This window comes from Coregonus lavaretus (assembly GCF_964263955.1).
Source record: "Coregonus lavaretus genome assembly, chromosome: 38".
NCBI classification, from domain to species: Eukaryota; Metazoa; Chordata; class Actinopteri; order Salmoniformes; family Salmonidae; genus Coregonus; species Coregonus lavaretus.
In genome coordinates this window covers 12685774-12757862 of record NC_140025.1, presented here as the reverse complement: position 1 = coordinate 12757862, position 72089 = coordinate 12685774, and the positions used below count along the sequence as shown (strand labels likewise).

At 43.6% G+C, this 72089-nt stretch overlaps 2 protein-coding genes across 3 annotated transcripts in view; both read right to left on the bottom strand.

Annotated features, from left to right (window-relative positions):
• LOC311112296 (trafficking protein particle complex subunit 10-like) overlaps nucleotides 1-9300 on the bottom strand; it is an 18300-nt gene extending 9000 nt beyond the window's left edge. The window contains exons 1-8 of the mRNA XM_084155349.1: nucleotides 9150-9300; nucleotides 8263-8344; nucleotides 7957-8092; nucleotides 6278-6474; nucleotides 5794-5989; nucleotides 5589-5700; nucleotides 4916-5163; nucleotides 1956-2102 (exon numbers count right to left, since the gene is read on the bottom strand). Of these exons, the coding sequence (XP_084011475.1) occupies nucleotides 1956-2102; nucleotides 4916-5163; nucleotides 5589-5700; nucleotides 5794-5989; nucleotides 6278-6474; nucleotides 7957-8092; nucleotides 8263-8344; nucleotides 9150-9210 (1179 nt within the window). The 5' untranslated portion in view covers nucleotides 9211-9300. The remainder of the gene's footprint in view (nucleotides 1-1955; nucleotides 2103-4915; nucleotides 5164-5588; nucleotides 5701-5793; nucleotides 5990-6277; nucleotides 6475-7956; nucleotides 8093-8262; nucleotides 8345-9149) is intronic.
• A 7150-nt stretch (nucleotides 9301-16450) lies between these two features.
• LOC311112032 (activin receptor type-2A-like) lies at nucleotides 16451-66363 on the bottom strand. Of its 2 annotated transcripts, none has more exons than XM_084154999.1 (11): nucleotides 65199-66363; nucleotides 35267-35474; nucleotides 34208-34329; nucleotides 33197-33351; nucleotides 24115-24264; nucleotides 23553-23696; nucleotides 22746-22891; nucleotides 22335-22449; nucleotides 21918-22056; nucleotides 21531-21661; nucleotides 16451-20828 (listed from the first exon to the last, which is right to left on the bottom strand). In XM_084154999.1, exons 1-11 carry the CDS (start codon nucleotides 65251-65253, stop codon nucleotides 20634-20636), a joined length of 1560 nt encoding a protein of 519 aa, XP_084011125.1. In that variant the 5' UTR covers nucleotides 65254-66363; the 3' UTR covers nucleotides 16451-20633. The 2 variants fall into 2 exon arrangements, with proteins under 2 accessions (XP_084011125.1, XP_084011126.1); XM_084155000.1 differs by having other exon boundaries at nucleotides 34220-34329.
• Nucleotides 66364-72089: the final 5726 nt, after the last annotated feature.

Genomic DNA, 72089 nt, shown 5'->3' with positions numbered 1-72089 from the left:
AGCCAGTTTCGCGGACACAGATTAAGCCTAGTCTTGGACAAGAAGCACTTTCAACAATGATTCTCCAATGTGGTGCTCTGTAGCTCAATTGGTAGAGCATGGCGCTTGTAACGCCAGGGTAGTGGGTTCGTTCCCCGGGACCACCCATACGTAAAAATTTATGCGCACATGACTGTAAGTCGCTTTGGATAAAAGCGTCTGCTAAATGTCATATTATTATTATTTATTGAGCATGCTTTTGGATAAAACAGGCCACTTGTGACTTCAGATAGTAGTAGGTCCCCAGGGCAGGGGCTAACACAGTGCACCAGCAGTGATGTGTGTTAGGCAGATGTGCAGTAGGTACAGTGCATTCGGAAAGTATTCAGACCTTGACTTTTTCCACATTTTGTTACGTTACAGCCTTATTCTAAAATTGATTAAATATTTTTTCCCCCTCATCAATCTACATACAATACCCCATAATGACAAAGCTAAAACAGGTTTTTAGAAATTTTAGCAAATTCATATATATATATATATATTATTATTATTATTTATTTTTTATCCCTAATTTACATAAGCATTCAGACCCTTTGCTATGAAACTCGAAATTGAGCTCAGGTGCATCCTGTTTCCATTGATCAACCTAGGAAATGTTTCTACAACTTGATTGGAGTCCACCTGTGGTAAATTCAATTGATTGGACATAATTTGGAAAGGCACACACCTATCTATATAAGGTCCCACAGTTGACAGTGCATGTCAGATCAAAAACCCAGCCATGAGGTCGAAGGAATTGTCCGTAGAGCTCCGAGACAGGATTGTGTCGAGGCACAGATCTGGGAAAGGGTACCAAAAATGTTTTGCAGCATTGAAGGTCCCCAAGAACACAGTGACCGCCATCATTCTTAAATGGAAGAAGTTTGGAACCACCAAGACTCTTCCTAGAGCTGGCCGCCCGGCCAAACTGAGCAATCGGAGGAGAAGGGCCTTGGTCAGGGAGGTGACCAAGAACCCGATGGTCACTCTGACAGAGCTCCTGAGTTCTTCTGTGGAGATGGGAGAACCTTCCAGAAGGACAACTATCTCTGCAGCACTCCACCAATCAGGCCTTTATGGTAGAATGGCCAGACGGAAGCCACTCCTCAGTAAAAAGGCACATGAAAGCCCGCTTGGAGTTTGGCAAAAGGCACCTAAAGACTCTCAGATCATGAGAAACCAGATTCTTTGGACTGATGAAACCAAGATTGAACTCTTTGGCCTGAATGCCATGCGTCATGTCTGGAGGAAACCTGGCACCATCCCTACGATGAAGCATGGGGGTGGCAGCATCATGCTGTGGGGATGTTTTTCAGCAGCAGGGACTGGGAGACTAGTCAGGATCGAGGGAAAGATGAATGGAGCAAAGTACAGAGAGATACTCGATGAAAACTCAGGACCTCAGACTGGGGCGAAGGTTCACCTTCCAACAAGACAACGACCCTAAGCACACAGCCAGGAGTGGCTTCGGGACAAGTCTCTGAATGTCCTTGAGTGGTACAGCCAGAGCCCGGACTTAAACCCGATCGAACATCTCTGGAGAGACCTGAAAATAGCTGTGCAGCGAAGCTCCCCATCCAACCTGAGAGAGCTTGAGAGGATCTGCAGAGAAGAATGTGAGAAACAAATACAGGTGTGCCAAGCTTGTAGCGTCATACCCAAGAAGACTCGATGCTGTTATCTCTGCCAAAGGTATTCAACAAAGTACTGAGTAAAGGGTCTGAATACTTATGTAAATGTGATATTTCCCAAAAAAAAAATTATACATTTGCTAAAATGTTTAAAAACCTGTTTTTGCTTTGTCATTATGGGGTATTGTGTGTAGATTGACAATTTAATCAATTTTAGAATAAGGCTGTAACGTAACAAAATGTGGAAAAAGTCAAGGGGTCTGAATACTTTCCGAATGCACTGTATGTAGGTAGGTAGGGTACCTTCTCGGTGGCGTAGGTCCACAGGCCGACAGTGTGGGAGCAGTTGGCCTCCAGCTGGGCACGGTCGCAGCAGCCCTCGATCCTGTGCAGCACTTCCAGACAGCTGAGAAACACCCAGCAGTCCAACGCCCCCTGGACCACAGACACCTACACACAGAATGAGGATCTCTAGATTTACATTTTATATACTTTTTTGAATCCACAAATCAAATGTCACACCATGGACACCAGAAGCACCTTATCCACCCCCGCCACACACACAGACACACACAGCTCATGCACAAACCAAAGCCAATATATCCCACCAAATTTGACGTTTCCAACCAATAGAGGAAGCCAAACTCTTTTGGCGGGAGGCAACAGAGTTATACAATGGTAGCAGAAACACTGGAGTGTGTGTGGCCAGATTCAAAGTGTTTGAGGGGATCAGTTTGAGCAAGATGAGGTGCACTGCAGAATAGTTCATCTTCATCACATGCAACTCCCCTCCATGTCTCCGACCACTACTTTGTATCCTTTTCTCTCTCGCTCTCCTCCAACACTACTCACTCTGCCCCTACTCAGATGGTAATGCGCTGTCGCAACCTTCACTGTCTCTCTCCCGCTAGTCTCTCCTCTTCCATCCTATCATCTCTTCCCTCTGCTCAATCCTTCTCCCTCCAATCTCCTGATTCTGCCTCCTCAACCCTCCTCTCCTCCCTTTCTGCATCCTTTGACTCTCTATGTCCCCTATCCTCCCGGCTCGGTCCTCCCCTCCTGCTCCGTGGCTTGATGACTCATTGCGAGCTCACAGAACAGGGCTCCGGGCAGCCGAGCGGAAATGGAGGAAAACTAGACCTTGCATCTTTTCACTCCCTCCTCTCTACATTTTCTTCATCTGTTTCTGCTGCTAAAGCCACTTTCTACCACTCTAAATTCCAAGCATCTGCCTCTAACCCTAGGAAGCTCTTTGCCACCTTCTCCTCCCAGCTGAATCCTACTCCCCCTCCCCCCCCCCCTTCTCCCTCTCTGTGGATGACTTCGTCAACCATTTTGAAAAGAAGGTTGACGACATCCGATCCTCGTTTGTTAAGTCAAATGACACTGCTGGTCCTGCTCACACTGCCCTACCCTATGCTTTGACTTCTTTCTCCCCTCTCTCTCCAGATAAAATCTTGTGACTTGTGACGGCCGGCCGCCCAACAACCTGCCCGCTTGACCCTATCCCCTCCTCTCTTCTCCAGACCATCTCCGGTGACCTTCTCCCTTACCTCACCCCGCTCATCAACTCATCCTTGACCGCTGGCTATGTCCCTTCCGTCTTCAAGAGAGCGAGAGTTGCACCCCTTCTCAAAAAACCTACACTCGATCCCTCCGATGTCAACAACTACAGACCAGTATCCCTTCTTTCTTTTCTCTCCAAAACTATTGAGCGTGCCGTCTTTAGCCAACTCTCTTGCTATCTCTCTCAGAATGACCTTCTTGATCCAAACCAGTCAGGTTTCAAGACTGGTCATTCAACTGAGACTGCTCTTCTCTGTGTCACGGAGGCTCTCCGCACTGCTAAAGCTAACTCTCTCTCCTCTGCTTTTGTCCTTCTAGACCCGTCTGCTGCCTTTGATACTGTGAACCATCAGATCCTCCTCTCCAACCTCTCCGAGCTGGGCATCTCCGGCGCGGCTCACTCTTGGATTGCGTCCTACCTGACCGGTCGCTCCTACCAAGTGGCGGGGCGAGAATCTGTCTCCGCACCACGTGCTCTGACCACTGGTGTCCCCCAGGGCTCAGTTCTAGGCCCTCTCCTATTCTCTCTATACACCAAGTCACTTGGCTCTGTCATATCCTCACATGGCCTCTCCTATCATTGCTACGCAGACGACACACAACTAATCTTCTCCTTTCCACCTTCTGATAACCAGGTGGCGAATCGCATCTCTGCATGTCTGGCAGACATATCAGTGTGGATGACAGATCACCACCTCAAGCTGAACCTCGGCAAGACGGAGCTGCTCTTCCTCCCGGGGAAGGACTTTCCGTTCTATGATCTAGCCATCACGGTTGACAACTCCGTTGTGTCCTCCTCCCAGAGTGCGAAGAGCCTTGGCGTGACCCTGGACAACACCCTGTCGTTCTCCGCTAACATCAAGGCAGTGACCCAATCCTGTAGGTTCATGCTCTACAACATTCGGAGAGTACGACCCTGCCTTACACAGGAAGCGGCACAGGTCATAATCCAGGCACTTGTCATCTCCCGTCTGGATTACTGCAACTCGCTGTTGGCTGGGCTCCCTGCCTGTGCCATTAAACCCCTACAACTCATCCAGAATGCCGCAGCCCGTCTGGTGTTCAACCTTCCCAAGTTCTCTCACGTCACCCCGCTCCTCTGCACACTCCACTGGCTTCCAGTTGAAGCTTGCATCTGCTACAAGACCATGATGCTTGCCTACGGAGCTGTGAGGGGAACGGCACCTCCGTACCTTCAGGTTCTGATCAGTCCCTACACCCAAACGAGGGCATTGCGTTCATCCACCTCTGCCCTGCTGGCCCCCCTACCTCTGCGGAAGCACAGTTTCCGCTCAGCCCAGTCAAAACTGTTCGCTGCTCTGGCACCCCAATGGTGGAACAAGCTCCCTCACGACGCCAGGACAGCGGAGTCACTCACCACCTTCCGGAGACACTTGAAACCCCACCTCTTTAAGGAATACCTGGGATAGGATAAAGTAATCCTTCTACCCTGCTTTACCCCACCCCCCCAAAAATAAAATAATAATAATAATAAAAATAAAACATATTGTAAAGTGGTTATCCCACTGGCTATAAGGTGAATGCACCAATTTGTAAGTCGCTCTGGATAAGAGCGTCTGCTAAATGACGTAAATGTAATGTAAAATAATGAGTAGTAATTTAGGATCGAAGGTGATTCGTATGTCAGCGGTTCGGCCCAGTCTGACTGCAATACAGTACTCAAAAACACACTATACCTCAAGCAGGCGCAGCTCCTGTACACAATTGTGCAGCAGCTCCAGGGCTCGCTGGGTGACCTCCCAAGGCCTCTGGAGGAAGATGAGCAGGGTGCACTGGCGGGAGAACAGGTAGCTGCGCAGGTCCAGCAGGCTGGCCTCGCCGCACTGGATCAGCTCGCGCTTCTCCATGTCGATGGGCCTTCGCAGGAGCAGCCCGTTCCAGCGCTTCACCGGGGCACAGAACGAGCCCAGCCAGTTGGCCCCGTCTGAAAGACACAGACGTAGACACAACAAAAACAGACCCAACAGATAGACGCAACAGACATTGACACAACAGACGCAGACATACAAAGACACAACATAGAAAAATACAACAGACATGGACACAATAATAAGATATTGCCCTCAGTAGTACAGTACACATACACACAAATAGGTCTGTAGTAAAAGGTAGGCAGGTCTCTACGCTGACCTTTTTTACAAGGAGCACGTGTGCACCTAAGTTGAAAAATGTAGGAGCACACAAAGACATTTTGGAGCACAACGAAACATTTTTGGGGTAATAAAGCTGGAATCCTTAATTTTTTACATTTACAATTCCAGGTCACACAGCAAAATATTTAGGCGCATATGCAAGTAAAATGGTCACACTGCAGAGCCATGGTAACGGTAGTAAACAATGCCGCTGTACCTCCAGCCCCAAAGTTGAGGACATACTGAGTGAAGAGAGCATCCAGCTCGTCATACTGGACCAGGGCATCCTCAAATTGCTGCAGCATCTCAAACACAAAGGCCAACTCCTCCTGCATAACACACACACCCATTGGTTAAATAGGTTACAACTGCATCCCCTGTAGTAGAGCATGGATGATTGACAGGTGGTGGGAGTGACCCACCTGCACCATGAAGTAGTCGCAGAAGCTCCAGCCGGGCTCAGTGCGTTTCTCGCGGAGTGTGCGCATGTCATCCTCGAAGCGGCCCAGGTTCTTGGTGAAGGACAAGAGCAGCAGGGTGCGCAGCTTGGTCAGGAAGGAGCTCCACGACTCCTGGGAGCGAGACGACTCCTTCAGAGGGTCCGACAGAACCACACACCTGAACCATGGGGAGGGGAGAGAGAAAGAGAGAGTAAGGGGGAGGTGGTGTTAGAGAGAAAAGGGTTCTGAGGTGAAATTGTAGAGCGACACTCCTGCAGGCTTTTGCTCCAACCCTCATCTAGCACATCTGATTCTACTAAATTAGTTGCCCAGGTCCTTGATAAGATGAATCCGGTGTGTTACACAACAGGACTGGATCAAAAGACTGCATGCCCAGGGTCCCTTGGTAGAAAAAAATAGCTCCAATTCTGTTATAACAAGACATAAGAGAGGTGATGTTGCTGACCTGTCGCTCTGCTTGTTGCAGAAGTCGTTGCGGATCTTGTCCACGATGGAGGTGCGCGGCAGGATGTTGGTTTTGTTCTTCTTCTTGGCTTCGCTCTCCACCACCACGATGAGCCAGTCCACCGAGCCGTGCAGCCGCAGGGTGCTCTGCCACCGCAGCATGTCATCCTTCACCGACACCTTGTACATCTCTGTGTCCTGAGACACACACACACACACACTGAGTATACAAAACATTAAAAACACCTGCTCTTTCCATGACAGACTTACCAGGTGAAAGCTATGATCCCTTATTGATGTCACTTGTTAAATCCACTTCAATCAGTGTAGATAGGGGAGGAGGCAGTTTAAAGAACGATTTTTAAGCCTTGAGACATGGATTGTGTGCCATTCAGAGGGTGAATGGGCAAGACAAATGATTTAAGTGCCTTTGAACGGGGTATGCTAGTAGGTGCCAGGCGCACCGGTTTGTGTCAAGAACTGCAACGCTGCTGGGTTTCAAGCTCAACAATTTCCTGTGTGTATCAAAAATGGTCCACCACCCAAAGGACATCCAGCCAACTTGACACAACTGTGGGAAGCATTGGAGTCAACATGGGCCAGCATCCCTGTGGAACGCTTTCGACACCTTGTAGAGTCCATGCTAAGGATGCACATTACAGTCAATTTTGCTGCTGACTAACTGACCCTCATTAACCGGTCAACAAACGGTTAAATTTTTTCCAAACACTAAAATGACGTGACCAACAGAAAACACTATCGGAGATCTGTATGTATTGACGAGATGCTTATGTTTCCGCCCTAACAATGGGAGTCATGCCAAGGCGGGAAGGCAGGCAACAAGTTTAGGCCCAAAATAAACCCATAGAAACGCGTTGGACTTATTTTGGACAGATTTTGACGAGTCCATGCATACAAGGACTGGACATTTTTTATTAAGAGCTTAATGGAAACATGCAACAATACCAAGCCTACGTCTTACAGTCAAAAGGCTATAGCCTATTATTGAACCTGCAACTCCTGTAATGAAGCAGCTAATAACACGTCATTTTCAAATATTTGCCAAAATGCAATTAGCTGAAAACACAGTTCTAAACAGCGCACCTAATGTTCCATATGTGTCAGAAACTTAGAAAGAGGGGGATTCTAATAGCAACTACTATGATGGATTGCTATATGACTAAGATTGTGCCTTTGGCTTATGGACAACGAAAGAAAGTTGATATGAAAACCAATAGAACATGAGAGAAATGCTGGTTAATGACATGAGGAATTATTTATAAAATAATTGCCTGCACGTTTCTATGGATGGAAACGTGCAGGCAAAGGTAAGACATGCCTCATTATTTGAAGTAAAACGTTCAGGTTTCAAACAATTATACTGCCTCAAGTTCACACTGCAAAGTGGTGGGTGACACGCTGATAGTCAATGGTAGGCAGGCTATAGCCTATGCATCCGAATGGCGAATGAGAGGCGCGCTTTACGTGTTGAGATTTAGAAATAAAAATAGCATTAACACCCATATGAGACGAACACACACACACACACACACCCATTAGGGCTATTGGAGTTTTTTCTTGTGAATCATAATACAGTGTTGAATGTTATGATACCAACAACAACGCCGGTCTGTCCAATATGTTCCTACCACATCAAATAGTGACTGTCTGACTACTCACACAACAGTCTGTCCAGTATATGTGTAGGAAGGGGAAGGTGAGCAGGGCTCTGTTTCCATCCTTGGGAAGCAGCTCCTCTTTGAACTGAACAAAGTTGGCCTCGAGGTGAATCATCTTTGGTGCGCGTCCGTAGGACCTTCAGACGAGGAGACATTGGCATTGAAAACAAAGGAACTTAAAACACAGTCAGCCACACACACTCAAACACGTACACTCACACATACACAAACGTTGCACAAACCCCACAGTTGCGCATGGGTGCACACACACATCTGATAGCAAAGTGCAAACATCCCAATAGCTCACCTCCTCCACTCCATGGGCTCCCTGGGTAACTGCTGTGCCAGAGAGGTGTAGAGGGAAGTGAACAGGCTCTGGTCGCCAGCACCTATGTGTTGGGGTTGAGAGACAGAGTAGTGAAGAAGAGAGAGAGTAAGGGAGAGAGAGCAGATAGGCAAAATAGTTCAACCACTCTGCGCCTCCAACCAGCATCTTATTCCATCTTCAGGGATCAATGAGATCTGTGACTCATTTGTTTCGTTCCATTTTATTAGCTAGCTAGCTATATCTCACTGCACACCTTAGGCTACATCACCCATAGCAACAGTCAGGGTTTGCAACAGAGGCAACATAACAGCACTATTTTGTATTTTTGTTTTGAGATCATAGCGAACTACACTAGTTAGCTAGAGATGTTCTTGAAAGAGTGTCCTGTCAGGGTCTTGTCTAGCACTTGTCATTGATACATTGACAGTCCTTGAACAGTCAGCGCATAGTGTACTACTTGTAGCTCCTCTCATCCAGGCCTCGTTTGATTAGTAGCTTGTTAACTAGCTAGCTAAAACAGCACGAGCCGACTATGTAAAAGAAGACAGCGAGGGGATGCCGAAATGCTGCATGAGGAATAGGCTATTTTGTTGGCTAGTTAGCTACGAAGTGTAGCCTAGCAAGCTATGTTCTTGTAAAAATCGCCAATGTAGGACTTCCGCACTTCTGAAACAATCTTTAAAAACTGAATACAGCAGCTAGCTACCATGCCGGTTAGACAAAATAGATTAACTGCAGCGGCCACTGTATTGGTTGAGATGTCACTCAGATTCACACAACACAGCAACCACTGAGGTATAGCTAGCTACAGTAGCTAGCTAGCCAAGCAAGCTAACGTTAACGAGACAACTCAAAGGTTAACTAACATGTCACAATCGGCTTGTTTTCCATAGTGTAGATTATTGGCTTTTCTTCATGGGCCTCCATGGATTCCGAGAGTCAACATTAGTCCGCCATTTCAAAGTGAACAATATCACTAGTGTTGTTATCAGAGCTGTACATTTCTGCTTGGATCGAATTAGGGCCTTTTTCCTATTCATTTCCTGTATGTCCCTGACACGATGACGATATCCGGCATGGAGTCAACGAGAATAATGCCACGTTCAAACAACTGGGAACTCGCATTTCGGAAATCTCCGACTACAGTGCATTCAAGACAGCTGTGAACTTGTGAAAAAAACTAACTCCGACAGGCAAAATCGTTTTGAACGGTCATCCAACTCGGAATTCCAAGTTGGAAACTCGGGCATCCTTCTAGAATTCCGACTTTCCGACCTGATGATCACTGACTTCATGATTTGACCTCATTTTTTCACGAGTTCCCAGTTGTCGTAAAAGCACCATAACAATTGTGTATGAATGTGTGCCTGTGTGTATGTGTTATGTTTGCCTGTGTGTGTGTGTGTGTGTGTGTTGGAGTGTCAGTGTAAGTATGTGTGAGTGTGTAAGTCCAGTATGTGTGCATAGTCAAAACGACTTAGTGCAAAAAGGGTCAATGCAGATAGTCCGGGTAGCTATTTAGTTAACTATACTGAACAAAAATATAAACGCAACATGCAACAATTTCTAAGATTTTACTGAGTTACAGTTCATATAAGGAATCAGTCAATTGAAATAAATTCATTATGCCTTAATCTATGGATTTCACATTACTGGGAATACAGATATGCATCTGTTGGTCACAAATACCTGGAAAAAAAATGGGCCTCACAATGGGCCTCAGGATCTCGTCACGGCATTCCAATTGCCATCCATAAAATGCAGTTGTGTTCATTGTCTGTAGCTTATGCCTGCCTATGGGCAGGCATGAGCTACAGACAACGAACACAACTGCATACCATAACCCCACCGCCACCATGGGGCACTCTGTTCACAACGTTGACATTAGCAAACCCCTCATCCACACAACGCCATACACGTAGTCTGCGGTTGTGAGGCCAGTTGAACGTACTGCCAAATTCTCTAAAACGACGTTGGAGGTGGCCTATGGTAGAGAAATTAACATTTCATTCTCTGGCAACAGCTCTGGTGGAAATTCCTGCAGTCAGCATGCCAATTGCATGCTCCCTCAAAACTTGAGACATCTGTGGCTTTGTGTTGTGTGACAAAACTGCACATTTTAGAGTGGCCTTTTATTGTCCCCAGCGCAAGGTGCACCTGTGTAATGATCATGCTGTTTAATCAGCTTCTTGATATTCCACACCTGTCAGGTGGATGGATTATCTTGGCAAATAATAAATGCTCACTAACAGGGATGTAAACACATTTGTGCGTTTGGAACATTTCTGGGATCTTATATTTCAGCTCATGAAACATGGGACCAACACTTTACATGTTGCGTTTATATTTTTGTTCAGTGTATTTAGCAATCTTATTACTTGGGGGTAGAAGCTGTCCAATATTTACACGTGTTTTGGGGAAGGTAAGATTGGGGGCAAGTGTTTAAATTGTGCAGTATTTAGCAAAAATAATAAGAGTCTGGTAGCAGCAGTTGTGATGTGTGTGTGTAGCATGAATGTAGATGTGTGTGTGTGTTTGTGTGTGTGGATGAGTGTATATCTGTGTGGGTGTGTGTGTCAGTGAGTGTGTGCATGTGTGCTAAGGTGCGGAGAGTCAGTGCAGGTGGTCAGTCCAGTTCAAGTGTTAAGCAATCTGATGGCTTGTAGATAGCAATGGTCTCTAAGCCTTTTGTTATCAGACCTCATGTTCCGATACCATCTGCCCCGATGGTAAGGGAGTGAACATCTCGTAGCTGGGGTGTGTGGGTTCCTTGATGATACTGCTGGCCTTTCTCAATATACAGTCCTTGATGACTGGGAGCACAGCCTCAGTGATGTACTGGGCCGTCTTCACCACACACTGGAGGGCATGCTGAATTTCTTCAGCCACCATAGAAAGTAGAGACACTGTTGCGCCATCTTGACAAAAGTGGTAGTGTTGATGGTCCATGTCAAGTCCTCTGTGATGTGGACACAGATGAACTTAAAACTGCATCTTTCTACTGCAGTCCCAATGATGTGGATCAGAGCATGTTCCCTCTGCTTCCTGAAGTCAACAATCAACTCCTTTGTTTTGCTGATGTTGAGGGAGAGGTTGTTGTCCTGGCACCACAATGCCAGTTCACTTACCTCCTCCCTATAGGCTGACTCATCATTGTTGGTTATCAGGGCTACAACCGTGGTGTCGTCAGGAAACTTGACAATGGAGTTGGTGTCGTGCAAAGCCATGCAGTCGTGGGTGAACATGGAGTACAGCAGAGGCCTGAGGACACACCCCTGGGGGGCACCTGTGTTAAGAGTCAGTGTGGAGGAGGTGTTGTTGCCAATCCTCACAGCCTGTGGTCTACCCGTCAGGAATTCCAGGATCCAGTTGCAGAGGGTGGTGTCCAGACCCAGGGGTCTGAGCTTGGTGTTGAGCTTGGAGGGAACAATAGTGTTCAATGCTAAACTGTAGTTAATGAACAGCATTCTCACGTGTTCCCTTGTCCAGGTGTGTTAGGGCCTTGTGAATAGTGATGGAAATGGCATCTTCTGTGGATCTGTTGGAGCGGAAGGCAAATTGGTGTGGGTCCAGTGTGCCTGGTATGCTGGCCTTGATGTGGGCCATGACCAGTATCTCGAAGCACTTCATGATGACCACGGTGAGTATGACGGGGCGATAGTCATTTGGGCATGTCACCTTGTTTTTGTTGGGCATTGGGATGATTGTGGTCTCCTTGAAGCAGGTGGGGACTACGGCTTGGGACAGGGACAGGTTGAAGATGTCAGAGAAGACACCAGCCAGCTGGTCAGCACACACTCTGAGGACGCAGCCAGGGATGCCATCTGGGCTTGGGCTGGCGGCTTTGTGAGTGTTCACTCTTTTGAGAGTTTTTCCTCACATCAGTCTCAGAGCGTGAAAGTACCTGGTCATCCGGAGTAGCGAGAGTCTTCCTGGATGGCTCGGTATTGTTTGCCTCGAAGCGAGCAAAGAATGTGTTAAACTCGTCTGGGAGGGAGGCTTCAGTGGGAACCACACAGCTGGATTTGCCTTTGTAGTCTGTGACAGTCTGTAGTCTTTGCCACGTGTCTCGAGTCTGAGTTGTCAAACATCAATTCAAGTTTGAGTTTGTATTGTCTTTTTGTGCCCCTAATGGATTTGCAGCGCTCTTACCTGCTTGCCTTGGACACGTCGCGCACAACCAAGTCATCAGGGTTTGTTCTGCTGGCATTGAATGACGTCTCCGTTCATCCAGTGTTTTTAGTTGTGGTATGTCCAGATTATTATTGACACTTGGGTAGATGGCGCCGTAATGTATGGCTGCCATCTTGCGAGCTCCGACTCAACTTTGCTATTTTGTGATTATTTTGGTGTTTATCTTTACCTTTTTTGCACTAAATGTATCTGCTATCATTTCTTATGATCGACAATAACTTTTGAACATCAGATCAGCAGTTACTAACCTCAATTCCGGCTTCAACTTCGACTTTGACTCATCTTCCCTGGGCTCTTTGTGTAATTCCGACACAATTTTCGGGCTATCTAAGAGTAAATGTTGGTGAAAAAGAGGCAGGAGAGGGGAAGCTATCAACGGGACTCTCGTAACTGCAATATTCTCTGCTTTTCTGAAACATGGCTTTCGGACAAGATACCCCCCATGGCTATCCAACTCGATGGATTCTCCATTCACTTAGTAGACAGGACATTGGATTCAGGGAAATCGAGAGGGGGAGGGGTATGCCTCTTCATCAACAGCAAATGGTGTGCTGACTCTAGCGCAGTGGACGCCTCAACCCATTGTTCACCCGTCTTGAAATACCTGATGCCGATCCTTCTACCTCCCGAGAGAGTTTTCATCTGTTATCGTGACTGCTGGCACTTAATGGACTGTATGAGGCTATAAACAAGCAGGAAACCATGCACCCGGAGGCTGCTTTCTTTGTTGACAGTAATTTTAATTCCACGTCATTAAGACAAGTAATGCCCAACTTTCATCAACACGTCTCCTTTGCCACTAGGGGTTTTAAAGTCCTAGACCATTGCTACTCTACTCACAAGCAAGCATACAAGGCCCTCCCTCGTCCCCTCTTCGGCAAATCAGATGACACTATATTCCTGCTTCCTGTTTACAAGCAGAAGCTCCAAAAGGAAGTACACGTGATGCACTCTGTTGAGAAATGGTCATCCAAATCGGAGGCTATGCTACAAGACTACTTTGCTAGTACTGACTGGAATACTGTATGTGCAGGGACTCTGCCGTAGCATCGACGAGCTAACCACCTGAGTCACGGCTTCATTAGGAAATGCATCACTGATGTTGTCCCGACAGTGAATGTTTGCTGCTTCCCCAATCAAAAGCTCTGTATTAACACAGAGGTTGGCGCTAAGTTAAAGGACAAGGCTACTGCACGCGGCTATCGCAGCCAACCCTGAGGCTGGGGCTGAGGACACAAACAAGTACAAAAATTCCCGCTACAACCTCTGCAGAGCCATATAGGAACAAGGAGGAATCCTATTACACAGGCTCTGACTCATGTGGCAGGGGCTACAGTCCATTACAGATTACAAAGGAAGACCCAGCTGTGATCTGCCCAAAGATGCCTCTCTACCAAACGAACACAAGCTTTCACAAAAACAACACTGAGCCATGCAAGAGGGCCCCCGCTGACCCAGGGGACTGGGTGATCTATCCGAGGCCGATGTGAGTAAGGTTTTTAATCAGGTCAACACTCATAAGGCCGTGGGGCCGGACGGTATTCCACGGCACGTTCTCAGAGCATGCGCAGAACGGCTGGCAGTTATATTCATGATCATTTTCAACCTCTCCTTGTCCCAGTCTATAATCCCCACATGTCACAAGCTGAACACCATCATTCCTGTTCCCAATAACTCTAAGGCTACCTGCCACAATGACTATCACCCTGTAGCACTCACATCTGTAATCATGAAGTGCTTTGAAGGGCTGGTTAGGGCGCACATTAATTCCATCATCCCAGACACCCTAGACCCACTCCAATTTGCATACCGCCCCAACAGATCCATAGACGATGCAATCTCTATTACACTCCACACTGCCCTCACCCACCTAGATAAGAGGAGTACATATGTGAGAATGCTGTTCATTGACTACAGCTCTGCGTTCAACACCATAGTCCACTCCAAGCTCTTCACCAAGCCTGGACTGAACACCTGCCTCTGCAACTGGATCCTGGACTTCCTGACGAGCCGACCCCAGGTGGTGTGGGTAGGCAACATCACCTCCGCCACGTTGACCCTCAACACAGGGGCCCCACAGGGGTGTGTGCTTAGTCCACTCCTGTAATGGCTAAGCTTCCATATACTAAAACGCCACTTCTATAAATGCCTAAATACAGGTTTGGTTCCTTACGCATTTCCATAGATAAAAGGAGATTTGTTGTTGCAGTTCAAATGTATTTATTACTCTCAAGTTAATTTTCCATTGTTTGTCACACAGATTCCAGGTTGGTAAGTGGTAAAATAAAGCATTATAATCCATATGAGGTTAAACAGCTTCCAAGTGTTATGAATGGCAAAAAGGTAAGTAGTAACATGCAAATTAAATCCCAAAGAATAGGTAGCAACAGCCAAATTCAATCCCAAAGAAATGGTAGCAACAGCCAAATTAAATCCCAAAGAAATGGTAGGAAACTGTAGCTCTACTAGTCCTCTTCCATCAGGTGCAATCACCTGCCCTCATGAGTTACTGACACCAGCTTTTACCCATAACCCTTCATTCTCTATTTTACAGGTTAACCATAGGTGTCCACCAGGTGACACAACAGCATCCATAAAAGGCTTCTGATATACATATTTTTGTACACTAGAGGGCACTATATGTTGGGGTCATGGGTCACTGGTCACTTGTGTTTATAGGTAGCACAGGTGACCAGGAAGGGTTAGCACAGGTGAGAGGAGAGAGCGTACAGTTCTTACCGCATCACAGATACAGTTTATCTGTGCGTTCATCCACCTCTGGCCTGCTGGAAGCACAGTTCCCGCTCAGCCCAGTCAAAACTGTTCGCTGCTCTGGCACCCCAATGGTGGAACAAGCTCCCTCACGACGCCAGGACAGCGGAGTCACTCACCACCTTCCGGAGACACTTGAAACCCCACCTCTTTATGGAATACCTGGGATAGGATAAAGTAACCCCCCCCCCAAAAAAAAAAAAAAAAAACGTTGTAAAGTGGTTATCCCACTGGCTATAAGGTGAATGCACCAATTTGTAAGTCGCTCTGGATAAGAGCATCTGCTAAATGACGTAAATGTAAAAAAAAAATGTTAATGAGACAGTGAGCAAGACTGTGTTGAGCTCAGAACTTCAGTTATCATAGTGAATGAGTAAAAATTATTTTAGGATTTATTCAATAGATTGCGAGGCAGGGTTACTATTTTATTACACATCAATGATTTGGCCTAATTTTCATTCTTGAACTTTGCCTGATTATTGTGATAAAACACTTGAATGACATCTACGATGAAGAACCTTTAAACTTTCAAATGGTTCACAATGGTAAGGATTTATGAACAGAAGGCTATGCAAAAGAGGGTATATTATTGTTGGGAATTACTGTACATACATTTCCGCAACATTTTCGTCCAGAGGAAATCCCATTCTATACATTATTTTGACAAGCAAGTTGTCATCAAGGTGGGTCCGCATGACATCATCATCATCTCAGTAGAAGACAATTTCCTACACACTATCCATCATACGTCTTTATAATGTTTCTATAGTTAATTCTTAAGGTATCTGCGTCAACAATGAAGAAATGTTTTCTTTTAGTTTGAAGAGAGTCAATATGCTTGTCAAAGGTAATATTCTTCAATATTGGGTCCAGATTGAGGATTGGTTTTGGACAACAACTGAAAGACATGGGACCCCGAAACACCCCTCACGGACTGACAATAAATGATCAAAATGTTTCTGCCATGTGTACATTCACTGTGTGTAAATAGAATGATTTGGCTCTACTTATTGAATAAAGTCAAGCAATCTTTTCATCAGTGTATGACCCATAATTGTTATAGTGATGCATGAAGATGAAACCTTAGACCCATTCAATGCTAAACGCTGCCAACTAGTGGTCTGTTTTCAGAACCAACATTATTAGGTAAAAACAATTTACAGATAATTTCAGATGGACAACATCACAATGACACATCACATTGAGCAGTCACTATACTTTATTTTAGGGGGAATAGCATACAATTTCTCTGTACAATATTTAACATCCACTTCCAATCAGGCATCTGAAAAAGTTTGTGAAATAACTTGCAAAGCATAAAAATGTCCACCTGCCAATAGAACAGTAATTTGTGCCAAGTCGCACCGTTTGACTATCGCCAAATACTGAACCAAAGCTAACCTAGGTTTAGCTTTAGGGTTGTTTTGAGAGGAAGTGTGTTACGAGAAAACACTGTCTGCTGGTCACATACAAGGGATAGCATTCTTGCAACACTGCTGGAATATTGTAGCAATGGTATCTCAATGTTGTAGTGTAACATCTGGTGTCTGAGCTAGGATGTCAGGTAAAACAATGACTGTTTTCACACTACTGAGCCAACCTGAACCATACTTTGCTGGCTCTGATATTTTCCGATCACATTGTAATTTTCAGCTTTCTTCCAGCAGCTATGGTGGATGCTTAACCAGGTCACCCCAGTACAACTCGGTTCGGCTTAGTTTGGCTCACCTCAGTAGTGTGAAAATGGTATAACTGTTGATTCAGGGTTCCAATTGAGGGAATTTTCATCAGACCACCTTAGAAAGAAATGAGTCTCATCTAGGGAAGGAAGAGTGACCGTTTCGGGCCATTTGGGCCATAAATTGATACAATTTAAAAACATAGATATACAAAATAAACAGGTAAAATCTTATTATGGAATAATTAATTTATCAGGGATTTTTCAGCTTCTTTGTGATATATTCTAAAAACAATAGAAACAACCTCATGCTACAATCTAAAAAACGACATGTATATTTACATAATGTGCATTTCAATATTCCAGTCAATCTGAAGTCAAATGTTATTGGGCTTTCTGAAGTTTATCTGAAAGAAATCAACTCTCACAAGAAGGCCAAGGTCTGATCAACTAAGAAGATTGTAGTGTGGTTTGGGGTATAAAACGTCTGTACAGTGAAATCAGCCCTGTAAAAGTAGCTGTGGTTTAAAAATAAAATCAGGTACACAATTATACCCACAAAATATCAGAAATCATCAGGATCACATCATGGCTACATATATTTTTTCAGTCAGAAGCACATACGACAATCAAAATAATGCTGTAGTACTGTAGTGATTGTATATCTGACTGTTGGTTCACCGCTAACTGCTTGGAAACTGGTGCCCCTTCCACTCTTCCTCCAATGCCCTTTGCTTGGTAGTTGCTATTGCTGAGCACTACAGGGTTCCAGTGTGTGGGAGGGGATTCACAGTAATGGCCACCATTTTATGGCTTCTCAATTAATCTTTCCTTGAATTGTCGCATCCCCTCTCCTCACCTCAACCATATTAGGCGAGGAGATAGGATGTGTCAAGGAAAGACGAATTGAGATACAGCCTACATCCGCTGCGAGACCACTGGCCAACTACAGCCTTCACCCCCAAGAGTAAAGACACAATCTAGTAATGCAGTTGGGCCTTCCCTATGTCCCTTCCACTGTCTTTCAGAAAGAGGTAAAGTAGTGTTATTGTTTGAGTTGGCACCTGCCCACCTGCTCTCTGTCTAATCCTCAAAAGCTCAGGTCTGCTCTGCAAAGAATTAAAACACCAATAGACAAGATTAACTGTTTAAAAAAATGCTACAGTTTTGTGAAAGTTGCTCCTGCAGCAATGCAAGTATGTACGCACTTGGACCATTCAGCACTGGTTGCATATACTGTAGTAATTACTGAAAAGCATAGTATTGAATCCCTGAACGTTGTTGATGTTGTTGTTGTAGTTCCAGTTAAAACACTGACTAGGTGTGAAGAGAGATAATGCAAAGTGTCAATGTCGCATCAGTGTCAATGTCACTCAGAAGGCAAATCTGAGCTCATACAACAAGCTATAAATGGAATACAGAACACATTCACAAATCAAATTCCGGAAGGACGACGAGAGACATCCTTGTTTTGCACAGGGTGGGTCTACAGTAGTAATGTTGTCACACTGATTAAAGGCTGAGGAGGAGGACAGAGTTGAGATGATAGAGATGCTAGAAATAGAGATGTTTTAGCTCTATGGTTGAGATGGCACCAGGAAGAGAGAGTCAGTGTGAAAGGTCACTCACGTCTCAAAGCAGAAGGGTAGTAGCAAGGGACAGGGAGAGACAGAAGGGTAGTAGCTAGGGACAGGGAGAGACAGAAGGGTGGTAGCTAGGGACAGGGAGAGACATAAGGGTAGTAGCTAGGGACAGGGAGAGACAAAAGGGTGGTAACTAGGGACAGGGAGAGACAAAAGGGTGGTAACTAGGGACAGACATAAGGGTGGTAACTAGGGACAGGGAGAGACAAAAGGGTGGTAGCTAGGGACAGGGAGATACAGAAGGGTGGTAGCTAGGGACAGGGAGAGACATAAGGGTGGTAACTAGGGACAGGGAGATACAGAAGGGTGTTAGCTAGGGACAGGGAGAGACAAAAGGGTGGTAACTAGGGACAGGGAGAGACATAAGGGTGGTAACTAGGGACAGGGAGAGACAAAAGGGTGGTAACTAGGGACAGGGAGAGACATAAGGGTGGTAACTAGGGACAGGGAGATACAGAAGGGTGTTAGCTAGGGACAGGGAGAGACAGAAGGATGTTAGCTTGGGACAGGGAGAGACAGAAGGATGTTAGCTTGGGACAGGGAGATACAGAAGGATGTTAGCTTGGGACAGGGAGAGACAGAAGGATGTTAGCTACGGACAGGGAGATACAGATGGGTAATAACTAGGGACAGGGAGATACTGATGGGTAATAACTAGGGACAGGGAGATACAGATGGGTAATAACTAGGGACAGGGAGATACAGATGGGTGTTAACTAGGGAGTCGAGACAGAAGAGTAGCTTCCTGAGCTTATTTAAAAAGAAGACCAAAGGATAACCAAAAGGCATGCTCACATCATTAAATACTCGGTTGACACAGCAAATCAAAATAAGAAAGAAGTGCTTTTTTAAATCATTTTCAATGACTTAGGGGGTTATTGAAATACTTTTAAAATGTAGGATTAAAATGTTTTCATTAAAAACAAAGGAAGGAAGGACAAAATAATGCACAAAAAAAATCGTACAAAGAAGAAAAACAAGAAGGCAGAAACACGTGTGTAAATGTATTGCCATACATTTCTTTGCGGACTAGTTTTAAAACTGTGGTGATAATTATTCTATTTGCCACAGCTGTACAGTATACAGTTCAATAATACCAAAGTAATGATGTCATCTGAATAGTTTACAGAGAGATTGTTGTAGTCATAGAAATATAATTAATAGAACTAGAAACAATAGTAGTTCTATTTCTATGGTTGTAGTGTTGTAATGAAGATGGAACTGAGGTATACCTTGTTGACTTGATGGAGGTCTATGGTTTTGCTTTCGAAGTAGTAATGCTTGGAAATGGATCCCCCCCCCCTAAAATAAAACTTGATTACCATTGTTTTGATATTATGTACAGCAGCAGTACACGTGACATTCAGAAGCTGTTTCTTATTGGCATTACAATTGTCATTATCATTATCATAACACAGAAAGAAAACAGCAAATGCATTTTGAAAACAAGTTGCCCTTTTTTTTTTACTGAGCTGTGAGAGTAATTCTTGGAGACTCCATCCTCTTCCTCTTCTTTTGCTTAGAAAATAGAACAGAAGTCTGTTAGGAGGTCCTAGTGTTTTCTTCGTATATATAAAAAGAAAATGTCCCTTTTGCCCAGCTCACAGGGTTTGTTATGACCTAGTGTTGTCCTTTTGAAGGATCCTTTTTTGCCCAGCTCACAAGGTTTGTTACAACCTAGTGTTGTCCTTTTGAAGGATCCTTTTTTGCCCAGCTCAAAGAGGCTGCTGTTTTTCTTTTGAAGGACTCTGTTTTACAGTTTGAGGCTCGCAATGGGAGTCCAACACATCATGATAGTATAAAGTGGGTAGAAACCAAAGCAGTGTGGGAGGGCACAGCCAGGTATTTTCCTAAATGACAGTAGTGTAGCGCCCAGCACTAAAACACACCACGCCATGCCAGCACGCCAATCTGAGGGGATCAGGGGTCAGAGTTTAACCCAGGATCATCCAGAGTTCATGATCCTGAACGGGCCACTCTGATTGAACAATGTATACCTGAAAACATCAAATCAAAACCGCTCCATGTCCACCACCTGACACGTCCAGTCAATGTCCGTCCATTCATAGGCTGGACTCTTTGGGCGGGAAGTCCACGTTGGTCACCATGGTGACGACAGTGACGATCTCCTCGGGGGCGATGATGTTGGTCTGGCGTTGCATCTGGATGATGCGTTGCTCCACGCAGCCCGCCGAGAGGCGTGCCTCCGCCTCGTGATCCCAGCACTCATCGATGGTCTCACACAGCATCACCATGCCCTGGGACAAGCATAAGAGTATATATAGGGTCATTTAAGTAGAAGCAGAAGCTTGAACCCATAACCCTGATGTTGCTAGCTCTATGCTCTAACCCAGTGGTTTCCAACCTTTTTCGGTTACTGTACCACCAACTGAATTTTGCTACTTAAGTAGTTTTTTGTGATATCTGTACATTACTATTTCTATTTTTGCCAACTTTTCTTTTACTTGAAGAAAATAAATGTACCTTTTACTACATACATTTTCCCTGACACCCAAAAGTACTCGTTACATTTTGACAAGAAAATGGTCCAATTCATGCACTTATCAAGAGAACATCCCTGGTCACCTCTACTGCCTCTGATCTGGTGGACTCACTAAACACAAATGTTTTGTTTGTAAATTATGTCTGAGTGTTGGAGTGTGCCCCTGGCTATCCGTCAATAAAAATAAATAAATAGACAATTGTGCCGTCTGGTTTGCTTAATATAAGGAATGTGAAATGATTTCTACTTTTACTTTTAATACTTAAGTATATTTTAGCAATTCCATTTACTTTTGATATTTAAGTATATTTAAAACCAAATACTTTTAGACTTTTACTCAAGTAGTATTTTACTGGGTGACTTTCACTTTCACTTGAGTCATTTTCTTTAAAAGGTTTCTTTACTGTTACTCAAGTATGACAATTGAGTACTTTTCCCACCACTGGTCCTCACTCACCGCGTGTTTCTGCCAGCACTCTCTGAGGCTTGGCCGTAGCTTCTTGTGGACCACCACCTCCTGCATGTCCTCTAGAGACGGGTGCTGTCCCACCTCCTCCTCGAAGGGCAGTGTGTACTCATCCACAGGACCTGCAACAAAACACACACACACACACACAGCGTGAGATACAGAGAAAACACACACACCAGCAGAGAAACCACACACACACAGTGACTCCTTTTGGGATCACATTCGGCACCGTAGGTATTCTGGTCGCTTCCGTCAGCTCTACATGGAGTCAGCAGTCGGCCTTGTCCCCGAGTCATTGATCCTTACTGAGACGCACAAGGTCAACATACCCGTTGCAAACACACGAGGACACACACACACGTTTTTCCTTCTCACCGTCTGCAGCGGTGCAGCGAGCGGCCAGCTCCCACAGCACCAGCCCCATGGCGTACATGTCTATCCTCAGGAAGGAGTCTCTCTGGAAGTTGATGGCCCCCTCCAGCACCTCAGGGGCCATGTAGCGCCTCGTGCCCACCTGGAGAAGCACAACACAAGGCTACAAGGTCACACTCTGTCTCATGTCAACAACACACTGCCTTAAGGTCATAGTTCACTCCGGAATCAACGTTTGTCCGATATTCACACACCTCTTACGGACCTCAATGTGGGATATTACACCGTTTTTGAAGTCTGAAAATGTATTTGATTTTGAAGTGAACTACTGTATCACTACATTTGTGGATAATGTATTCACCGATTCTGCTCTTTCTGCAGGTTAATACAGCATCAGAATAACCAGCATCATTATTTTACCTGGCCGTGGGTATCTCCTGCTGACTTCCCAGCTTCAAACTTCAGGGCCAGGCCGAAGTCCGCTATGCAGGCTGTCAGGTTGTTCTTTAGAAGCACGTTCTTACTCTTCATGTCCCTGTTGGAGCCAGAGAGAGAGAGCGATAGAGAGAGAGAGGGAGATAAGAAAACAGCAGACAGAGGAACAAGCAATCGAGGAGTGGGCCTCAATTCTATTGATGTGATGGAATGTATTTGTTCTACCAGCTGTCAGCGCTCCGGTCAATGTGTTCTGTTGTATCATATTTGCCTGTGTGTCTGTTTTTGTCGCTGTGACCTATGCTGGTGACAAACCCAATTTTCCCCCTGTGGGGAACAATAAAGTTTTTTTGATTCAGGGTAGGACCGGGCCGGCCGATACCATCCTCCACCCACCTGTGTGCGACGGCGGGCTTGTGTCCGTCCTTCAGCCCGGGGATGTCCTCGTGGAGATAGGCCAGGCCACGGGCCAAGGTCTGGGAGATGTGGCACAGCTCGTTCCACGACACCACGTTGGCCTTCAGGTAATCAGTCAGAGAGCCCTGTGGGGGAAACACAATTAGTGTTAGTAGTTGTAGTAACACTGTCCAACCACTGGAGGGCAGACAACCCGCTTCAGGGGCTGACCCTGTGCTGCTTCCAGCCTCTTGGTATATGTGTAGCAGAGGAGGCTGGTGGGAGGAGCTATAAGGGGATGGGCTTATTGTAATGGCTGGAATGGAATTAATGGAATAGAGTCAGACAAGTGGTTTCCATTTGTTTGATGTGGAACCATTTATTCCATTTCAGTCATTACAATAGTCCATCCTATAGCTCCTCCCACCAGCCTCCTGTGGTGTGTGGTGTCTGGTCGGTTGTGGTTTTAAGAACAAATAGACCAGGGTTCCCCAAATGGCGGCCCGCGGGACAATTTTATTTGAGACGCGGTGTGGGTGAACGGATGTCTTCAATATTATTCTACAATGTAGAAAATAGTACAAATAAAGGAAAACCCTTGAATGAGTAGGTGTGTCCAAACTTTTGACTGGTACCATATCTGTTTGGGCTTCTTGCGGTCAATTTGCAATCTACAAATTCTTTGTAAATATGTTCCGGCCCACTGACCATCCGCTCAAGAAAAAATCATCCCGCCTCTGAATCTAGTTCATGATCCCTGAAATAGACAGATGTCAATTTGGATGGACAATGACGTTGTATACGTACGTTGTCGTGATAGGCTGTGATGAGCCAGAGGTCTATGTCCATGTTGTTGTCTCTCTTCTCCACGCCGATGAAGTGGAGCAGGTTCTCGTGTTTCATCCCACTCAGGCTGTAGATCTCATACTCGTTCTGCCACGACAGCTTGTCCTGCAGGCCACACACCAACACACAACATTAGGTCCTCTGTAGCTCAGGTGGTAGAGCATGGCGCTTGCAACGGCAAGATTGTGGGTTCGACTCCCTGGACCACCCATATGTAAAATGTTTGCACACATGACTAAGTCGCTTTGGATAAAAGCGTCTGCTAAATGGCATATATTATATTAGCTATTTCACCTTGTGTGATGTACAAATATGACATAAATCAAACACAATAACGTATACAGTGTTACCAATGACTCCCGAGAACAGTACTACAGTGTTTCACTTCAGTGTGCCTTAAAACATGAGGATCAAGCCAACTTTCTAAAACAGAGCTAAATCGTAACCAAACGACCAATCTATCAAAATTATTTATATAAAGTCCTTTTTATATCAACAGTGTACCTCAACATCCAACTCATACCTGAATGGGGAAGACCTTGACAGCCACGTAGTCGTTGAGGAGCTGAGCCTTCCACACACAGCCGAAGCGCCCCCTGGCTTTGATCTCGATCAACTGCAACGGCTTCTGCCCCATGATGGGAGAGGGAGGGGTGTGTGGCCCCAGTGGGTCCTGTAGGAGAGGGCAGACAGGAAGACAGATAGACAGCAGGTTGGTACAGGGATCAATGAAAACACTAATACGCTCTGTACTACTGCTGTGCCATAGGGGCTACAACTCAGTGTTGGGCTCAATTCAATTTCAATTCAGTCAATTGATTCAGGAGGTAAATTGAAATGCCAATTCTAATTTCCATTATTGCTTCTCAGTTGAGAATAGTGGCAAAAGAACAGGTGCATGTCCTCACAGTATTCAGTCACCACATGAGGCTGATACACCGGATACAATTTTATTGTATCTAATTAGTTCCGTCATTGTGCTAGCAGGAACAGTCCGTTTAAACTCTAAAAGCTGTGTAATTGCTGGGCACACACTTGGGAAGACAGATCATTATTAAAGAGAGTCCAGACTAGACAAGACATTGATGGGAACCTGATGAGATTTATCTGAAAGATTTTTATCAAGGAAGCCTGTATTAATTAGTCTAGATACAGAGTGGTGTGAGCGTTTAAAACACTGTCCGACGACGCCAAGGTTGTGGGTTCGATTCCCATGGGGGAACAGTACGAAAAATTAAGTATGAAAATGTATGCAGTCGATCTGGGTAAGAGTGTCTGATAAATGACTGAAACGATATAAGTTGAATGCAACGGTGGTAGAGGATGGCTCCCTATGTAGTGCACATAGGACTCTGGTCAAAAGTAGTGCACTATATAGGGAATAGGGTGCCTATTGGGGCGCAGCCAGAGTCTTCTCAAAGATATCTCAAGGACTTCACAGGGCATTAGCACGGTCAGTCCTACTGTCTTTTCAAAGAAATGGACTGACATCCGTTTTCAATTAGATCATTCCATGTTATTAAAGGCCTATTTGAAGACCAAGGGTATCTTTTACAAATCCTCCCACATAAAAGGTAGAGTAAATAAGAGACAGAGGAGAAGAGAGGAGAGGTCTGGGACTTAGATGAAGCTAGGTAATAAAGAGAGGGGCCTTAGATTATTGGGATGTGTCCCAAATGGCTCTCTATTTTCAGAACTACTTTTGACCAAGGCCTACAGTGGCTTGCGAAAGTATTCACCCCCTTGGCATTTTTCCTATTTTGTTCCCTTACAACCTGGAATGAAAAATGATTTTTTGGGGGGGTTTGTGTCATTTGATTTACACAACATGCCTACCACTTTGAAGATGCAAAATATTTTTTCTTGTGAAACAAACTCTACCAAGTCAATACTTTGTAGAGCCACCTTTTGCAGCAATTACAGCTGCAAGTCTCTTGGGGTATGTCTCTATAAGCTTGGCACATCTAGCCACTGGGATTTTTGCCCATTCTTCAAGGCAAAACTGCTCCAGCTCCTTCAAGTTGGATGGGTTCCGCTGGTGTACAGCAATCTTTAAGTCATACCACAGATTCTCAATTGGATTGAGGTCTGGGCTTTGACTAGGCCATTCCAAGACATTTAAACGTTTTCCCTTAAACCACTCAAGTGTTGATTTAGCAGTATGCTTAGGGTCATTGTCCTGCTGGAAGGTGAACCTCCGTCCCAGTCTCAAATCTCTGGAAGACTGAAACAGGTTTCCCTCAAGAATTTCCCTGTATTTAGCACCATCCATCATTCCTTCAATTCTGACCAGTTTCCCAGTCCCTGCCGATGAAAAACATCCCCACAGCATGACGCTGCCACCCCCATGCTTCACTGTGGGGATGGTGTTCTCGGGGTGATGAGAGGTGTTGGGTTTGCGCCAGACATAGTGTTTTCCTTGATGGCCAAAAAGCTCAATTTTAGTCTCATCTGACCAGAGTACCTTCCATATGTTTGGGGAGTCTCCTACATGCCTTTTGGCGAACACCAAACGTGTTTGCTTATTTTTTTCTTTAAGCAATGGCTTTTTTCTGGCCACTCTTCCGTAAAGCCCAGCTCTGTGGAGTGTACGGCTTAAAGTGGTCCTATGGACAGATACTCCAATCTCCGCTGTGGAGCTTTGCATCTCCTTCAGGGTTATCTTTGGTCTCTTTGTTGCCTCTGATTAATGCCCTGCTTGCCAGGTCTGTGAGTTTTGGTGGGCGGCCCTCTCTTGGCAGGTTTGTTGTGGTGCCATATTCTTTCCATTTTTTTATAATCTATGTAATTGTGCTCCGTGGGATGTTCAAAGTTTCGGATATTGTTTTATAACCCAACCCTGATCTGTACTCCTCCACAACTTTGTCCCTGACCTGTTTGGAGAGCTCCTTGGTCTTCATGGTGCCGCTTGCTTGGTGGTGCCCCTTGCTTAGTGGTGTTGCAGACTCTGGGGCCTTTCAGAACAGGTGTATATATACTGAGATCATGTGACAGATCATGTGACACTTAGATTGCACACAGGTGGACTTTATTTAACTAATTATGTGACTTCTGAAGGTAATTGGTTGCACCAGATCTTATTTAGGGGCTTCATAGCAAAGGGGGTGAATACATATGCACGCACCACTTTTCCGTTATTTATTTTTTATAATTTTTTGAAACAAGTAATTTTTTTCATTTCACTTCACCAATTTGGACTATTTTGTGTATGTCACATGAAATCCAAATAAAAATCCACATAAATTACAGGTTGTAATGCAACAAAATAGGAAAAACGCCAAGGGGGATGAATACTTTTTCAAAGCACTGTATATGGCTCTTGTCAAAAGTAGTGCACTATATAAGCTAGAGGGTGCCATTTGGGATGCAGACGTGATCTGCAGGGTTGAAAACAAGGAGGGTGTGGCAGTGGCTGCTGTCAGATGTAATGCCATGTATATAGCATATTTATATCTGGGTACTGTATCGCATGAAGAGCAACCTGATATGAGTGGCCTGGATGGGTCATGCCTCTCCCTCTGTGGGGTGTTGGCTTAGGGCAGGGTAAGTCTCATATCAACAAAGTGGTAGAGGGAGCAAGTGTTACAAATTGTGTGTGTGTTCCAATTATAAAATGGGTCAAGTCAGCTGGTCCTCTGGATTAAACTAATCACTTCCACGTGTGACTTTCGAGAGAGAGTAAGATGTCACCATCAATGTGGCGCCCCAAAACAGAACAATACGTAGTGGCTGGTTCAACGTCCACTGGAGGGCATGGCCACCATTGACGGAGAGAGGAACAAGTGAGCGGGTGGGAGGGGAGGTTGGGGCAAACTCTCGCCGCCATCAACAGCCAGCCAGGCAACAGCTCTGACATTGGCCACGGTCTCTGTAAACACACCAGACGCCTGCCTGCCCTACATACTTACGCTTCACTTTTCCTCCCCATAGTTTCAATAATTCATCAGACGCTTGAATGCTGAGTCGTAAAAAGCAGGATTGAAAACTATATTGTGTTTAATGGAGAGACGCCCCTGGGCGCTAATAAAAGGCCCTCAATAGAATTCCACCCCGTTTATGATGTTTTGAAAAAGGAGATAAAAAAAACAAAACAATTGTGTTGTTTATTTACGGGCGATTTACGATCTGGTCCGTCCTTGGTGGTGGTAAGAGGGTTATGAATCTTGGTGTGTGTCCTGATTGAAACCCTATTCGCTATATAGTGGACTACTGTTGACCAGAGCCCTATGGACCCTGGTGAAAAGTAGGGCACAGTATATGGGATAGGGTGCCATTTGGGAGGCAACCTTGGCTAGCAATGTAGCAATACACGTGACAAGGAGTGATCGCATTGAAGGACTGTTTTGTTTCTAAAAGCCTAAGTCCTCAGGAACCATGACACAGCCAAGGAGGCTAAGGAGCATTCATAATAGATACCAGCTGTACCACAGGACAATTGGGAGGAGGTCAGCCTAGGTAACCCTGTTGATGAGGTGAGGGCAATTCTATCAGATCCACTGACTGTCTAAAGACCTAGGCTGAGTCTCAAATGGCACCATATTCTCTATATAGTGCACTACTTTTGACTGGGGCCCATGAGCTCTGGTCAAAAGTAGAGCACTATTTAGGGAATAGGGTGCCAATTGGGACGCACCCCTAGACCTGCGTCAGTGGCAGACAGTTCAAGTAAAGCACTACAAAAGCAGGAGCAGCATCTCTTTCTCTAGAACTGTTATGATCTGGGCTGTGTACAGTAACCAGTCAGTCACAGTGTCACCTGACCCAGGCGCCGTTCACGAGTTGGTTGGGCGGCTGAATGGCGTGCATTACACTTTGTCAGCACACCACACTGTACCACAGGAAATAAAATAAAAAATCTGACGTCATCTGCACACACCCACCCACCCTGATGTATGAGGCCTTCAAACAATCAAACATCTCAGCTACTTCAATTACAGCAATTGACTTATGACATTGAAAGCGCCACATGCTGCTGGGGGTTAACAATAGTCCTTTGTTGCGAAACGTTGGCTGAATGTTGACCAGTGCCACATCAAAGGCCATATTTGTATTTAAATTGGTCCAATGCCTCTTTCATCCATGTATTAGCACAAGACATGGACTGCGTCCCAAATGTCACTGTATTCCCTACATAGTACACTACTTTTGACTAGAACCCTATGGGCCCTGGGCAAAAGTAGTGCACTATATAGAGAATAAGGTTTCATTTCAGAGGCAGCCTTTCCATATTCAATGGATTCCAACCCCTCTTTCATTTATATGTTGGCACAAGACATCTTAGTAGCTACCCTTGGTTGCATTGCAACAGACAAAATGTGCAAAATATTATCATCAAAAGTAGACATCCATGCTAATAGAATGCATTTAGTACATTGACTGATTCATGCACTTTGTTTGGTCATTGGTTGATTCCAGTGTATTTTGCATTACGAAGGATAAAATAATACATGACGTCCATGCAAAAATATAATTAAAAACATCCATAAAAGCAACGATGACTCACATATAAAGAGGACATTTAAAAAAAATAGACAAAATAAAGCCATCCCAAATAAATAAAACAACAATCGGGAAGCAGTCAGAAATTAAATGGGCCCAGTTATCAAGCTCCCTCCCAACCAAAACCCACTGAAATTGAAAAGTGTTGGAGTTTAATTAAACTTATCTTACCTCTATCATTATATGAAAGGCGTGCTTGTTATAGGATAGAAAAGAGGCAAAAATAAATTATTGTTTTCAGTGAGGGAGGTGAATCCAGGTGAATCCAGGTGAAAGCTATGATCCCTTATTGATGTCACCTGTTAAATCCACTTCAATCAGTGTAGATAAAGGGGAGAAGACAGGTTAAACGGGGTACGGTAGTAGGTGCCAGGCGCACCGGTTTGTGTCAAGAACTGCAACGCTGCTGGGTTTTTCACTCTCAACAGTTTCCCGTGTATCAAGAATGGTCCACCACCCAAAGGACATCCAGCCAACTTGACAACTTTGGGAAGCATTGGAGTCAAAATGGGCCAGCATTCCTGTGGAACGCTTTTGACACCTTGTAGAGTCAATGCCCCGACGAATTGAGGCTGTTCTGAGGGCAAAAGGGGGGAGCTGCAACTCAATAATAGGAAGGTATTCTTAATGTTTGTACACTCAGTGTAGGCTAGTATAGAAGTTAAAAGTATAGAGTACTAATAGAGTACTAATAGAGTACTAATAGAGCAGCCATCTCCTTTTTTTTATACTCAACTGTCTTTATACAGATGTAGGATCTTAATTTGATCACCCTGTTGCACGAGAATTTTCAAATTAAAACTTGATTTTCTCTCACGAAAAATGTATCAACCCCTACAAAAATGTCCTTTAATTATAATCCACATTTCCTGTTGCTGCAGGATTATTTTCCTGCTGTAGCAAACTGGCTCAAATTAAGATACTACATCTGTGCGCGATCGTGATTGTGATTGTGGTGACCCTTGAAAGGTTGCCAATCCCTTCTTGGCCACTCTCACTCTGTAACAAAGCACAGTAAGTGTTTACCTTTAAAAAGGCTCATTAATAATGCAGAGGCCTCAGCTCAAGTTCTATACAGTAAGACGGGTGGTTAGGAGAGTGGCTGCTGTGCCCAAGCAGGACAGTCCTAATTGACGCCCCTGTCAGAACTAGCCCTGGGCCTGTGTATGTATGTACTGCTTCTAGACTCTCTGGCAACCTCTAGGACACGGGCTAACGGTGTCCTAGCATTTCCTACATTCCATTGTTCTATTCATAACAAATAGATGGATGCTCTTAATATACAGTGCTATGAAAAAGTATTTGCCCCCTTTCTAATTTTCTCTACTTTTGCATATTTGTGATACTGAATGTTATCAGATCTTCAACCAAAACCTAATATTAGATAAAGGGAACATAAGTGAACAAATAACACAACAATTACATATTTATTTCATTAATTTCATAAACAAAGTTACGCAACACCCAATTCCCCTGTGTGAAAAAGTAATTGCCCCCTTACATTCAATAACTGGTTGTGCCACCTTTAGCTGCAATGACTCCAACCAAATGCTTCCTGTAGTTGTTGATCAGTCTCTCACGTCGCTGTGGAGGAATTTTGGCCCACTCTTCCATGCAGAACTGCTTTAACTCAGTGACGTGTGGGTTTTCAAGCATGAACTGCTCGTTTCAACTCCTGCCACAACATCTCAATTGGGATTAGGTCTGGACTTTGACTAGGCCATTCCAAAACCTCAAATTTGTTGCTTTTTAGCAATTTTCATGTAGACTTGATTGTATGTTTTGGATCATTGTCTTGCTGCATGACCCAGCTGCGCTTCAGCTTCAGCTAACAGACGGATGGTCTGACATTCTCCTGTAGAATTCTCTGATACAAAGCAGAATTCATGGTTCCTTCTATTAAGGCAAGTCGTCCAGGTCCTGAGGCAGCAAAGCATCCCCAAACCATCACACCACCACCACCATGCTTGACCTTTGGTATGATGTTCTTACTGTGGAATGCAGTGTTTGGTTTTCGCCAGGCATAATGGGACCCATCTCGTCCAAAAAGTTGACTCAAGTTTGCCAAAAAGCACCTGGATGATCATCAAGACTCTTGGAATAATGTTCTATGGACAGATGATTCAAAAGTATAACTTTTTGGACGACATGGTTCCAGTAATGCCTGGTGAAAACCAAACTCTGCATTCCACAGTAAGAATATCATACCAAAGGTCAAGCATGGTGGTGGTGCTGTGATGGTTTGGGGATGCTTTGCTGCCTCAGGACCTGGACGACTTGCCTTAATAGAAGGAACCATGAATTCTGCTCTGTATCAGAGAATTCTACAGGAGAATGTCAGACCATCCGTCTATGAGCTGAAGCTGAAGCGTAGCTGGGTCATGCAGCAAGACAATGATCCAAAACACACAATCAAGTCTACATGAAAATTGCTAAAAAGCAACAAATTTGAGGTTTTGGAATGGCCTAGTCAAAGTCCAGACGTAATCCCAATTGAGATGTTGTAGCAGGACTTGAAACGAGCAGTTCAGGCTTGAAAACCCACACGTCACTGAGTTAAAGCAGTTCTGCATGGAAGAGTGGGCCAAAATTCCTCCACAGCGACGTGAGAGACTGATCAACAACTACAGGAAGCATTTGGTTGGAGTCATTGCAGCTAAAGGTGGCATAACCAGTTATTGAGTGTAAGGGGGCAATTACTTTTTCACATAGGGGAATTGGGTGTTGCATAACTTTGTTTATGAAATGAATTAAATAAATATGTAATTGTTGTGTTATTTGTTCACTTATGTTCCCTTTCTCTAATATTAGGTTTTAGTTGAAGATCTGATAACATTCAGTATCACAAATATGCAAAAGTAGAGAAAATTAGAAAGGGGGCAAATACTTTTTCATAGCACTGTACATTCTCCAGGCTCACCTCACCTGTGTGTCACGGCTGCTTGTCTGGCTACAGCAGAGCTTTAAATAAACCCACATAGGGCAAATGATACGGAGGGACGCTTTTTGTAACAAATCAGACATGACAAAGTGATTAAGAGTCGAAGTGGGCGAGTTTAGTCCGGTGTCAGAGATCAGCTGCTCACAAGGCACGGCAATCAGCACTTCTGTTCAAAGGAGATGTGTTATGGATTAAACATGGATGCTTTAAGGGCCCATGGTTAGAGCCAGCCTCCAGGGGAGGGAGAGAGAGAGGGGAAGGGGGGAGACGGGGGAGAGAGGGAGAGAGAGCCTGACTGCATTATTTATTTGTTTGTGTTTTCCCCCTCACTCTCCCTTTCAGGCCTAAACCTCACCCTGGGTGCTCTCCTCCATGGCATCGTGGCCATGTATTGCTGGGCTAGGGAGGCCAGAATAGTCCCAGCTCACCCCAGAAATAGATGACAAACACAGGGAGCCTGCCTGGCCCTGGGGTGGAAATGGAGGCAGAGGAGTGGGGTTAGGACACACTGTTCTGTATGACACAGTAACCAAGCACAGCAACCAAACACTTCCCGGCATTGTGGGCTCCCTCTCAAACACACTGCAAAGGGCAACAAGCGGAGGGAAGGCAGTGGCAGTGTTCTGGTGACATTTGTGTTGATTGAACGGTTTACAAAGAGCAGTACAGGAGCAAGCTTGAGGGAGCCACCCTTGTCCGACCTATGAGCACAGAGCCCTATCCTCAGTGAGCTTAACCAGGGTGAACAAACGACAGCTTTGTGTGTGTCCGTCGTGTGCCTGTGTGTGTGGCCACAGTAAGGACTTGAGTGCTGAGCAGATACACATTTCACAGTGTTAGTGGCAGGCTGTGCCCACATACACTGCACGGACCACACGCACACACACACACTACCGCACACAGTCGGAGTTGGGGCTAGGCTTCCTGTCACTCTCCAGCTAATCACATTTGTGTTCAGTTCAGATCAGCAAGTTCCAATGTTCTCTTCTGCCATCCATTGTTTTGCATCCGTTTTTCTTGGAAATGTTAGTGAGTCACTCCTATATCAACATTAAAATACCAAGCACCGAGGAGTGCGTCTTCCATTTATTCTGTACAGCCGAGACAAGTATGACGAATCATCGGACATCACACGCACACACACACACACACTCTTCAGTCTTACCTGTGTTGGCACCAGGACGGGCGGGTATGCCAGCTTGTGATGACGGTACATCCAGAAGGAGAAGAGGACGATGGCGGCGATGCCCATAATGGGCACCAGAGAGTACAGCAGGGTGTTGAACAGTTGAGGCTTCTGGGTAAACGGGTTGGAGGTTGCTGTGGACGGGGGACGGGGGGAGAAAATGAGAGGTAAGGGGGACATAAAGGCGCGGGAAGGGGGAGGATGGTGGAAAGAGAGGGAAGGGGGGTTGGCGAGGAGAAGGCAGGAAGAAGGAGAGGGAGAGAGAATACACCTTAATACAGGTATGCAAATGTACTTTGTTCCCCTCACATTTTCATCACGCCATACAAAATGGTATCAGAAGACTAGTAGTGCAACACTCTAAAAATAGTTCCAACACAGCACAACACATCTGGGAGGCTTCAACAAAATCCTCTAAATAGTGAGATTAATAGTAAAATGCAGTTCATGAGAATTTAAGCCAGCAGCCAAAAATAACCGCCTAAACAACCAAGTGACCCAAAAAACCAATAGCTAAGCCTTACTGTGCAGTACACCCACTTCTCATATCACAAAGATGTAGTATTCGACGTGATCAGCCACTCCTATGCTTTCACAGTTCTCTGCCATCACAGTTCTCTGCCATCACAGTTCTCTCCAGCACAGACACAGACACAGACTGTGGATTGCATTATTGTTGTGGTTTCCCTTCCTGTGACACTGAGGATGTCTGAGGCTGGGCTGGGTGGCCCCAATGGGCCACACTAGCTGCTACTGGCCCCCATAGAGAGGGGGGACAGTGGCTAGCCTGGACACATAGTTTCTAATTAAAGCAGTAGACCTATGGGCCCTGGTAAAGTAGAAGACCTTGTGTCTGTAGTGTTTGTTGGGGAATTTGCCCCAGTGCCTCTTGGGTTAGGTTGGGTTATTCTTACTGACTTATTGTCTGTGTTTGGCTGAAAAACTGACAGAGGATGTGACATTACACCAGCTTCCTGTGTGTGAACTTACATGATGACTTACTTTGGACAGCCTGTGTATCGGGGCTGTATAAGAACTTCTCGTTACACATGTTGCCTTCGCAGCAGCAGAAGAAGACGTCCGGACTCTCTTTCGTCTCCACACATTCACTACTGCAGCAGAGAGAAAGAAAGACAGAAAAAGAAACGAAAGAACACCTCTGTTACAAAGGTAGAGAGCTGAGTGCTGGCAGCCCTCCACTGAACCGATCCCTCTCTTTCTCTCGCTCTTTCTCTCTCTGGAGAGGAAGAACTACATCTTTACAGGAAGAGACAGACAACCACTCTGACAAGTGCTGTAGTAGAAATGAGAAATAAAAGACAGGCCCTAAGCAGAGCTTTATGCACTATACTAAAAGCCAATTTAGGCTTGATCAAAAAATGTGGTCGGAGGCGCCGTATGGATGGTGTGACTCAATTGCGGAGCCTCCGGAGGCATGCAGAGCCCAAATTGAGCTCCGTACCGCATCGCCGTCCGCCTCTCAAATTTTGCAAATAGTGCCGCATTGACATGATTGGTTGACGGTAGGTGAGGGCGGGAGGTCCTGTATAAACCCAAACTCACTTCCTTGACAACTTCCTTCACAACAGCTTTGTGCTGCTTCGCGAAGCGCAAGAAGTATGAATTCCCTGACTTCTGCAGAGGCCGTATCACCGTAAATTCTGCACGGCCAATGCAGACGTCGGAATGACCATGCAGCGCCTTTAAAGATGTACTAAGTCAACCGTCATACAAAGGACAGTATGACCTAAACTAATAAGTGTTAGTCACCATCTGCAGGAAAGGACTGAAGTACAGTGCTTCAGACCACCAACCCTTACACTTAACCACTAGCCCTAAGTCTAAGAAGAATATATTCCATTTAGCAAATGCTTTTATCCAAAGCGACTGTTTTCGTGCATACATTTTCACGTATCGGAGGTCCCGGGAATCAAACCCACTATCCAGGCATTACAAGCGCCATGCTCTACTAACTGAGCTACAGAGGACCACTAAGGACCACTAAGCCCTAAGTCTACCGTCTTGCCTCAGAATAAGACACTACCTAACCTGTCATAGCAGTTGACATCGTCCAGCCAGCAGCCCTGCTTGACGATCTCGATGGTTCCCGAGGTGTTCTTCCAGGTGGCGAAGCAATGGAGCCTCTTGTCCTTGTCTCCGTAGCAAGGCTCGATGCCACTGCGGTTGGTTCGCTCCTTCTCCCAGCTAGAGTTGTAGTAAACGCACTCCTGTGTCTCCGAGCGACCCAGGATTGCACCTACAGGACAGAGCAGGAGATACACAAGAAGAACAGGTCACTCACAGCCTGTATTTTACATACAGTGCATTCGGAAAGCATTCAGACCCCTTCACTTTTTCCACATTTTGTTAAGTTACAGCCTTATTCTAAAATTGATTAAATAAATACAAATCCTCATAAATCTACACACAATACCCCATAATGCAAGGCAAAAACAGTTTTTGAAATTGTTGCTAATTATTAAAAAATATATATAAAAAATACCTTATTTAGTGCATTCAGACGCCTTGATTTTTTCCACATTTTGTTACGTTACAACCTTATTCTAAAATTGATTAAATTACATTTTCCCTCAATCTACACCCAATACCACATAATGACAAAAAAAATATATATATATATTCAGAACTTTTGCCATGAGTCTCGAAATTGAGCTCAGGTGTATCCTGTTTCCATTGATCATCCTTGAGATGTTTCTACAACTTAATTGGAGTCCACCTATGGTAAATTCAATTGATTGGACATGATTTGGAAAGGCACACACCTGTCTATATAAGGTCCCACAGTTGACAGTGCATGTCAGAGAAAAAACCAAGCCATGAGGTCGAAGGAATTGTCCGTCGAGCTCCGAGACAGGATTGTGTCGAGGCACAGATCTGGGGAAGGGTACCAAAAACTTTCTGCAGCATTGAAGGTCCCCAAGAACACAGTGGCCATCATTCTTAAATGGAAGTTTGGAACCAACAAGACTCTTCCTAGAGCTGGCAGCCCGGCCAAACTGAGCAATCGGGGGAGAAGGACCTTGGTCAGGGAGGTGACCAAGAACCCGATGGTCACTCTGACAGAGCTCCAGAGTTCCTCTGTGGAGATGGGAGAACCTTCCAGATGGTCAACCATCTCTGCAGCACTCCAACAATCAGGCCTGTATGGTAGAGTGGCCAGACGGAAGCCACTCCTCAGTAAAAGGCACATGACAGCCCGCTTGTTTGCCAAAAGGTACCTAAAGGACTCTCAGACCATGAGAAACAAGATTCTCTGGTCTGATGAAACCAAGATTGAACTCTTTGGCCTGAATGCCAAGCGTCACGTCTGGAGGAAACCTGGCACCATCCCTACGGTGAAACATGGTGGTGGCAGCATCATGCCGTGGGGGTGTTTTTCAGCGGCAGGGACTGGGAGACTAGTCAGGATTGAGGGAAAGATGAACGGAGCAAAGTACAGAGAGATCCTTGATGAAAACCTGCTCCAGAGCGCTCAGGACCTCAGACTGGGGCGAAGGTTCACCTTCCAACAGGACAACGACCCTAAGCACACAGCCAAGACAACGCAGGAGTGGCTTTGGGACAGGTCTCTGAATGTCCTTGAGTGGCCCAGCCAGAGCTCGGACTTGAACCCGATTGAACATCTCTGGCGAGACCTGAAAATAGCTGTGCAGCGACGCTCCCCATCCAACATGACAGAGCTTGAGAGGATCTGCAGAGAAGAATGGGAGAAACTCCCCAAATACAGGTGTGCCAAGCTTGTAGGGTCATACCCAAGAAGATTCGAGGCTGTAATCGCTGCCAAAGGTGCTTCAACAAAGTACTGAGTAAAGGGTCTGAATATTTATGTGAATGTGATATTTCCGTTTTTTAAAATTTTGAATACATTTGCAAAAAAATCTAAAAACCTGTTTTTGCTTTGTCATTATGGGGTATTGTGTGTAGATTGATGAGGAAAAAACTAACAAATTAATTCATTTTAGAATAAGGCTGTAGCTTAACAAAATGTGGAAAAAGTCAAGGGGTCTGAATACTTTCCGAATGCACTGTACAACATAGGCTAACAGAGCTCATAACAGAGCAGAAATTGCCTCAACTAGTGTTCATCATATCATTTGTTCAGTTCACTGGACAGTAGTGTACGGATGCCAAATAGCTTTTACTATCTGACTGATTGATTAACTGACGGGAGGCTAATTGTGGTATTCTGGTTATAGCCTATGTGTCCTTAAAAGACACAGACAGATGGAGTGCACACACAGGAAAACAACACATACATTTTCAAATAGAACAGCTAGGCTATTGATGTGTACAGCAGCTTCCATGTATCTGAGGTAGGGGCCTAACTTTAGCTACGTCATGTATTTTTAAGCAGGGCACTGACTGAATCAGTCAGGCTGAAATAAACGGGCTACAGAAGTCAAGTACTTTTGGCCTGAGCCAGAGTCGGGCTGCAGCAGTAGGTCATTTTCAACAACAACGTAAACAGCATGCAGGCTGAGGGCGCACTCTACCAAAATGGTGGTGGATAAGGAGAGTTTCCCCCTTACTATGTAAAGCGCTTTGGGTACCTCAGTTGGTAGAAAGGATCTATATAAATCCAATCCTCACCTTTGGTGTGCTTTGCACTTGCCTCACACAGTTAGAGAACTGCACACACAGGGAGGGCCAAAGTCCAGCAATAATCATTAAGGAAGGAGCTTTGCCCCTGATGCATGGGGGATTTGTTAATTCGATTTATAAGGGCTCAAGAAAAGATTATTCCATACAAGCAGACCTCAGTTTCCACCTATTAAACAGGCGAAACAATTTTTCCAGATGGTAAGAGAAGGAGCACCATCTCAATGCTCTGTCCTACTGCTCTTAGCTACCATTCTTCCAGTGGGAACCCTCTAATTCCCACCTCACAACCCTGAGAAGACCCATGTTTGGGAACCAGACTCCAAGTCCTCTCTCCCTTGCCTTGGCCCAGCCTGAAACTGGCCCGACCCTGGTCCTCCTGCTGCTTCAGCTTGCTCTGGTTGGTTCTCTCACTCAGGAACTAAGAACAGCTCTGGCAGTGGGCTGTGCTGCTCTGTGCCCAGGCTGTAGGCTGTTGTAGGGCCGTTTGTATCACCTGGCAGCCTGCCCCTCTGGTTTCTCATACCCTGGCTTGGCTTGGCAGACCTGGGCTCAACAACACCACGTCACTGCCTTACTCACTGCCTGCCAGGGCTGCTATGTGTGGGTGGGAGGCCAAACTCTCCTCACAGGAGCAAAAGGCAATGCTGGGAATCAGATGGAGGTGGTTATCTTCTTGTATACAAGAATATGCTGTTTTATGGAAGCCTTTGGGCAATTCCACGGTACCGGAATTACGCTTGGACTCAAGAGTTTTCACTTAAAATGTATGGAAAACAAAAACCATTGATTTAAAAGTTTAACAAACCATACCTATGCACAATGACTACTTTTTACAATTTCCACAGAATTATTTCACAAAAACTCATTTACTGTTAAGAATGATGCAAAGTTTGGTAAGAGAATTACGGTAAAATCTCCCTCTGTTTATGCAACTCTTAAATATCTGCTCTGAATTAAGATTGAAAAATGTCTGCAGAAAGAATGGGGTGTCAGCTATGACATGACACATTGAGTTTGAAAACATTTATTTTGGTTATTGAACTACAGTAGGTAGTAAGTGGATTTACATCTGGTAACAGAATTACGAGAGAGAGAGAGTGAGAGTGAGTGTGGGAGGTTTTCCAGACGGTTTTCACAGTCTTGCTTTGACCACCAGACGACAGAAGAAGAAAACAATGTATGAGCTGAACATAACAGTATGCCAATGGAAGGGAGAACAGAAGCAGGTGAGCCAACTGTGGTTTGTGACTACTATGATTTCTATTAATTCTCCTACCGATTTGGTAACAAAATTACCTGTTTTAATCACTTAGCCTAATAATTAATAAATAAACTTGATATCAGCTCCCCATTCAACCTGACAGAGCTTGAGAGGATCTGCAGAGAAGAACCCAAGAAGACTCAATGCTGTAATCGCTGCCAAAGCTGCTTCAACAAAGTACTGAGTAAAGGGTCTGAATACTTATGTAAATGTGATATTTTAATTTTTAATATATGTGCAAAAAATATGTATAACCTGTTTTTGCTTTGTCATTATGGGGTACTGTGTGTAGATTGACTATGTTTTTAAAAATGTTTTATCCATTTTAGAATAAGGCTGTAACGTAACAAAACTAGGAAAAAGTAAAGGGGTCTGAATACTTTCCGAATGCACTGTACACTGGGGTTGCTGACCAAGAAGACATGTAATGTTCCTGAGTGACCTAGTTACAGTTTTGACTTAAATCAGCTTAAAAATATATGGCAAGACTTGGCTGTCTAGCAATGATCAACAACCAACTTGACAGAGCTTGAAGAATTTTTAAAAGAATAATGTGCAAATATTGTAAAATCCAGGTGTGCAAAGCTTAGACTTAACCAAAAAAGGTGATTCTAACATGTATTGACTCAGGGTGTGAATACTTATGTAAATTAGATATTTCTGTATTTCATTTTCAATAAATCTGCAAACATTTCTAAAAACATGTTTCACTTTGTCATTATGGGGTGTAGATGGGTGCAGAAAAAAAATCTTTCAACCATTTACAATTCAGGCTGTAACAACAAAATGTGGAATAAGTGATTGTTTTCAAGTAAAATGATAATTAAAATAAAAATAGCTTCTCAGCAAAGAGAAATTTCTCAAGCAAGAATTCTGCTAGGACTGTCGGAGTGGTTTGAGTGGGAGGGGAAAACAAAAAGTAGCTGTTCTTGGCAGAGAGGTTTGGGACTCCTTGTTGGCCTATTAACTCATTTAACGCATGGTGATGTCACCATGGAAGGACAAAACTCCCTTCCACCAAAACAGGCTGAATTTCAGCAGTGTTTTCAAACAGCTCTTACACAAAAAAGGGCCTCATCGTCATTTTCACAATTCACAATATTATTTCAACCTCATAGTGTGGAAATATACAGTGAGGGAAAAAAGTATTTGATCCCCTGCTGATTTTGTACGTTTGCCCACTGACAAAGAAATGATCAGTCTATAATTTTAATGGTAGGTTTATTTGAACAGTGAGAGGCAGAATAACAACAACACATTTTAGAAAAACGCATGTCAAAAATTTTATAAATTGATTTGCATTTTAATGAGGGAAATAAGTATTTGACCCCCTTTCAATCAGAAAGATTTCTGGCTCCCAGGTGTCTTTTATACAGGTAACGAGCTGAGATTAGGAGCACACTCTTAAAGGGAGTGCTCTTAATCTCATCTTGTTACCTGTATAAAAGACACCTGTCCACAGAAGCAATCAATCAATCACATTCCAAACTCTCCACCATGGCCAAGACCAAAGAGCTCTCCAAGGATGTCAGGGACAAGATTGTAGACCTACACAAGGCTGGAATGGGCTACAAGACCATCGCCAAGCAGCTTGGTGAGAAGGTGACAACAGTTGGTGCGATTATTCGCAAATGGAAGAAACACAAAATAACTGTAAATCTCCCTCGGCCTGGGGCTCCATGCAAGATCTCACCTCGTGGAGTTGCAATGATCATGAGAACCGTGAGGAATCAGCCCAGAACTACACGGGAGGATCTTGTCAATGATCTCAAGGCAGCTGGGACCATAGTCACCAAGAAAACAATTGGTAACACACTACGCCGTGAAGGACTGAAATCCTGCAGCGCCCGCAAGGTCCCCCTGCTCAAGAAAGCACATATACAGGGCCGTCTGAAGTTTGCCAATGAACATCTGAATGATTCAGAGGAGAACTGGGTGAAAGTGTTGTGGTCAGATGAGACCAAAATCGAGCTCTTTGGCATCAACTCAACTCGCCGTGTTTGGAGGAGGAGGAATGCTGCCTATGACCCCAAGAACACCACCCCCACCATCAAACATGGAGGTGGAAACATTATGCTTTGGGGGTGTTTTTCTGCTAAGGGGACAGGACAACTTCACCGCATCAAAGGGACGATGGACGGGGCCATGTACCGTCAAATCTTGGGTGAGAACCTCCTTCCCTCAGCCAGGGCATTGAAAATGGGTCGTGGATGGGTATTCCAGCATGACAATGACCCAAAACACACGGCCAAGGCAACAAAGGAGTGGCTCAAGAAGAAGCACATTAAGGTCCTGGAGTGGCCTAGACAGTCTCCAGACCTTAATCCCATAGAAAATTGGTGGAGGGAGCTGAAGGTTCGAGTTGCCAAACGTCAGCCTCGAAACCATAATGACTTGGAGAAGATCTGCAAAGAGGAGTGGGACAAAATCCCTCCTGAGATGTGTGCAAACCTGGTGGCCAACTACAAGAAACGTCTGACCTCTGGGTTTTGCCACCAAGTACTAAGTAATGTTTTGCAGAGGGGTCAAATACTTATTTCCGTCATTAAAATGCAAATCATTTTATTACATTTTTGACATGCGTCTTTCTGGATTTTTTTGTTGTTATTCTGTCTCTCACTGTTCAAATAAACCTACCATTAAAATTATAGACTGATCATGTCTTTGTCAGTGGGCAAACTTACAAAATCAGCAGGGGATCAAATACTGTTTTCCCTCACTGTATATAAAACACAGGAAAATCACATTTTCGACTGCACTGGGCCTTTAAAGATATATGGGTTTGTGGTAACGGAATTACAAGGCAATGTTTCTTAAACTTATAGGAGGCAAGTCATTTCTACAAAACTAAATACAAGTGTTGATATTAGTTGGCAGGGGTCTTTACTTCAACATGATTGTGTTTTGATGTATTTCTAATAGCCTACCTTTTTCTGGTAGATGTCGTCTAAGACTCCTATTTCATAGGTTTGACCAGAAATCAAAGCCTTTGCTTATTCCACATTTTTAGGATAGAAAAATGCTTGACAAATGTATACATGCCTCAACTTCTCAAATATAGACTAGTTTCATTTGACACCCAATTTGACATGCTCCTATGAACTTCACGTTGGTCCTCATGCGTCCTTTTTAGATGGAAATTCTCCTTTACATAAATTAGCCACTGTAGCTCTACAGTATATACTAAGAATTGCTCAATTCATGTTCTGACTTGATCGCTAGTTACTGCTCCTTCAGATACCAATCAGGGTGAGTGCATAGCATAGCCCACACAAAGTGTCAGATATGCCTTAAGAACACATTCCCTCCAACGCAACAGCACACAGCAGCCCTGCGTCCCAAATGGCACCCTATTCCATACATAGTGCACTACTTTTAACCAGGGCCTCTGGTCAAACGTAGTGCACTATGTAAGGAATAGGGTGCCATTTGGGACACATTTTAGCTTTATGGTACAAAACAACTCTTTGTTTGAACCACATCAAATGTATTGAAAAGGAATGATTTATTTGTTTGCAGAGAGATGATATATGGGTGAGAGTGAGAAACATTTCAATATGAATCAATTAGTTATTTGTTGTAGTGATTTGTGAGATTCAGGTTAAAATCTAGATTAAATAAATGATGGGTGGATGTTTGTAGCGTCATGCCATTTCCTTACGAAATACTGCAATGAGGATTTCTGGGCAGGCGTGGATATGAATAACTATTAAATAGAATAAACAGGCGCAATAAAACAAAACAGCCTGAAAACAAACAAAATAGCTTAGAAACCTAATATCCAGATATTGAAGTTCAGAAGCAGAACTAAAGCATGACTGCAGTCCAGGCTGACTGCTCAAAACCAAACCATTCCTAACCACAAGCATCTGTTAAACACAACAGATACGTGTGACATATTTTCAATGAAAGTAGTTCATCCTTCTGTTTAACAAAAGTAATCCGCCGGAATTAATGTAATCCACAAAGCATGTAACAAAATAGTCACAACACTTAGCTAAACTAGCCTGGAGGATCCATATGGTTTCAAGCCCCATCATAAATCGGAGCTGTTTTTTGTGGTTCGCCAAAACAACACTCAAGAGCCAGGCATTCAGACTTAACAAAAACATCCCTCACCACAGGTTTACAATGAGCTAACCCGCACACTTCTGTCAACTCATGATCCCTTGTTAGAAGGAGCTGTAGTTGTAGCGTTAAGATAACACAATGTCGGAGGAAATGTCAATATCCAGAGGTCTTTGCGCTACAGAAGACATGGTGGTACTACTACTGTACATGGAGAGAGAGCAGTGCAGCTCACAGCAATGCTTACTCTGATCTGCCCCCTGCTCAGAGTGTAGCCTAACTATCACCCTGCTCAGAGTGCCCTCCATTTCTATCTCAGAGAACATCTTTGTCCTTAGATGTACTGAAACATGCCCACAGTGTAAGCATCAACTAAGGTTGAGTGAACATTAATTGGCTACTTTCAGTACAAGCAGATGTAAAGTGAACATTGTCCACCAGACGACCTCCCATTCCCCACAGGCTGGTGGACTACAGTACAGGGAGTAAGTCTGAACTTGGCAGCCTCACCAAAGGCTCCCCGACTCCCTGCCTGACTCGCTACCTGTCCAGAAGCCAAAAGGTGATGCTGGGACTGAGAAGGTAATCATGTGAGCTAGAGCCTGAGGCCCGGAGCCTTTCAGAGCTAAAGGGCTACGCTCAGTCCAGTGGCTCTGGCACGGGTCTGAGACAGACAGGCAGCATGGATGGATGATGGCTGGATGGGCGAGGGAGAGAAGAGACAGAGAAGAGCGTGAGAGAGAGAGAGCAGCATCTGAAGGAGCTACTGTTGTTTCCTCGTTTCGCTGGGGCTGAGAATTAAAGATTAGAGGCAATTCTACACATTTTGTAATTACTTATTAATATATCTGAGTGAGAATGACTAACAAAATCAATGTGGCCCCCCTAGAGGTCAGGGCCCCTGGGCAAGTGCCAGGTCGGTATTCGACCATGATTAATACAAGTTTGGATAGCTGGCTAGATTAACTACCAATCATAGCTGACATGGCTAATTGAGTGACTGTCAGTGACTGACATAACAAGAGAAAAACTGCTGATGCACAACCACATTTCGAAATTGCACTTTGTGTATTCTATTATTCTTACTCTCAACAGTAAGTTGAGACCCAGACTGAGTTCATTAACCCCCCAAAAATGTCACTTACAGTGGGGGAAAAAAGTATTTAGTCAGCCACCTATTTTGCAAGTTCTCCCACTTAAAAAGATGAGAGAGGCCTGTAATTTTCATCATAGGTACACGTCAACTATGACAGACAAAATGAGAATTTATTTCTCCAGAAAATCACATTGTAGGATTTTTAATGAATTTATTTGCAAATTATGGTGGAAAATAAGTATTTGGTCAATAACAATTTCTCAATAACAATTTCTCAATACTTTGTTATATACCCTTTGTTGGCAATGACACAGGTCAAACGTTTTCTGTAAGTCTTCACAAGGTTTTCACACACTGTTACTGGTATTTTGGCCCATTCCTCCATGCAGATCTCCTCTAGAGCAGTGATGTTTTGGGGCTGTCGCTGGGCAACACGGACTTTCAACTCCCTCCAAAGATTTTCTATGGGGTTGAGATCTGGAGACTGGCTAGGCCACTCCAGGACCTTGAAATGCTTCTTACGAAGCCACTCCTTCGTTGCCCGGGCGGTGTGTTTGGGATCATTGTCATGCTGAAAGACCCAGCCACGTTTCATCTTCAATGTCCTTGCTGATGGAAGGAGGTTTTCACTCAAAATATCACGATACATGGCCCCATTCATTCTTTCCTTTACACGGATCAGTCGTCCTGGTCCCTTTGCAGAAAAACAGCCCCAAAGCATGATGTTTCCACCCCCATGCTTCACAGTAGGTATGGTGTTCTTTGGATGCAACTCAGCATTCTTTGTCCTCCAAACACGACGAGTTTAGTTTTTACCAAAAAGTTATCTTTTGGTTTCATCTGACCATATGACATTCTCCCAATCCTCTTCTGGATCATCCAAATGCACTCTAGCAAACTTCAGACGGGGCCTGGACATGTACTGGCTTAAGCAGGGGGACACGTCTGGCACTGCAGGATTTGAGTCCCTGGCGGCGTAGTGTGTTACTGATGGTAGGCTTTGTTACTTTGGTCCCAGCTCTCTGCAGGTCATTCACTAGGTCCCCCTGTGTGGTTCTGGGATTTTTGCTCACCGTTCTTGTGATCATTTTGACCCCACGGGGTGAGATCTTGCGTGGAGCCCCAGATCGAGGGAGATTATCAGTGGTCTTGTATGTCTTCCATTTCCTAATAATTGCTCCCACAGTTGATTTCTTCAAACCAAGCTGCTTACCTATTGCAGATTCAGTCTTCCCAGCCTGGTGCAGGTCTACAATTTTGTTTCTGGTGTCCTTTGACAGCTCTTTGGTCTTGGCCATAGTGGAGTTTGGAGTGTGACTGTTTGAGGTTGTGGACAGGTGTCTTTTATACTGATAACAAGTTCAAACAGGTGCCATTAATACAGGTAACGAGTGGAGGACAGAGGAGCCTCTTAAAGAAGAAGTTACAAGTCTGTGAGAGCCAGAAATCTTGCTTGTTTGTAGGTGACCGAATACTTATTTTCCACCATAATTTGCAAATAAATTCATTAAAAATCCTACAATGTGATTTTCTGGAAAAAGAATTCTCAATTTGTCTGTCATGGTTGACGTGTACCTATGATGAAAATTACAGGCCTCTCTCATCTTTTTAAGTGGGAGAACTTGCACAATTGGTGGCTGACTAAATACTTTTTTCCCCCACTGTATGTCTCTTATGCCTGGAACCGGCCCTGCATGGGGGACCTGCTGCACTGCTGTGTGTGTGTAAACAAAACTATTCATTAAAGACTTGGCATAGTCATAGCAGAGGGTGGAATTGCGCACGTCTTTCATTAAATAAAATAAATAATTTACTAACTGCCTTAAGCAGAGATGAAAAGGATTAGTTGGGATGCGTTTGTTCAGAGACAGTAGATTACGATGTTGGAATCTTGCAAGAATATTAAAATCGGCACAAAGACACAGAGCAAATATCCTAATGAACAATGATTATTGATGATTCGCTTGTTGATTTTGTGAGAGATAAGGCCTACAGAATTCAAATAAACTCCACACAGAATTGCTTCAAGCTGGGTGCATCTTCACCTAAAAAAAAAAAAAATCCCTGTCCTCGTGATGATACCCAGAGCCAAGATGGAGTGAAAGGGAATTCATTTGAGAAATCGCCAGTCATTCATTCAGTCGCTCCCCGAGTTCAACATTACACCAGCCTTTACAATGGACTGATTTCAGGGGTCACTCCAGGATAAACTGAAGTGAAGAAAAGATGTAACAGAGTACTGGCTGCTGTCTTTACCTAACCTTTCCTTTGTGATTTAAAAGTTATTGACTGAGGAAGCCATAACTCAGATGGAACTGAGAGACGAGAGAAGTTAAGAGCCTCATCATTAGGGGCTTAGTGTCTTGCAGGTACCACTCTGTGAGGGACTGGCAGGGGGGACAGTCCCTACAACACAGGTTTTGCGATCGGAGATATGGTTCTCTAGAAAAGAGAGTCTTAGGTACTACAGGTAGGCATCCCAGGCTAGCCAGATATCAAGGTTTCTGCAGCGTGACTAATGTTTCTCAGTAGCTGGAGTGTAGATCAGTCCTGAATCCATCTCACGTTCAGCTTACTAAGCCTTCAGGTAACCTACCCTCAGGAAATGCTGCTAGGATCTAGCCAAAGGCAAGTGTGCAGAGGTCTCACGAGACTCTTACCACTGGCTTGGTGAGGAGAGTGGTGGACATGGGTTGAGAATTTGTTATTGGACAAGTTCAGATACTACCTCCATGTTTCACTCAGTTTCTTTGGATAGTTTTCTACCGTTTTGTTCCTACTGAATACGACCCAGGTTCTCTGCAGTTGGGACCAGGAACATCTTTTACTACAACTAATCTAGCTGGGAGAGTGACTTGTTTCGGTCTGTCAAACTGCAAAATTGGGGCAATTACAGTCAGCTGTTTGTCTGACTGGAAGCACAGCAGCTGCCGAGGCTCGTAGCTAATACGTAGGAAGCGTCCCAATTGGCACCTTATTCCCTATATAGTGCACTACTTTTGACCAGGCCCCATAGATCTGCATGGTGAAACACTGCTTACTTCTGCAGAGCTGAGATCCTACGGAGTCAGCACTAATTGTAATGACATAATTATACATAGCCTAATGTTTCTTTTTCCAGGACCATTATGCTTTCACGTGACGTTAGGAAAACCCTTTACGTCAGGCATTTTAGCGTCCAGTTTAGATAATTCAAGCAGTGTCAAGAAGCAGAGTAGCAGGCGCCTGCAGAAATCGTTTTTCTTTCTCTTCTCGGCTATGTCGAGAGTACCGGGGCATCATATTACATCACCAACAACAACTGGCAGGAAAATATATGGTGTGTAGAGACGGGTCCCTTAAACAGCTAACAGCTCTACTGACACCGGGGAGTGTTCGACTTCTAGAACCCCTTATTACTACTCAGTTACACTCAATTGACTCCTTCAATCTAACAACTGTATTGCACAATTACAACCAGCTTGAGTATGAAGATGCAACGTTATCTGATTTACAAAAACCTTTGGTTCTGTTCTATGCATTACAGATCTACCCACAGCCACTGTGGAGCACCCGGAGTCTGGCGAGCGAGACTACAGATATACCTACTATGTCCTGGACATTGCACCCACTGAATACCATGCCCGTGTTCTGCCATGATCAACGACATAGGAGGAGCTATGGAAAAACACTGGGCCTGGTTTCTCTCTCTGTGATGTGGCTGAGAGACAGGGGTGGTTAGCTATACTGCTGCAGTGTAGGGTTGCTGCTGACTATCAGCCAGCTTGCATTATGCAATGAGTAGAGAGACAGGAGACTCACTGCAGGCGGAATCATGTGGTTGTGCACCCTGCTGCAACACACACACACACACACACACACACACAAACACGGCCCCTATGCGGCTGGATTCCAGGGATTGGGTTACAGTTATATAATATACAGTAGAAGTGCCACTGTAGCCCATCAGGAGGACTATTGCTCTCCACTCTCTGGCTGCCTGGTGTAATCACCTTACTGTGACAGGGTGAGGGATGCTGGACCCTTGGAATCAGCCACTTATGGCCAAACGTCGAGCAGCATCTCTTGTGACTGTTAAGTAGCAACTAGCAATACTTGGAAATGGCTTGTGTATCCTTATTGGCTATTCAATGTAAATAATTTCTCTATTCATAGTAAGTTGATACGGATTTCAAACAAAGCACACTGAACCGGTTAGTCGTTAGCCGGACCCGTTCACAAAGCCTGCAGTCTTTCCATACAGGCGTTAAAACCACCAAACTCAGCAACAAGCATCCAATCCCCTTAATCCTCGCTGGAATGTCCAACAGCCTATCAGTCTCCACTTCAATTATACTGCTGATGGCCAGTCGCTTTGCTTACGGCCAAGGCTACAGCATTCAGGGCACCCAATGAACTAGTCTACTGTACAGATACCCATATTCCAGTACCCTGTGCCAGCCTAATGGGCTACAGCCAGCTCTGTGCACATTCTTACAGTTTATTCTACAGGAAGGAAATAACATTTTTAAACTGCTAATTATCCACAGCAGTGTTGGGTGTAGGGGCAGGGGGTTGGGGGCAGGGGTAAGGGCACTGACCCCAGCTAGCTAAATTGTCTGGAATTATCTTGAGGAGGAAAATTGTGGTAAGCCTCATTTATGACCGTAAGGGAAAGGGGAAAGCATAATTCAATGCTTATCTTCAGAGCAACTCAACCACGTAAAAGCAAATGACTGCTCACAACCACCTATAGCTGTCCTCGCAGTGCTAGCTCTGCCACTAGAGATCCTGGTTCGAATCCAGGCTCTGTCGTAGCCGGCCGCAACCGGAAGACCCATGGGGCGGCGCACAATTGGCCCAGCGTCGTCCAGGGTAGGGGAGGGAATGGCCGGCAGGGATGTAGCTCAGTTGGTAGAGCATGGCGTTTGCAACGCCAGGGTTGTGGGTTCGATTCCCACGGGGGGGCCAGTATGAATTTTTTTTAAATATAATGTATGGACTCACTAACTGTAAGTCGCTCTGGATAAGAGCGTCTGCTAAATGACTAAAATGTAAAAAAAAAATAATAATATGCAAAATTACTACTTAGCTGAAAGGACCATTTCAGGCCTACTTAATAAAAGCATCTCTTAATACACTATTGTACTCTGTGTTCTTTCTTTAATCCACAGGGCTCGAAAAGACCTAACCGCACATTGCTCATGTTCTACAAGAAAAGCCTACATTTGCAAATAGGCATTTAAATAGCCCATGATTATTAGTAGTTGGTCCCCCTCTAACCATTTAGTTTGCATTAGCATAATGGAAGCAAATCAACCCGTCTGTTCACCAAGCAGCAGACACAGATAACCCATCTCCTTAAAACAGACTTCCCTTTGTGCTTTGGGAAAACCTGATGACAGCAAGGCATGAAAAATGTTATCGGGAGTAAAAAGAGCAAGGAGAAAGAGATAGTCTTGAGAGACTTGAAACAAGAACATGATAAAATGTAGAACAACCAGTTTGAATCAGCCTGGATCTAAGCAAGGCCATACGCTGAACAGCCAGTCTGTCTAGACTACTGCAGTCCTGTGAAGCATAAGGCAACATCTGCAGGACATATTAATTACACTTAGGACTAGGCCTTTTTCTTTGGGCCTCCCGAGTCCTGAGCACTGAGAAAATTGCATTGTGCTGAAAGTGAAACCCATGGTTTACTAACGGTAACCTTAGCCTAATATGCACACGTCTTACCATAGACATCATACCTTTGTGTACAATACATAAGTGGGTGTATATCCGCAAATTGACAGAATATGGGATGTGCATCTTATCCCTTCAAGACGATTCGATACGTATCTATACTGAACCACAATATAAATGCAACAAAGTGTTGGTCCCATGTTTCAAGAGCTGAAATAAAAGATCACAGCAATGTTCCATACGCACAAAAAGCCTACTTCTCTTAAATTTTGTGCACAAATTTGTTTACATCCCTGTTAGTGAGCATTTCTCCTGCCAAGATAATCCATCCACCTGACAGGTGTGACATATCAAGAAGCTGATTAAACAGCATGATCATTACACAAGTGCACCTTGTGCTGGGGACAATAAAAGGCCACACTAAAACGTGCAGTTTTGTCACACAACACAATGCCACAGATGTCTCGGGTTTTGAGGGAGCGTGCATTTCTCTACCATACGCCGCCTCCAAAGTCGTTTTAGAGAATTTGGCAGTACGTCCAACCGGCCTCACAACCGCAGACCACATGTAACCACGCCAGCCCAGGACCTCCACATCTGGCTTCTTCACCTGTGGGATCGTCTGAGACCAGCCACCCAGACAGCTGATGAAACGAAGGAGTATTTCTGTCTGTAATAAAGCTCTTTTGTGGAGAACAACTCATTCTGACTGGCTAGGCCTTGCTCCCAAGTGGGTGGATGTTGTAAGTCCCCAACTAAAAATTTAAGAGATTTTAATTTTTGGGATGTTAAGATACCCTTTAATTCAAGTGCACACCAGCAGACTTGTTTGGGTAGCAGTGTTTCTGTAGCGCACATCTGGTTGCAGAGTTCGCTAAACAAATGGCCACTGGATTGATTAAACATTTAATTTAGAAGGTTTTTGGGAAAGCCTTTCCATCTACCAAAAGACGGTTATCATTAGCATCATCATTAACAGCTATACAAAGTCGACAAACGCACACACAGAGATGGGAATTCCCGCGTTGCCTCTTCAAAAAGTTATAGGAAAATACAAAATCACTGATGCATTTAAAATCAAATCTAATTTTATTTGTCACATGCGCGAATACAACAGGTGTAGACTTTACCGTGAAATGCTTACTTACGAACCCTAAAAAGTAAGAAACATGTGCACTAAAAAACAACTATCAATAGAATAACGAGGCTATATACAAGGAGGGCCAGTACCGAGTCAATGTGCAGGGGTACGAGGTAGTAGAGGTAATATGTACATATGGGTAGTGGTAAAAGTGACTAGGCAATCAGGATAGATAATAAACAGAGTAGCAGCAGCGTATGTGAAGAGTGTGAAAGTGTGTCTGTGTGAGTGCGTGGCGTCAATATGCATGTGTGTGTTTTGTGGGTGTGTGTATGTGTGTGTTGGAGTGCCACTGATGTATGTGTGAGTGCGTGGGCAGAGTTCAGTGAGTGTGCATAGAGCTAGTGCAAGAATCAGTGCAACAAAAAAATATATTGGGGTCAATGCAAATAGTCCGGGTAGTCATTTGATTAACTGTTCAGCAGTCTTATGGCTTGGGGGGGTAGAAGCTGTTCAGGAGCCTTTTGGTCCCAGACTTGGCGCTCCGGTACCGCCTGCCGTGCGGCAGCAGAGAGAACAGTCTATGACTTGGGTGGCTGACAATTTTTAGGGCCTTCCTCTGACACCGCCTGGTATAGAGGTCCTGGATGGCAGGGAGCTCAGCCCCAGTTATGTGCTGGGCAGTACACACTACCCTTTAAAGTGCTTTGCAGTCAGATGCCAAGCAGTTGCCATACCATGCGGTAATGCTGAGCAATTAGTGCTTTTTGAGGTCGGTTCGGTTTCGGTTCGATTATTAAAAAAGAATTGCGGTTTTCTATTTGGATGATTTCTTTTGACATTAAATGCACTCTGCATTATGTGGGTGAATGCTTTAACACTGAATAAAACAATAAAAGTCCCATGATGGTAGTGACTGCCCATTACTGCTTATCACTAATTAACCATCATTTATTCACATTACTTTAATAAAATATTTGTTTTATTTGATGAGCAATGCTCCCTCGGGACTGCCTCGCAGAAATATCAGCCCACAGAGAGAAGCACGAGATTGAACTTAAGTCAACTTTCTAGAGCAGTGATCATCAACCGGTCGATCGCAATCGACAGGTTGATCTCCAAGGCATTCCTAGTCGATCGCCAAATATCTGTAAAAAAAAACAATGATAAAGCCGTGTGTTCCTATTTTGGTTTTATTCTTCTCGGGCTGTTGGCGGTAGGTGTACCTGATTCAGCTGCCCTGCGCGCTGAATAGGCGAACTGTTGCCATTTTGAACCATTTCATGTGTTTGAAGGTACAAACTCTGCCTTCCCGGCGGGCCCAGAGAGCAAATCAAGTGCACTATAGGTCTACGGCTGGCCAATGAGCATGTCTGCAGTAATGTAGCAGGCATAAAAGAAAGCTACAGCAAAGTTGATATTGTGAGATTTCAAAATCATGACTAGAGAGAGACTGTCAATGAATACAGCAAAGAGATGCTGTTTTTATGAGTGAGTTCATGTTTAAGTTCTTCCTCAGCACTTTCAACACTTTGTATTCAACACTTTTATAAGCCATAAAATGCACATTCTTCCTATTTCCACTCAGTGCTACCACAAGCACTGCAGCAGTAATAAACGCGTAAGAAAGTGTATCTATAGGCTTACGTTGTTGTTATTATTAGTGGCTTGGGTCTTTGTTAATATCGAGGATTTCTCTGTCCATAGGAGTAACATGAATTTGTGCATGAGGCAGAAATAATGTGGTGCGACTCGAATTTCGCCATCATCTGGAAGACGGTGTCCCTTTTTGGTCAGTGTCAGTGGAGGAAAGGTAGAGCGGAGGGACGTTGAGAGGCAGACCCTCAGTCTGCAGCTCTCTCCCTCCGCTGAGACTCACCATCAGATGCAGGCACCATCAGATGCAGGCACCATCAGATGCAGGCACCATCAGATGCAGGCACCATCAGCCCAGTAAAATAAAAAGCAAATGATTTAAAATGTATGCTCACTCAGCTGTGCTTCACAAGTAATACAACAACATATATATTACCGGTGTGATCATATAGCCTACCTCAAATATATATATATTTTTTAATGGCCCGAACAACAATGCATTGGCAGGGCAATTCAAGCAAAGCAAATACGCGGTGATAATGTATTGGGCCTATAGCTTACTGCACAAACTTCATCGCTAATGTACTGTTTTTAATATCTTCATGTTGCATAGGCTTACATTTTTGAAGTCGTGTAAAAAAAATAATCTGAGTGGTAGATCTCGACTTGCATTTAGTTGATTTCCTACTAAATTCAATTCATTTTTAAATATTGTTGAATTCCGTTTTAATGTCTGGATTCCGTGATTCTGTCCGCATCACAGATTTTATAGGACCCTAATTATTCAGGACGGACACAAGAAGGAAACTGGGACACAGTGCCAGCCAACTCCAGCAGCTCCTGTAAGCAACCAAAATATGCTGAGAGAAATAGTTTAACCCAAATAAACTGTAAAAGTTCGGAACGAGTCCAACATTTTGGACACGTGAAGAGCTATAGTGCAACTCCCCTCGCTTCTTGAAAACTGTGATAGCCAAAATTAAGGAGATGTTCTCCAGCTGTGCCATCAATCCATCCATCCACCCTGAAGCCTGGACCTAGTGGAGCCTGTGAGAGGAAGGGGGGGGGGTCGAGGCCTGCAACATCTGTCTGGCTTCTTCATCTCTCTGGTCTTGTCTGGTTTGGGTTGCTGGTGGTTGACAGTGTCAACATGAGCCCTGGTGGGGGTGGGAGTGGTGGGAGCATGCTCTTTTTCACTGACTGACACGGTCAGGAATGCCTGGGCTTTGCTCTGGGGCCTCCAGGTTTCCCAGGAGACTATCGACTCAGAGTGACACTAGCAGACCTGGGTTCAAATAGTATTTGGCCTCTTTCAAATACTTTAAGTGTTTGCTTGAGCCTGCCTGGAGTATAAGAAAAGGAGTGGAGTTTGCACTTATGGGACTATTTCATTGGCCCTGATGTGCCAGGCAAGCTCAAACACAGCTTACCCTTGAATGATTTCAAATACTATTTGTACCCAGATCCAGACTCTAGAGAGCGAGGCAGCGGGTAACCTGAACCGGATCCAAAGCCTGGAAAGGAATGGGCCGTGGGCAGGCGAGCGACAGCATTTGAGCTGTTTATTATCCCACACCGTGGACACCAAACCTCAACCACTTCAGTCAGTCAGAGCGGAGTTTGATTTCAGTTTTAGTAGCAAATCTACAGTCCAGCAGAGCATGTCTGTATTACTGTACATGACATGTCAAGATGAGTGTGATTCAAATATAGTGCCGTTGCTTGGCTTTGGTGAAGCCAACATGTCATTACACATTTTTGAGCTGAGGATTTAAGCGGCTGGGCTAGAGCTACTTTACCCTCAGCATATGGCTGTGTAGCCTAACCTCTTTAGCCTTGTATCAAAGAGGATCAAACTCCACATGGGCCTTTGTCCCAAATCAGAGTCAAAGGACTGTTTGAGGCTACACATTTTAATTATTTATTGAGCATCATACTGTAGTACTTTCTTCAGGGTCTATGGTAAGCATATTTACTGTCCTCATAATTCCTACTCACTTCAGTATATAAACACCCACGTTTAGTGACAGATATTCAGGCTTAACACAGAATGAAAGATGTAGAAGAAACAATGTAAATGTGTAACGTGGCCAGAGTGCATCTAGCTAATACTATTACATGTGTCATCAAACCTTGAAAAGATAACCTTGACAGTGTTTCCCCTAGGATTTTTTTCAGCAGTGGTGACAAAGGTAGCAGGGGTAGGTGTTCCCATAGACTTCCAGTCATTGAGCCAATGACTATCCATTTAAAAACGCGTCTCAGCTGCTAAATGAACACTGCTTGACCGACCAACTGTTAGGGCAGCAGCAGCTTTCAAAAGCAGAAAGCAGAAAGGATTATCTAGACAGCTTGCTCCCCAAAAGTGAGGATTTGGCATTTAATTCCAGATAGTCTCAAGTCAGCAAGTTGTAGTCTTTATTAATAAGACCAAGACAAAGATGCATGAGGGCCACCACTACCAGACAAAAACATAAAGACCCCACTGAAATGAGGACCAACATAAAATAACTTTACATGAAGAACTTTACTGTATGGCACCTTTTCTCATTTATGGTTTTATTTTGCATTTCCTGTATAGGCCTAGAGGTTATGTGATGCCACAGTATGACAAAACACTCAAATGAAAACAGTACAGGTCAGGATGGTATGTCCCCAATTATTTCTCATCTAAGATAGCAACTATTGACAGTGGGTACTCAGCTGGCAAAATGTAGGGTGTTAGATGACACAAACAACACTGGACGCTATGCATGATCAAATACATTTTCACAAAATGTGGTCCTTAAAATAAATAAAACCATTTGAAAACATGAATGTGGAAGTTGTTAACCATGTCTAAAAATCCCAATAGTGTACCTTAGGATATTTACGCGGTATGAGCCCAAATGTAAAGGGCCGTGCTAAAAACGTAGAAACCTGTGGGACAGCCATTATGAAACCCGCGAAATCGGTGTGCTCATATTTGTTTTTTGCGATTGGTATTACTCACTCTACCCGAGTAAGATTGATGTGACATTGTATTGCCAACAAGTATGGGAACGTCCTGAGGGTGTTTATTGGTCGTCATAAGTCCTTGGACTGAAATATAAGGTAAAACGTTTTTCCTTCGCTTCAGTCATTCAGATGTTTTCAGAGACACACAAAAAAAACATAACAGGTTACAAAATAGAGACATCAGGGATTAGTCCAAATTCACATTGCCACCTGTTTTCATGACAAGATGCTAGCTAGCGGTGTGAGGGAGTATATGTTGGCTTGACACCGTTCGCTGAGGTAACGCTCTGGGTGAGAGGCAGCGCTGCTCTGCAGTGGCTGTATCAGGGTTTCGGTTTGGAAAATGTGGCGCCGGACAACGTGACTGGGAAGATTTTAATTTACCGGCCATTGGGTGCATAACCCAATAGGGCGTCCATCCACGGTGCTCAGAATGACAGAAATCTAATTTAAATTATGGTAATGCATCTTAATAGAACATGCAACTCATGTAATGAAGCAATTTGTGAGAAAACACCATTCTAAACAGCGCACCTGATGGCGGTTCCATATGGTGACAGAGATGAAAATATCTGTTAGAAACTTATAAAGAGGGGGAATCTAAAGATGCAATAACTTTGACTGCAAGGCACTACAGAGGGTAGTGGGTAGTGCGTACGGCCCAGTACATCACTGGGGCCAAGCTTCCTGCCATCTAGGACCAGGCGGTGTCAGAGGAAGGCCCTAAAAATTGACAAAGACTCCAGCCACCCTAGTCATAGACTGTTCTCTCTGCTACCGCACGGCAAGCGGTACCGGAGCGCCAATTCTAGGTCGAAAAGGCTTCTCAACAGCTTCTACCCCCAAGCCATAAGACTCCTGAACAGCTAATCATGGCTACCTGGACTATTTGCATTGTCCACTCCACCCCCTCTATTACGCTGCTCCTACTCTGTTTATTATCTATGCATAGTCACTTTAACTCCACCCACATGTACATATTACCTCGATTACCTAGACTAACCGGTGCCCCCGCACATCGACTCTGTACCGGTACCCCCTGTATATAGCCCCCCTAATGTTATTTTATTGCTGCTCTTTAATTATTTGTTATTTTTATTTCTTACTTATCTGTTTATTACTTAACTTTTTTTTCTTAAAACTGCATTGTTGGTTAAGGGCTTGTAAGTAAGCATTTCAAATAATGTAAGTGCGCATGTGGCAAATAAAATGTGATATGCTAATATGACTAGGATTGTGCCTTTGGCTTCTGGACAGCAAAATAAAGTTGTGGATATGAAAACCCAATAGAACAGGAGAGAAATGGCATAGCGGTGGGTCCTATAGGGAAGTAAATGGAAATAAATGTACAGAATAATATCATTCAAAATACTTCACCAGAAAGAATGACTTAGCCACAGAGGAATCAAGAATCATTAGCTTCTTTTTTTTATTTTTATTGCTGTGTATTGTCACAAATCACAAGCTCCTAGGCCTATGCCTATTTGGGAAGTCTGCAACTTGGGCAGCTCACATGGAAATAGGCCTAGCTGATTATTGAGTTTCAGCTGTCAGTGAAAATAATCTAAGATGTGAAAACAATGTGTCTTGAGAATAATTTAAAAGGTGCACTATACAGAAATCACGTCGCCATGTCCTGGTTGCAAAAATTCGAGTAGTTCGTCTAATTTCAGTTTGTGTGACAAAACAAGTATAGAGAATGTAGAGAAACAGTGTACCATCTAAACCGCTGTGAAATATATTTTCAATAACCAAAAATATTGTATTTTCAGCTGGTGCACAAAACTGAAAGTAAAAGACGCAAAAATGTAAAATAAACGGGAAGCATAGAAATAGTACACATAGAACAGATCTGCTTCTTAGACTTGCCTTCAATGAGTGACAGATCTATAACTTACAGTTCTATGTGAATTTGGTCAGGTCGCCCAAATAGTTACATATTGCAGCTTTGAAATGTTGCGACAAGAAGAAGGGGAGGGGTGTGTGGCAAAGATATAGGCGATGATTTGTTCAACGAAAATGCGCATATGAAAATCATCACTGGCACGCAGAACAGTGGAAATGGTAGGATAAATTGTAAGCTTCCTCAAACTTTATAAAATAGTCTTCATAAAATAAAATCATTGCCTTCACGTTTCCATGGTCAGACTTTGCCTATAGGCTCCTTTGAAGCAAGGTAAGACATGCCTCGTAACATGAAATAAAACATTCAGGTTTCAAACAAGTAAGTATGTTTTCAAAATGCATACTGCCTCCAGCTCACATTGTTAAGTGGTTGGTGACGCACTGATAGCCTGTTGCCTGCACTTGAATGGTGAATAGGAGGAGCACTTCAATTACTAGTTGAGAAACAAAAACAGCTCTTAAATAGCGCACAAAAACAGTTAACAAAAATCTGTATTTAGAATTGTTGCGCAATTAATGGTTTTATAAAAGCTTGTTTTATTTCAGCAGCAACCAGCTGAGGAGCTACAGGAGAAATCCCACTCAAAATAGGCTCTGTATGCTGTGCGCGTGTGATAGTTGTGTTGGATAAATTTAGACCCCTTCACATTTTTGTTACAGCCTTATTCTAAAATATATATGTATTTTTTAAATGTCCTCATCAATCTACACACAATACCCCATAATGACAAAGCGAAAACAGGTTTAGACATTTTTGCAAATGTCTTACAAATAAAAACCAGAAATATACAGTGGGGAAAACAAGTATTTGATACACTGCGGATTTAGCAGGTTTTCCTACTTACAAAGCATGTAGAGGTCTGTAATTTGTATCATAGGTACACTTCAACTGTGAGAGACGGAATCTAAAACAGAAATCCAGAAAATCACATTGTATGATTTTAAAGTAATTAATTTGCATGACATAAGTATTTGATACATCAGAAAAGCAGAACTTAATATTTGGTACAGAAACCTTTGTTTGCAATTACAGAGATCATATGTTTCCTGTAGGTCTTGACCAGGTTTGCACACACTGCAGCAGGGATTTTGGCCCAATCCTCCATACAGACCTTCTCCAGATCCTTCAGGTTTCGGGGCTGTCGCTGGGCAATACGGACTTTCAGCTCCCTCCAAAGATTTTCTATTGGGTTCAGGTCTGGAGACTGGCTAGGCCACTCCAGGACCTTGAGATGCTTCTTACGGAGCCACTCCTTAGTTTCCCTGGCTGTGTGTTTCGGGTCGTTGTCATGCTGGAAGACCCACCCACGACCCATCTTCAATGCTCTTACTGAGGGAAGGAGGTTGTTGGCCAAGATCTCGCGATACCTGGCCCCATCCATCCTCCCCTCAATACGGTGCAGTCGTCCTGTCCCCTTTGCAGAAAAGCATCCCCAAAGAATGATGTTTCCACCTCCATGCTTCACGGTTGGGATGGTGTTCTTGGGGTTGTACTCATCCTTCTTCTTCCTCCAAACACGGCGAGTGGAGTTTAGACCAAAAAGCTATATTTTTGTCTCATCAGACCACATGACCTTCTCCCATTCCTCCTCTGGATCATCCAGATGGTAATTGGCAAACTTCAGATGGGCCTGGACATGCGCTGGCTTGAGCAGGGGGACCTTGCGTGTGCTGCAGGATTTTAATCCATGACGGCGTAGTGTGTTACTAATGGTTTTCTTTGAGACTGTGGTCCCAGCTCTCTTCAGGTCATTGACCAGATCCTGCCGTGTAGTTCTGGGCTGATCCCTCACCTTCCTCATGATCATTGATGCCCCACGAGGTGAGATCTTGCATGGAGCCACAGACCGAGGGTGATTGACCGTCATCTTGAACTTCTTCCATTTTCTAATAATTGCGCCAACAGTTGTTCCCTTCTCACCAAGCTGCTTGCCTATTGTCCTGTAGCCCATCCCAGCCTTGTGCAGGTCTACAATTTTATCCCTGATGTCCTTACACAGCTCTCTGGTCTTGGCCATTGTGGAGAGGTTGGAGTCTGTTTGATTGAGTGTGTGGACAGGTGTCTTTTATACAGGTAACAAGTTCAAACAGGTGCAGTTAATACAGGTAATTAGTGGAGAACAGGAGGGCTTCTTAAACAAAAACGAACAGGTCTGTGAGAGCCAGAATTCTTACTGGTTGGTAGGTGATCAAATAATTATGTCATGCAATAAAATGCAAATTCATTACTTAAAAATCATACAATGTGATTTTCTGGATTTTTGTTTTAGATTCCGTCTCTCACAGTTGAAGTGTACCTATGATAAAAATTACAGACCTCTACATGCTTTGTAAGTAGGAAAACCTGCAAAATCGGCAGTGTATCAAATACTTGTTCTCCCCACTGTATCTTATTGAAATGTATTACAAATAAAAAATAGAAATACCTTATTTACATAAGTATTCAGACCCTTTGCTATGAGTCTCGAAATTGAGCTCAGGTGCATCCTGTTTCCATTAATCATCCTTGAGATGTTTCTATAACTTAACTGGAGTCCACCTGTGGTAAATGCTATTGATTGGACATTATTTGGAAAGGCACACACCAGTCTATAGCAAAAACCAAGCCATGAGGTCGAAGTAACTGTCCGTAGAGCTCCGAGACAGGATAGTGTCGAGGCACAGATCTGGGGAAGGGTACCAAAAAATGTTGCAGCATTGAATGTCCCCAAGAACACAGTGGCCTCCATCATTCTTAAAATGGAAGACATTTGGAACCAACAAGACTCTTCCTAGAGCTGACCGCCCAGCCAAAACTGAGCAATCGGGGGAGAAGGGCCTTAGTAAGGGAGGTGACCAAGAACCCGATGGTCACTCTGACAGATCCCCAGAGTTCCTATGTGGAGATGGGAGAACCATCCAGAAGGACAACCATCTCTGCAGCACTAAACAAATCAGGCCTTTATGGTAGAGTGGCCAGACGGAAGCCACTTCTCAGTAAAAAAGCACATGACAGCCCGCTTGGAGTTTGCCAAAAGGCACCTAAAGGACTCTCAGACCATGTGAAACAAGATTCTCTGGTCTGATGAAACCAAGATTGAACTCTTTGGCCTGAATGCCAAGCGTCACGTCTGGAGGAACCTGGCACCATCCCGACGGTGAAGCATGGTGGTGGCAGCATCATGCTGTGGGGATGTTTTTCAGCGGCAGGTACTGGGAGACTAGTCAGGGTTTAGGGAAAGATGAACGGAGCAAAGTACAGAGAGATCCTTGATGAAAACCTGCTCCAGAGCGCTCAGGACCTCAGACTGGGGCGAAGGTTCACCTTCCAACAGGACAACAACCCTAAGCACACAGCCAAGACAACGCAGGAGTGGCTTCGGGACAAGTGGCCCAGCCAGAGCCCAAACTTGAACCAGATCAAACATCTCTGGAGAGAACTGAAAATAGCTGTGCAGCGACACTCCCCATCCAATCTGACAGAGCTGCAGAGAAGAATGGGAGAAACCTCACAAATACAGGTGCCAAGCTTGTAGCGTCATACCCAAGAAGACTCAATGCTGTAATCTCTGCCAAAGGTGCTTCAACAAAGTACTGAGTGAAGGGTCTGAATACTTATGTAAATGTGATTTCAGCATTTTTTTTTTATATATATACATTTGCAAAAATATCTAAAAACCTGTTTTGCTTTGTCATTATGGGGTAATATGTGTAGATTGATGAGGGGGATTTTTTTTTTTTTTTTTGAAATCAATTTAAAAATATGGCTTAAATCTTAACAGAATGTGGAAAAAGTAAAGGGGTCTGAATACTTTTCGAATGCACTATATTATTTCCCCCTAATCCTACCACCCCAGCCCTAATTGGAGTAAACTAATGGACAACAATACTTAGGCTTCTACTTCCAACTTATACATACATACATACTATATACATTTTACGGACACAGTATATTTTACAATAGTTATATTTTTTGTTTGTTTTAGTCCCACCCTTCAGCTACCCTCAACCCCTCCCATCCATCTATGAAGACCATCCAGTTTTGATTTCTAATTGCCATATATTTTCCCATTGTGCTGTGATGTTTAACAAAAGTTCTGAACCTTTCTATTCTTATAGTTTCTTCAGATTGTAAATTAAAACAAACATTTTTGCTAAGAGTATTATTATATTATTGATTGATTGACTTTTCAAATGTTGCGAATTTTGTGATTGATGGTTTTAAACCACCAGAGTTCAGCGGCTACAGCCGTTCAATCGATAAAAACAATGCCAAATACCAGTGAATTGAAAATGTGTCCCATCTATCTTGCTATGCAGGTGGCTAGCAAGCAGCTCACGGTCTCAGACTAGGGTAATTATTTGCTGGAAACAGTGCAGTTTGTCCTCCTATCACTAGAGTAACTAATCAACACCAAACATAACATTACAATGTAACCCAACTCAGGTGTAGGCCTACCTTAGAAGTAAGCTATGTTCTTAGACTAGTGTAGCTTTCTGTGTTACAGTTCAGACTTAGTGAGAAGTCTGTGTCAGGCTGTGTGTGTTAGGCTGTGTGTGTGTGTGTGTGTGTGTGTTGGTGGGGATGCGGTGTGAGTGTGTTAGGATGTGTCTGGGTTGTGTGGTGTGTGTTTGTATGCAGATGGCATGGGCACAGGTTTGGGTGTATTATTTGGCACTCTAGGTCTAATCACCCTGCTCTTTGTTCATGATTATGTAACCCCAATTATATGTACTCTTATCACCCCTGGTGTGTTTATGGGTGGCACCTTACTCCACAGTGTAAACATGAATCGTTGAAGCAAACAGCACTGTACACTTTGTTGTATTCTATTTTCTTCTTTATTATCCTGTACACATGTACAGTGCATTCGGAAAGTATTCAGACCCCTTGACTTTTTCCACATTTTGTTACGTTACAGCCTTATTCTAAAATGTATTAAATTGTTTTTTTCCTCATCAATCTACACACAATACCCTATAACGACAAAGCAAAAATAGGTTTTTAGAAATGTTTGCTCATTTATATTTATTAAAAATGTACATTTACATAACTATTCAGTGCCTTTGAAAAACATCCCTACAGCATGATGCTGCCACAACCATGCTTCACCGTAAGGATGGTGCCAGGTTTCCTCCAGATGAGACATTTGGCATTCCGTCGACACAATCCTGTCTCGGAGCTCTACAGACAATTCCTTTGACCTCAAGGCTTGGTTTTGCTCTGACATACAGTCAACTGTGGACCTTATATAGACAGGTGTGTGCCAAATCATGTCCAATCAATTGAATTTACCACAGGTGGACTCCAATCAAGTTGTAGAAACATCAAGGATGATCAATGGAAACAGGATACACCCGAGCTCAATTGAGTCTCATAGCAAAGGGTCTGAATACTTATGTAAATAAGGTATCTCTTTTCACTTTGTCATTATGGGGTATTGTGTGTAGATTGCTGAGGATTTTTATTTAATTTAATCAATTTTAGAATAAGGCTGTAACGTAACAAAATGTGGAAAAAGTAAAGGGGTCTGAGTACTTTCTGAAGGCATTGAATATAACCTGTTACCAATGCTGCTGCTGCTCGTCATGTTTGCACTGTTACGGTCCACTTATGACCATATAAGTCACCTTTGCTGCACCGAGTACCATATTAATGCACCTACATACAGATATTTGATTTGGGAGAGAGAGACGCCCACGTTGGTGTGTGTGTAGGGAGGGGGCTGTCTTTTTCTGGTCTTAATGCCCTGACAAAAAACTAGCAAATGTGCTAGTGGGATGCCTCAACTTCCTGATGTCTTTGAGGTGGCGGCGATTAGGCTATATATGCAGATATTACGGTAACAGCACATGAAGTAGTATAGGCAGTATTGCAAAATGCAGTATTACAAGCCCTTTTTATTTTGTTTTACTATTACTGTGCCCATAAAGTAAGAGAGAGATCTGCTTGACTGGCTGGCAGTGTGTGTGAGACCATGGGAGAAAAAGAGATTTGGTGAGTGAGTGTCTTTTTTTGCATGCATGTGTCAGAGTGAAAGAGATATGAAAGAGATCTAGGACTACACCATGTGTTTGATGTATTTGATACCATTCCACTCATTCTGGCCCAGCCATTACCACAAGCCCGTTCTCCCCAATTAAGGTGCCACCAACCTCCTGTGACTAGGCCAGATGTGAGGGTATTGTGTTACAAGGTCACCTGCTCATAATTGACTAGTTAAAATGGGATACATTGATTGTTCAAAATCATTGTAATTATATTAAATATTCACAATAGTTTATACAATTCAGTCAACTACATACATTAAAATGCAATAGATTGAAAATACAATAGATTTAATATAGGCCTAAAAATGTTTTAATGTAATCTCCTCCCCTTTTCAGGTCCTGTGGTGTCTACATTGTCACACTTTCACATATACATAAATATGCACGCACGTGCATATCACTTACTCATTTAAAAACAAGTTAGTTTGGTGTGTCAATTGTCCTATTGCAGCGAATGGAACATTACTATTCACTATTTTTATCATCTTTATTTAGTATCGCTTTATTAAGTTGTTACAACCTCCCGGTTCTGCATAAAACATCAACATATGTTAACAATTTGACCACTTTACTTTAAATGAGCTTAACATGCTGTATTCTTTCAATTCCGTACATACTAATTAGCATATTACATTTAAGTTGCATAAAGTAGTATAAAAAGTTGCGTTCTAATTTCATAAATTGGTTCAAATTCTTACACAATCTCAGTTTTGCATAAAGCATGATCATTTGTTAATATGACCAACCTACCTTAAATTATGAAGTTACTGTAATTATGTATTCCTTACTGCCTCATTTGCATTTTAATGTAATACATTTTACGTTTATTTGAATCATCTTTGTTCTACGCCAGCCCTAAATATGCCACAACAATATGACCACCCTATCTTTAGATAATGTAAAAAACGTGTTGAATGTAAGAATCCAGACAGGTGATTTGGTGCCATTATTGACTACGGATTAACATTGACCAGTCCGCAACCATTTGACCTTTTCCGATCACTTGAAAATAAGATCTCAGTCCCATCCTCATGAAATAAAGTGTTGCGTGTTCCTGAGAAGCTTCTATATGACATGGAATACAAAGTATAACACCTGAACCACAGTTTCATTTTGACCCCTAACACCCTACAAAATGGTAGATGGCGTAGGTGATTTATGGCAAGTTCCCCTCAGATGATAGCATCATGGATGCTTCTTTGTGATTTGTTTGTTTTGTCAGTGGTCTTGGTGCACTGGAAATGTAATCCTGCACACAGAGGAATATTCCAGGTAGATCCACACACAGAGATTCCTCTCTTACATTATGAATCAACAGATACCTGCCCACTTATAAAAGGCCCTGACTGAGAAGACACCCAAGTGCATTCAAGTATTCAATCATTGCTGCTGTTGCACATAATGTTTGCCATGCAACAGATTGCCTTTGTTTTAGTTTTTTACATTACAGGAGGTATCAGTAGACTTGTTAATGAAAAAGGCAAAAAAAATCGGGATCCCTGTTCAAGCAAAGTATAATAAACTTTAAAACGAGGCGAGTGTCACTGTCAAAGGCCAAGACGCATTGTATCACCTGACCGTGTACAATACTACAGTACAATATTTCTAACAACCATACATACAAAGACAGTTATTTTACCAACAACAGATATCCACCCACCTGAGGAAAACGAGATGAGAAAAACAGCAAACGCAAGCTCGCTAGCGGCTCCCATTTTCAATCCAATTGAAATCCTTTTATTTCCGGGAAATAAACACAACACACAGTTGCAAAGGTTTGCTCCTCCACTGTGTGTTGTGAAGGTCTGTGCAAAAAATGACAAATGTAACTAGCCAGCTAGTTTGCAAGCTAGTATTGTCAACATAGTGCGGTATTGACACTGACTTTCCAGTTGGCAGGTGTTTGTTGAGAAGACCCACTCCAAAATATCCACTGCACTGGCCAGCCAATAGGCTTGCTACTACACAGTTTAAGGTCCTGAAGAATTATGTCCAAACATGTGGAAGAGGTGAGGGATACTTGTGTAGCTAACTAGAGGCTACAAAATGGTTAAAATCGTAGCTGACTGACTTGTTGCAGGTTGGTCTAACTATCCATCTAGTTAGCTGGTAGCATGTTACAGTAGTAGCTAGCAAGATTACTAGGCAACTATTCTACTGTGCGTAAGATTAATGTTAGCTTTCTTTACATTCATTTTTGTTAACTTACCTAGTTAGACTAATACCAGGTAAAGTATCTAAGCAGTCAAATTAGCAACAATATCATGGAACATAGCTAATTAACCCTCAATCATGAGATATGCACGTTAGCTAGTTAGCTAGCTTCAGGTAGTTTAAATCGCTACTTAGTTTGCTAGCTATCGTAAATGACCTAGCTAACTAGCTAGATAAGAAAGAGTTCCACATCTCGAAGACGTTTCGATGCACCACATTTCGTGGACTAACGTTATATTTGATAAATCTCATATTTTGGTCCTCACAACGTTGTCATCTTCCAAAATGTAACGAACATAATCCGATTCCGAACAGAAACATTGTATTTCCCATTCCCGATGGATTGCAATGTGTTCTGTGAGTTGGCTTTAGCGAGCTAGTTGAGCACACCGTAAAAGCTGGCAACCAGTGTCTGTAAAAATCTTATCCAATTGCAGTTTTGGAGCAACCAAGATTTCATCAGAAACGTCGTTGGGAAACGCACGTTAGATCAACAGCGAATTCGTTTTGTCAACACGCTGCTGTCAAGTCATGAGTGTATCCAAGACAAGAACGGCAGTACAGCATTTTCCCAAGCGTGCGATGTCCTCAACGTTTTCCTCTTCTGTGACCAGTGCCACAGTTTCAAGATGGCGTTTGGTGAGGATTGTCTTTGTTTTTTTCTTTACTCCACCCTCAGACCCCTCCCCTCCGTTTACTCGAACCCCCTCTCGTCAAATTGAAAGCGAGCTCAACAGCCTAAAGATGACTGGAATCCAATCAGAGAGGAAGATAACCATTCATTTTTGGGGTACATCTCAATAGTCTTCGTGGATTCCTCCTTTTATGTAATCGCGTAAAGGCGAAATAAATATGATGGATTCTTATAGGAAGTTGTTTTACCTGTCCTGTTCCGTTTCAGATCAACCCATGAAGGAAGAGAGACAATGCCAAAAAGCCATAGCTGACTAAACTCAACTCCATGAAGGAATTTTCCCAGTAAGCAAAATGACATTAAAAATACGTATTTTAGATGTATTTTCCAGATGTTGACATCAGGTGCATTTTAGGTGCGGAATGAAAGGTGAAAATACGTATTTTTCCGGACGTACAAAATACGTATTTTCCAGATGTCGAAAATACATATTTTCCGGATGTCGAAAATACGTATTTTGTGGAAGTTGAAAACACTTAATTTCCAGACGTTGAAAATAAAAAATGTACGGACGTTGAAATCAGGTGCATTTTAGGGGTTGAATGAAAGGTGAAAATATATATTTTCCTGACGTTGATTCTATGGCCAAATTTCAACTGCAGAAAGTATTCAGACCCCTTTACTTTTTCCACATTTTGTTAGGGTACAGACTCATTCTAAAATTGATTTTAAACATGATTTTCTCATTAACACACATTACCCCATAATGACAAAGCATAAACAGGTTTTTAGAATTTTTTGCACATTTATTAAAAGTATAAACCTGAAATATCACATTTACATAAGTATTCAGACCCTTTACTCAGTACTTTGTTGAAGCACCTTTGGCAGCGATTACAGCGCATCGAGTCTTCTTGGGTATGATGCTACAAGCTTGGCACACCTGTATTTGGGGAGTTTCTCCCATTCGTCTCTGCAGATCCTCTCAAGCTCTGTCAGGTTGGATGGGGAGCGTTGCTGCTCAGATATTTTCAGGTCTCTCCAGAGATGTTAGATTGGGTTCAAGTCCGGGTTCTGGCTGGGCCACTCAAGGACATTCAGAGCCACTCCTGCGCTGTCTTGGCTGTGTGCTTAGGGTCGTTGTCCTGTTGGAAGGTGAACCTTCACCCCAGTCTGAGGTCCTGAGCGCTCTGGAGCAGGTTTTCATCAAGGATCTCTCTGTACTTTGCTCCGTTAATCTTTTCCTCGATCCTGACAAGTCTCCCAGACCCTGCCGCTGAAAAACATCCCTACAGCATGATACTGCCACCACCATGCTTCACCGTAGGGATGGTGCCAGGTTTCCTCCAGACGTGACGCTTGGCATTCAGGCCAAAGAGTTCAATCTTGGTTTCATCAGACCAGAGAGTCTTTAGGTACCGTTTATGTAAATAAAATGTGGAAAAAGTGAACGGGTCTGAATACTTTCCGAATTCAGAAAGTATCCAGACCCGTTCAGTTTTTCCACATTGTGTTATGTTACAGCCTTATTCTAAAATGAATTAAATACTTTTTTTCCCCCTCATCAATCTACACACAATACCCCATAATGAAAAAGTGAAAATAGGTTCTTAGACATTTTTGCAAATAAATAAAAAATAAAAAACTGAAATACGGTATTTACATACAGTACCAGTCAAATGTTTGGACACACCTAATCATTCCAGGGTTTTTCTTAATGTTTTACTATTTTCTACATTGTATGAGTAGGTGTGTCCAAACTTTTGACTGGTAGTGTAAGTATTCAGACCCTTTGCTATGTGACTCGAAATTGAGCTCAGGTGTATCCTGTTTCCAATGATCGTCCTTGAGATGTTTCTACAACTGAATGGAGTCCACCTGTGGTAAATTCAATTGATTGGACATGATTTGGAAAGGCACACACCTGTGTATATAAGGTCCCACAGTTGACAGTGCATGTCAGAGCGAAAACCAAGCCATGAGGTTGAAGGAATTGTCCGTAGAACTCCAAGACAGGATTGTGTCGAGGTACAGATCTGGGGAAGGGTACCAAAAAATATCTGCAGCATTGAAGGTCCCCAAGAACACAGTGGCCTCCATCATTCTTAAATGGAAGAAGTTTGGAACTACCAAGAGTCTTCCTAGAGCTGGCCGCCCGGCCAAACTGAGCAATCGGGGGAGAAGGGCCTTGGTCAGGGAGGTGACCAAGAACCCGATGGTCACTCTGACAGAGCTCAAGAGTTCCTCTGCGGAGATGGGAGAACTCCCAATAATTTATTGGGTAAAACACCAACATTTGGGCATCAGTGTGCCTTCTTCAGCCTTTTTCAGGGAATCCAATTTGTGCAATATGTTACATATTTGTTGTTCTTAAGATCTCGGAGCACATCTTTAATATAGGAAAGCGGAGTCAACTGAAGATTGCAACAGCATATTTATTATTGCTCCCATGCCACATGCACTTATGTTATCTTTTTCAAAAGCTTTAAAACTGGCAGCAATGATGTTCAAAGTAGTCCAACCTACAGAATAAACCAACAGACCACTTCAACTACAATAACATTCTCAATAACAGTTACAATATTGTTTTTATTGCTATGACTTTTATAATTTTACAAAATAATTTTTATTGCTATGACTGTTATATTTTTGTTTGTGTACTGTAGCTGAATGCACGTACTAAATAACAGCATCTGCTGAATGACCAAAATGTAAACACTTGCAAAGCATGCTGGTATTATCCTAATGAACTCTGCCCTCAAAGTACAAATTTGCTCGGTGCAGACCAGATCCAAATCTGAACGAATCATAGACGTCTAGCCTATGTTTCACAAGTTTGAACATCACAGTATAGTACGGCACAGTAGAGCACATTAGAGTTTTATTCAGTAAACTAAATTATAGTAGAGTAGAGTAGAGTACGGTACAATACAGTATGGTAAGGTACTCTACAGTTTAATTTAGTAGAGTACAGTACAATAGAGTAAAGTAGGGTACAATACAGTACACTATACTTTTCTTTACTATGCTCTACTGTATTGTACTGTACTATACTCTACTTTTCTTTACTGTACTGTACTCTGCTCTACTGTATTGTACTGTACAATACCCTACTTTTCTTTACTGTACTGTGTACTGTACTGTGATGTACTGTACTCTGCTGTGCTCTACTCTACAGTATTGTGCTGTACTGTGCTGTTCAAACTTGTGAAACATAGATGTCTATGATTGGTTCAGATTTGGTCCGGTCTGGACTGGGCCAAATCTGAACCAATTATAGACGTCTATGTTTGGGCCAAATAACGTCTGTAGACGTTGAAATCAAGGCCGGTCCAGACAGGACAAAATCTGAACCAAACATAGCTGTCTCCTTGGACGTTGAAATCAAGGCCTATCCGGACTACACCAAAAAAAAAGACGTCTGGTAAAAAAATACTTCCAAAAGATGTTGCTGTCAGTAAATGCTTAGTGGGTTTTGATTAACTCCACCAATGGAGTGGAACAGAGATAAAGATTGTCTATTATATTGACAAGATATTTGAGTGACCGCTCTAACAATGGAAATACATGTCCTCAAAGATGGAAAGCAAGCAGGAGGAGGCGAGATCAGGTGGGACCATTCTAGCCAATTAGAGGGCAGATACGCATGTGAACAACAGGCCATAGAGCTAGATAGAGGAATCATCTTTGTATCTGTGCCATTATAGCATATGTGACAGCATGGGCAATGCCATTGATGCTATCTCAATTTTAAAGTAGTCCATTTTACTCTTCATCATTGGCTGATTGCTCCCAACTCATAGGAATCCCTACCCAAATGACTACTTTAAAATGGTGGAAGCCCTCAATGGCAATGTCCATGCTAAATCAGGTTATATCCATGATGAGACCTCTATCTATATGACAACAAGCAAAACTCAGATATAAAGTAGGTTTTTTTTCTTCAAAGTTGCCGAAATGCCACGTGTGTCCACTTATATCAGTGCATTCGCCTCACGTAGCAAATTAGCAATTACATTTTTTGTTGACCAAATTCGACACTCTCTCATTGACCTCCATATAAAAAATCCTCACTTCTTCTTCTTATTTTATGGCAGATGGCATCCAATATGATGCATTAAAGCACCCAACTGAACTATAGTATAAATCCATTACACTTTATGATACAAAAAGGGGAAATGGGAAAAATTAAATAAGAAATAAAAAATGTAACATATATTTTTCATTAACCTACCAACTAACCCTACACTCATTTAAACCCACCACCTTATTCCACTACTTTAACCCTATCTGATCCTACCCCAGGCCAACGACCTGAGAGGACGGGACACTACCACTCAACACACCCTGTAACTCTTCTGAAGTCAAATCTCGTAACCCCAAGTACTTCTCTGCAGCTGCCACCAGAACATCTATTTTCTGTGACTTACGTTCCATCTCTGCGGTACAGTTGATAACGATTGCTATGAATGCTAAGAAGCCAAACTTACTGTATAACTCATTGGCCTATCCCTCTGTTCTGGCACAGATCTACTATTCACAGGGATCCTCTCAGAATCCCTCACCCTTGATCCACCCTCCTCTACTTTCTTCACTGCCTCAGAATACGACATCTTCTGCACTACTCTGACCCTGACCCTGGCCACCTCAACCTGCCTCTAACGCACCGGACACCTCCGATCCCTAGTAACATGGGCACCCTTACAGTTGAGACACACAACTTTTCCACCGAAACTACACATTCCTCTGTCCCATGTCCTCCTGCACACTTCCCACATCTTGGAATCTCCCTCCTACACACTTCTGCGACATGCCCATAAACGAGACACCTATAACATCGCAGTGTATTCGGCAAAAAGCTCTAACAGCATAACTCATATATCTTAACATGACTTTGTTAAGTAAAGATTCTGAATCAAAGCAAAAAAAACGGACTGTGTCACCTCTGTTTCACCATGCGCCCCCACCGGAGCTACGTCGCACCAAACAGCGAGCGTCACAAACACCAGGAATCTTCTACTTAAATTGCTCCACCTCCACACAACGCTACCCCAGAAATCACTCCCTTCAATGATGCCCTGTACTTAAGCGCAAAGCAAGATACAGGTCTTTCCCCGAGTTGCGTCGCATGGAGCGCCTGCGTCTTCTGATCTGAAGAAACACAAACAAACATCACAAGTCTACTTAAGGTTACCTTCACCAACTCAACAGCACCCACCATCTTTTCCACCCGTCTTTTCCACCCATGGATCAGCCAAAAGGCCTGGTTCACCCTCTTCAAAAATCTCACTCCCACTGGACAAAACATAACTTTATCATAACCATGTCCATCAATGCAAGGCTCGGCTCCAAGCTCCTCACAACACCTTCTACCCCTTCCATTTCACCTCCAGAACTCAAACTAGCGTCCGGCCCACTGTGTTTGAACTTGACAACCATCTTCCTCGACATACCCTCTACCTTGTTATTGCTAGCTTCAACAGATTCAAACCTTTCCTCTGCCTCCCTCAGTCTTTTCAACCTCCTCTCTCTTTCCCTCCAATCCTCCTCCCTTAACCAATTACCTGACCAATTACCTGACAATATTACACTTTTCCAAGCCGAAATCTATTTTTAGCATCCTCAAGAGACATGCTAAGCCCCGTACTCCCTCCACTTCAAACTAAGTAAAGCCTTCGGTCAAGAAGCCAGCCTCTCAAAACC

Bases quoted from the DNA above. Each gene is read 5' to 3' on its own strand.
- LOC311112032 (XM_084154999.1), bottom strand. From the start codon at position 65,253: ATGGGAGCCGCTAGCGAGCTTGCGTTTGCTGTTTTTCTCATCTCGTTT. The intron at 35,475-65,198 runs GTGGGTGGATAT...TCTGTCCTGTAG, and splicing joins TCTCATCTCGTTTTCCTCAG to GTGCAATCCTGGGTCGCTCG. The intron at 24,265-33,196 runs GTAAGACTGAAG...CCTCTCCTACAG, and splicing joins CCGTCCTGGTGCCAACACAG to GACCCACTGGGGCCACACAC.